The 72,089-nt window shown below is 46.2% G+C and overlaps 1 pseudogene; it reads right to left on the reverse strand.

Moving 5' to 3' along the window:
• Window positions 1-11,761: 11,761 nt before the first annotated feature.
• On the reverse strand, window positions 11,762-41,997 carry LOC148519838 (putative tyrosine carboxypeptidase MATCAP2; annotated as a pseudogene).
• Between the last annotated feature and the right edge of the window lie 30,092 nt (window positions 41,998-72,089).

The raw sequence follows: 72,089 nt of genomic DNA on the forward strand, positions 1-72,089 counted from the left end.
TTTTGAAAAAAAACGCCCCCTGGCCGCTCGCATCATACGTCATGTCCGCTATTTATTAGATTAATCGAGTACATCGAAAGGCGTCTGAACTGCTCGCTATTCTTGTGGTTGGTTTTTCCTACCACAATCATGCGAGCAGTTCTGACTATAAAACAAACAAGTGACGTGGTCAATGACGCTGCTTTGTTAATTATGCACACCCTTAAAACGCCCGTTTTGACCTTTAAGCACGCCTGCGTTCAGATCTCCACTCCCCGTTTTCAAGCACCTTCCCCTGTTACCACCCACAAACGCCTCATTCTGTCACTCAAAATAGCAGGCATTCGCTATTTAGCGAGCACACGATTTTCGGCCGCACTGACTGGTTCGCGCATGCGTATTAAAATCCGTACGCATGCGCAGTTGTGCGAACATCGGTAGGAACGAACGAGCGGCCGCTTACGAGCGGCTCTGAATCAGGCCCTTAGTACATAACATAGTACATAACATAGTACATAACATAGTACATAACATAGTACATGTCATTACATAAGACAATATACCAGTATAAATAACTACTTCACCTATCTCTGAAAAAGCTGTTATTCAAAGACATTGTGGGCACATTCCTGTTAAACGGATTTCATATATGTTCCGTAAATTATATGTATATTTCTATATGTTACCTTAATGGAACTTCTATACCTATTAATACCACTCTAGTTGTTTACTGTATGCAGTCTACCTTATGTGTATACCTGTATGTATCTTCATACACATCCTTTCAACTGACATCACATTAAATGTTATTGAATACTGAAAATACAATGACTGAATTATATATACAGTATATCACTAGTCCTGGCTGGATTTATCAATTTGGTGCTGCAAACACCATCTATAGTTCAAAGTCTGCAGAATCCTGGCTGGTGCTACATCCTTTTATTTAACAGGTGATACACTCAGAAAACTAAATAAATGTTTTTTTACAAATGTTTTCACCACATGCACTAGTTGTTGTCCTTTCTCAGTGCTAACTATTAGCTTCAAGCTTCAATGTGTTACACTTCTATATTTCCAATTTGTAGGATGACATAAATGGAAAGGTTCCCATAGGACAAATATTGCCCTATAAATCAGTGTAAATAGCAGTGATGTATGTGCGGTGGGTTAACCCTTAGTTATCCTGCTGTGGCAGAATGCAGTGCAAGCTGACCACTGGTAGGGCGCTGCTGCCACTACCAACGTATCACAACACAGGAGCACCATAAGCAACTACTTTACTCCCTTGAGAAAACCACCCCCTCCACTCCACTTTGTGCTGGCCAATGAGCAGTCCTGCTGTAATACTTGTGGGCTACCTGCTGCTCCTGAACTGTAACCAGCTGACACTGCCACTCCCCTGCTCTGACTTGCTTCTGCTTGTATGCACTGTAAGGGGCTATCGTACTTACAACTGCTACCACTTCCAAAGTGTAGTTTTTAACCAGGCAGCCACTGCAGGGATTAGCCCATATAACAGTTTGTATGCTTATGGCATGCTGCCAAGCCCCTCCTCTGCTGCTATATACGGCTCCACTGATGCTGCACTGCCCCGCTGCTGCTCCCTGTCAGCTTACCACCAACCTCCAGCGGACTCTCCCTCTCTCCTGTTCTCTGTCTCCTCACATAGCCCGGCGTGTCCCCTCTCCACCAACCCAGCTCCATAGCTGTGCTGAGGTGGCAGCTGACCTCTTGATGCAGCCGCTGCTGCTCCACATCTACGCTTGCAGACATGCCCCTCTTTGGGAACATAGCCTCTCAATAGCAGGGGTGTGTTTCAACTCTTCCCCGCTTACAGCCTCCAGCTGCCATCAGTCCCTCTTCGCAGCTCTGCCGATAGGACCGCCCTGCAGCTCCACTGCCGGGACCTTCACCCTCCTGTCAGCGGTAAGCTTGACCGCCGCCGCTGATGCCTCCTCTCCAGCTCCACCCCCCTGCGCCCGGCAGCCTACTACGGCTCTGCAACCCAGGCCACAGGGAGGTGGGCACTCGAGGCTGAGAACTCCAGACTGACTGTCAGCTGCTGCTAACAGCTGTTATATCACCTCCCTATAACAGGACCCTCTTTTCCTGACAGGAACCAATTGACTCCTACATGTATCACTCCGCTTAAGTTAAACAGGGGCCACCTGACAGCAGCTTCCAAATAGTCTCACACCTTTTTTCTTTTTTTCTATTTGAGTACATTTTGTGAGCAGGATAGCACCATTTCCTATTTCTACTTCAGGGTCCATAGGGTATCCACAGGATACCTTGGGGTATAGGTGTGACGTCAGTCGCAGGGCACCAAAGAGTTAAGCTTTCAGCCTCCCAGGATGCACTAGGTCCCCCTCCTATACCCCGCCCCCGGGCCAAGGCACCTCAGTTTAGTTTGGTGCCCGGCCGGAGTCGGGTGCACCTGTTGGAGTGGGGGCTAGAAGAGCCCCTGAAGCTTTTTCTTCATGCAGCTGTGGCTGCACATCTGGATGAACAGCATGGACAGTCAGTCCTGACGTCCATGCTGTCTTCCCTACACCCCGCCGGTACCAGAACGCCGGTACTGATCCGGGGATGCTGGTGGGCGTCTGGGGTCACAGCTAGCGGTGACCCCAGATGCTCCGGACCATGGCCGGATTCAAGGGGGACAGAGGTAAGCAGCGGGGTCCCGCGGTGGGTCCCCGCTGATCACATGGTCCTAAGTCCCCAGGCAGGGGGCTCCCTGGGGACTGGCTGCAGCGTGGAGCCAGGCGACCAACCTGCGCTTCCACTACCCCCTGGGACAGCGGACCGCAGCAGAGCGGTAGCGCTGCGGCGTCCCAGGGGTTAAATGCATGCCAGGGGAGCGCGCCTTCCCTGTCTCACAGCCGGCGCCTCCCCCGCTGCACACAGCCCTCTCTGCATGCTGCCGACTGGTCCTGTGGCAGCGCTCCTCCCCCAGGCCAGCCTCCTCTCTGCTCCTCGGCGGCCATCTTCTCCAGAACGCATGGTGAACGCTGCTGGACGGAAGCATCGTGGTCTGGGTCCCCCCGCATACCTCTCCTCCGCTGTGGCTCAGGTCTGTGTATGCAGCGCTGTGTCCTACCAGGCCCTGTGTCTGTGTAGTTGAGTAATCAGCGCTGTTAGTGCAGGAATTGTTATTTCTCTGCATTGTATGTGACTGTGCTAGCGCTGCCTGTAACTTTTCTTCTCTAAACTGTCAGCTTTATTACTGTCCCTGTTCTTCTGCTAAAGCCCTTGCGGTGCGGTGCTGCAGGGTGGTCTCTCGCCTATTTAATACTTAATTGGTGAGAGAGGTCACATACGTGGTGCCATCATGTCTGAAAGTGATTTTCCCCTCCGGCTACAGTGTACCACGTGCAAAGTACCGTTAGCGGAGGGGGAGGGTAGCGCGGAGGGCCTTTGCCGGCAGTGTTTGTCCATGGCGCGGCCTATTACGGTTACAGCACCGGTACAGGAGCCGCCCTGGGCTTGTTTCGCTCAGGCGTTAACAGCTTTAGTGGGCCAGTTAGCTCCGCAGCCCGCGTTTACTCCGATGGGTTTGTCCCAGCAGTCTGTGGTGTCGTCACCCATGCAGGGGTTCCCACGACAATTGGTGGTACCCCACAGTCTCCCTATTTCCCCGCTCCCGGGTTCTCAGGAGCCAGCGTGGGTTAACTCCCTGACGAGTTCTGTACAGCACTTGTCGGATGTGTTGCAAGGGGAGTCTGTGATGCGGCCTCATAAAAGGCCGGTGGCGTCTCTGTCCGCTCCTTATGAGGATGACGAAGGGACGTCTGATGATGGGGAGATTCTGGATCCTTACGATCAGGAACCTCTCCATACTAAGGACGCTGATGCTAAGTCCAAAGTATATATTCCTGGACTTATTCGGGCGGTCCGCACAGCCTTGGTGATTGAGGACGAAGTTCCCCCAGCGGCTAAATCTAAGTATGCCTTTTTCAAAGATGTGAAGGGCGATGCCACAGTCTTTCCTCTTTCGGGTCAGTTGGTGGACCATTTAGAGGAGGCGTGGAAACAACCTGGCAAAAGATACCAACCGCAGAGACGCCTGGTGGTGGCTTATCCGTTCGCGGATAATTATTTTGCTAAGTGGGAATCCCCTCCACAGGTGGATTCTCACGTGACCCGTCTTGTCCGTAGTGCCACATTGCCGATGCCATCCATGTCCTCCCTTAAGGATGCTACGGACCGCAAGGTAGAAATCTGCCTGAAGTCCGCTTATTCCCTTGCAGGGGGGGCAGCACGGCCGGCTATGGCCATTTGCTGGGTTGCCAGAGCGATGGAGCGCTGGGCGGATTCATTAGAGGCTTCTTTTGAATCCGACTGTCCGGCTGAACAGGCGGAGTTGATTGGCAATCTCCGTGATTCGGCCACCTACATCAACGAGGCGGCTCTAGACATTAGTACTCTGGTGTCTAGAATTTCTTCAGCAGCGGTAGCTGCTCGTCGCACCTTGTGGCTGCGATCCTGGAAGGCGGACGCAGATTCTAAGAAAGGTCTGGAAGCGTTGCCGTTTACCGGAGAAGTTCTCTTCGGTCCGGATCTGGATAAGATTGTGGCCACGCTGGCGGCAGCCAAATCTGCTTGTCTCCGTCGGCCGCTGCTCCTTCTGGTTCGGGACCATCGTCCTTTCGGTCATCTAGGGCCCAGGGCAGGCCCAAACCACAGTCGTTTCCTCGACAGGCTGGCCCTAAGAAATCGGTCAAGCCCCGGAAGGAGGCATGGAGTACCAGACGTCCGGCCCCCAAGCCAGATGACAAGCCTGCGGCCTGATGGTCCGGGCCTCCCTTTGGGGGATCCCAGGGTGGGAGGCCGCCTGCTACAGTTCGCCCAGTGTTGGTCGACCACTACGACAGACACTTGGGTTCTGGAGGTGGTTTCCCACGGATACGCCCTCTCCTTCCGGCACAGACCCCCGGCTCGCTTCTTCACCATGGGTCTCCCATCAGACCGGAACAAGGCTACGGAGCTGCGGAAGGTATTGCACACTATGCTCCAGGCTGGAGTTATAGTGCCTGTTCCATTCTCCCAGAGGGGCCAGGGTTTCTATTCAAATCTATTTTTGGTACAGAAACCCAATGGGTCATATCGTCCGATTCTCAACCTCAAAGCACTCAACAAGTCTTTGCGGGTCCCGAAGTTTCGGATGGAGACCCTACGGTCCATCATTCTGGCGCTGGAACCTGGGGACTACTTGGTGTCATTGGACATACAGGACGCTTACCTGCATGTCCCTATTCTTTTGCGCCATCAACAGTTCCTCAGGTTTGCAATCCGCAGCGACCACTTCCAGTTTCGGGCGTTACCTTTTGGCCTGGCAACAGCACCACGTGTTTTCACCAAGGTGATGGCGGTCATGGCGGCTTCTCTGCGGCTGCAGGGAGTCCGCATGTTACCGTATTTGGACGACCTGTTATTGGTGGCAGGATCTCCAGAGCTCCTGTTACGCCACTTGGACCTGACCATTGCACTGCTGCAACGGCACGGCTGGCTAATCAACTGGCAGAAGTCCACTCTAATCCCGTCTCGGAGGATTCTGCATCTTGGAGCCTTATTGGACTCGGGACAGCAAAGGATCTTCGTGACGGAGGACAAGATCTCTGCTTTACAGTCAAGGGTGCGCAGTTGCCTGCACAGCCGCCGGGTGTCCTTACACTCGGCGATGAGGTTACTGGGCTCCATGGTGTCGGTGTTCGACATGGTGGAATACGCCCAGTTTCACTCCAGACCTCTGCAGCACCTGATCCTGTCCAAGTGGAACGGGCTGACTCAGTCTCTGAAGTCCCAGACGATTGTGCTCACCCAGGAGGTTCGCCTGTCCCTTACGTGGTGGTTACAGACGACCCACCTCAACAAGGGACGTCCGTTCTTGGTTCCAAATTGGGTCCTGTTGACAACGGACGCCAGTCTTCGGGGCTGGGGAGCAGTTTCGGATCCACACTTGTTCCAGGGCAGGTGGACGCCGACAGAAGCGGAGCTTCCAATAAATATCTTGGAACTCCGTGCGGTCTTCAATGCTCTCCAGCAGGCACAGCGGTTTCTCCAGGGTCGCCCGGTGCAGGTCCAGTCGGACAACGCTACCACCGTGGCCTACATAAACAGGCAAGGAGGAACTCGCAGTCGGGCGGCTCTCGTAGAGGTCTCTCGGATCCTGGTTTGGGCGGAGCGCAATCTTCCGGCCATATCAGCGGTCTTCATCCCGGGAGTGCTCAATTGGGAGGCGGACTTTCTAAGTCGCCAGGACGTTCATCCGGGGGAATGGTCCCTGCACCCGGACGTTTTTCAACTACTGGTGGACAGGTGGGGTCTTCCAGAAATCGACCTCATGGCGTCCCGGCACAACAACAAGTTGCCGGTGTACGGGTCTCGCACAAGAGACGAAGGGGCGTCTCTGGTGGATGCTCTGTCCGTCCGGTGGACGTTCCGGTTCGCATACCTGTTCCCTCCGGTCTCCCTTCTTCCACGGGTAATCCGGAAATTCAAACAGGAAGGAGGGACGCTCCTGTTGATAGCTCCCGCGTGGCCCAGACGGCACTGGTTCTCAGACCTTCAGGGTCTGTCCGTGGACAGTCCTCTGCGGTTGCCGCTACGACCGGACCTTCTGTCTCAGGGTCCTTGCCTTCACCCGGACCTGACTCGGCTGTCTTTGACGGCGTGGCTGTTGAGACGGCCATGCTGAGGTCCCGGGGGTTTTCCAGCTCTGTGGTGCGTACCATGTTACGAGCTCGGAAACCGTCTTCCGCGAGGATATACCATCGCGTGTGGCATACGTTCTTCCAGTGGTGTCGACCGAGAGGTTATGCACCGCGGGAGTTTCGTCTGTCTCGGTTTCTCGCCTTCCTGCAAGCGGGACTAGATCATGGGCTTCGCCTTGCTTCTTTGAAGGTACAGGTTTCGGCCCTATCTGTCTGGTTTCACCGTAGGATTGCTACAATCCCGGATGTGCGCACCTTTATGCAGGGTGTTCTCCGCATTCAGCCGCCCTTTGTTCCACCTGTGGCGCCTTGGGATTTGGCTGTGGTCCTGAGGGCTCTCCAAGGACCGCCGTTTGAACCACTGGGCTCAGTGGATCTTAAATGGCTAACAGCTAAGACTGTTTTCCTTCTGGCCATTGCTTCGGCCAGACGTGTTTCTGAGTTAGGGGCTCTTTCTTGTAGACCCCCTTTCTTGGTTTTTTATGGGAACAGGGCAGTACTCCGCACTCGGCCCGAGTTTCTTCCCAAAGTTGTTTCCCAGTTTCATGTTAACGAGGAAATAGTTGTTCCGGCCTTTAACTCACCGGGTCTTTCCGTGGGTGAGGCCTCTTTGGATGTTGTGCGGGCCTTAAGGACTTATGTTGACCGCACTTCTTCGTTTAGGAAGTCGGACGCTTTGTTTGTCCTCTATGGCTTCCGTAAAAAGGGTTGGCCTGCTTCAAAGCAAACTTTGGCAGCCTGGATCCGTATGGCTATTCTGAAGCTTATCTTCATGAAGGCCTACCGGTCCCTCCTTCTCTGAAGGCTCATTCCACTAGGTCTGTGGGTCCTTCGTGGGCAGCTCGACGTGGTGCCTCGGCAGTTCAGATCTGCAAGGCTGCTACGTGGTCTTCTGTCCATACCTTCGTGAGGTACTACAGGTTTGACACCTTCGCCTCTCAGGATGCTTCCTTCGGGCGGCGGATTCTCCTTTCTGCACAGGAGCGTCCCCACCCTTAAAGGATACTGCTTTGGGACATCCCCAAGGTATCCTGTGGATACCCTATGGACCCTGAAGTAGAAAATATGAGATATGGTAAGAACTTACCCTTGTTATCTCTATTTCTACGAAGTCCATAGGGTTCCACAGGACTCCCGCCCTGTCGCACCTGTGCTGCAGATGGGCTTTGCTCTGGTCACCGGTTTTCCGTCTCCCTCTGGTGAGAATGTGATTCTTGTATGTGTCCAGATCTTTGTTCTCTCTCTTCCTTCTCCTCCGGCCTATGGCTTGGTAACTAACTGAGGTGCCTTGGCCCGGGGGCGGGGTATAGGAGGGGGACCTAGTGCATCCTGGGAGGCTGAAAGCTTAACTCTTTGGTGCCCTGCGACTGACGTCACACCTATACCCCAAGGTATCCTGTGGAACCCTATGGACTTCGTAGAAATAGAGATAACAAGGGTAAGTTCTTACCATATCTCATATTATTCCTTTTCCGTTAAAAAATGGTAAGAAAAGGATGATTATTAATTGGTGAAGACCTACACAGAAAATAAGTAGGTAGGGTGAGATTAACTAGAAATATAAGGATCAGTGCGGATTTTTTTTATATCTTTAAGCAGCTTTTGCCTGCCAGTTCTGGCACTTTCTTGTATAGTGCACACTACTTATACATTACACATATACATAAACATGTACAATAAGAATTTAATGTACCTTGATGACTCCACACATATATACCTTATTTATTTAAGCAATTACAGACTTAAATGACCTCAGAATGCTATGAAATGTATATGTCAAAAGTATAAATTTTAAATGTTTTTTCTTTAATCCTAAACCAGGGTTACATGGGCAAGAAGGCCATAACCTTAGGAGTCTCTAATTATTCCTGGGCTATTTCTTCCATGTGCCCATTTATCCTGCCTATATACTTTGTATACCCTAGCCTTGTTTCTCCTGCATAAAGCTGGCCACACATCTAAAGATTATCTGTCCAACCAGCCAACTAGTTGATTGGTTGGAATGAAAATCTGGTAAGGAATGAAAGCAAATGACAATCAGCAATCTGCTCCCAAACGCCGGAAAATGGACAAAAACTGTTGTTTGCACAAATTGTTTAGATCAAACATTCAGCAAACTTGTCTGACGTCCATTTTCATCTGTTTTCTGGTATTTAGGAGCAAATTGCTGATCATCATTTACTCCCATACGTTACCAGATTTTCATTCCAACCAATCAACTAGTTGTCTGGTTGGATGCAAGTTGTTCTAGTGTGTGGCCAGCTTAAGTCTCTATTTTGCCCTTCAAGTAAGTATAGGCTCATGTTTATTGCTTTGTCCTTGTGTCAAGTTGGGGGGTTTGTAATTTTTCCTGAAGATTGTGGAGATCTGCAGAGTCACAATTTGTAGGCAAATTGGAGTGAATTTTACATTTGGTCATCTCAGAGGTGTATTAACAGGTCTATTTAATAAGACTCCACATACCATGGAGTTAATACCGCTCCTGCTTCGCCTGCTAGTGCTGTGAAGCAGGAGCCGGCTAACGCAGCTGTTACTAAAAATAGACCTGCAGAGGACAGTCAAGGTGCCCACACACATACCGATGTCCTCGCGATACGATTTTATGGCCAAATTCCTCATGAACTTTCACGGGAGCTCACTTGCCGTCATGATCATGATTTGGAGTTAAAAATGGCCAATCTGACTAAAGATCTATCTTGCAGCCAATGCATTGTATCCCAGATTGGCTAATCTGCCCTACAGCACAGCAGATCAGAAGATGCGATGTACGATGAGCGGGGACGTGCATCGGCATCGTGCTCGTGCGTATAAACTCATGATTTGTACTTTTTTTACCCGATTCGTCGAAATCGGCCAAATCGTGTAAAATGTCCCTATGTGTGTGGGCACCTTCACCGCTAAGTCACCCCCTTGGTGGTAACAGCTAGGACCCCTATCCCCTGACAGCCTGTGTGACTCACCATCTCCCAGCCGGCAGCTGCAGCAGTGAACTTTTTTTTGTAAAATCTTTATAAACAAAATGTAAAATGACAACAACACTTCCAGCTTCTCTAGTGAGGAGAAGCAGATATCGGCAGCTAGAGGAGGCAATATCAGCGCTGGAGAATTCACCAGACGGTAAGTGACCTCTTCCCTTAGTAACACCTGGGACATTTAGCGCTGCCATAGGTGTCTATGGCAGTGCTAAGTGACCCAGGTGCAGTGCGATATTGTAGCCTGCACTTAGCGCTGACAGGCTGCAGGCAGAGAAAAACCCTTTAGTACATACTGAGAAGCGTTATGTACAGGCATTTTCTCTCCGTATAGTGTTTCTAACCCCTTATCTCCTCTTAGTAAATAGACCCCTATGAGAGGAAGGGGCCCATGTTCACTCCCCGTCCAGGGCCCCCTCCTCCCTCCCCGGCTGCCATCAGCAAACTGACAGCAGCAGTAGAGTCCGGATACTAGAGTGTGCCCAGAGTCTACTGTGCATGTGCAGGTCACCGGGAAAATGACGTGATTTCCTACTGTGTATGCGAAAATGCTGGGAAAATGGCAGCGCCAGACATTTTCCAGGCGTTTTATGTAGCTCCACTCCGTGGGACTTAAGTATAAGGTAAGTATAAAAACATGGGCCTCTCCTGGACCCAGGGGCCCATGTTCACCGCACACCCCATTATAAATACGCCCCTGGGTCACCTATAGGGATCATGATGCATTATGGTTAGTGAAAGCCAGTAAAATTATCGTGTACACACAAATAAATATGGAACCATCTATAAAAGGTACTAGAGAGACATGCGAGGTGTCATACAATAAAGCAATGAAACAGTTATTTGTACCTTTTCAAAACCTTTAACTTGTAAGATTAAAGTAAAAAACCCACGATTTGCAGGTCTGTGCTGAGGGGATGAGGTTAAAAGACATGATTCGCTTCATTTAGCCCCGCCCCCTCCGTACGGACCCACACATTTATAGGAAGTGGCCAGAATGTGGGAGATCTGCCTACTTTTTCGGGGGCCTAAAATCGGGAGCCTCCTGCAACTCCCCGGAGAGTAGGCAAGTATGATGATAATCCCTATACAGCATAGTGTCATTTGGTGGTTCTATATAAATATTCAATAGTAATAATAAAACATGGGAAATTGCACAGGTGCAGCTCAAATGCTATTTTCCTTTATTTTGTGATATCAGACACCCACCTTTGAACCTCTGGGGTTTACTTACTAAATTTCCTGGGATATTAAAGTCTAAAATCCCAGGATGTTTTGCAATTATAAGCAAACAGTGTGTTTTTAAGGGGTGGTTTAGTTTTATTGCACATGCAAATTGTCTACTTATGTTCAATTAAAACATAAATGATACAGTACAAGCTGCATGTTAGGAAAATAAATTAATAGGATGGTCCGAAATGATAGTACAGTTGTTAACACTTTTTAGTAACATTTTATTGGCATGAGCATTACTAACAGGGACTGTAAATAGGTGACACAAACATTATGCTATGAACATCCATAAGTCTAGAAATAGGCATAAATGCGCAGTAATTTGGGCAGCGCAGTTGGCGTAATGGTTAGCATTACTGCTTCACAGCACTGAGGTCATGGGTTCATTTCCCACCACAGAGCTCTATCTGTGTGGAGTTTGTATATGCTGCCAGTGCTTGCATTGGTTTCCTGTACATGTGGTAGGGAATATAGATTGTAAGTTCCACTGGGGCAGGGACTGCTGTTAATGTCCAAATATTTTCTGTAAAGTGATGTGGAATACAGTATGTATGCCCTATATAAATAACTGGTACTATATAATAAATAATCCTACAGAGCCATACACAGCATCTGGCCCCTCTGCCTTGCTGTACTTCACACCAGAGCCATAAAAAGTGACATCCTGCCCACGCTATTCCTACACTATGATTACTGACCATGACATATAAATTCAAAGTTAAAAGTTAACTCACATCAGTTTACAAAAATTACAAACTCTGCATTTCTGTTGTTATATTAATCATTTAATACTGAATAGTATAATGATTTGTTGGCAAGATATTGGTTGCCAGATCTTTAAGAAAAAACAAATGTGTCCACATTTTCCTGGTGGTCTGTGTCACGTCACTGGGGTCCTGTAGATTTGGATTGGGACCCCTGGGGTTAGCTGTTAGTAGGAGAGTAGACAATTAGTGACAGTGGTGTGGTCACACGATCAGCTTCCTCAGCTTCTTGCCTGTCAGGCCATTCACTTCCATGATGTGCTCCAGACGTTTCATATAACGTCCTCGATCTCTAAGGAAGAGAGGGATTCTGGAAGTGTGACAGACGGCAAATTGCTTCAGCCGAGTTATATCCTCATAAGACACCTTGAAGAAGAATCACAATAGTGTATTAGATACATACAGTAAAGCTGGCCACACACTAGACCAACTTACATCCAACCAGCCAACTAGTTGATTGGTTGGAGTGAAAATCTGGTAAGGTATATTAGCAAAAGACAATCAGCAATTTGCTCCCAAACGCCGGAAAATGGACAAAAACTGCTGTTTGAACAAATTGTTTAGATCAAACATTTAACAAACTTGTCTGAACGACCATTTTCATCTGTTTTCTGGTATTTAGGAGCAAATTGCTGATCATCAGTTACTCCCATTCCTTACCAGATTTTCATTCCAACCAATCAACAAGTTGGCTGGTTGGATGTAAGTTGATCTAGTGTGTGGCCAGCTTAAGACTACATATGGAGTGACTAGAAATTTACATCATGAATTAAAATTAATTTACTCTGATTCTTATCACTAACCAACAAAATGTATTATGTAATGTAATAACCTCCCCTCTAAATGATTTCCTAATTACAAATGAAACAGATAATAGATAAATATTCAACCTCTGTAACTATCAATACTTAGTGCTAGTGACTTAGCTGTAATTACAGATGTCAGTCTATTTGGACCTGCTTTGCACAAGGTGATGAGAGCTTTTTATTGCCAATGAACATGTATAAAAGCTACAAATGTTAAGACCAGCTGAGGATTGGCCATAGGCTAATGACATATGATGTAGTGAGCTGAGAATGCATCACTTCCTCCTGCATACCTGCAGCACAGTGCCGGCAGCCGCTTTCCTGTATCATCATCATCATCATTTTCTAATGAGTTTTAATTGATTAAATAACACATTGAAACCCTTGTTAAATAATTTCTTATATAATTTATTATAATTTAATATATCAATTTTATTTAAATCAATGCTCATGGACAAGCAGGGCCGGCTCTACCATTAGGGGGCTTTAGGTCCATCCCCAGGGACCAACTACATTAGTTTATATGTGGTACAGATGAGCCCAGGGCTACTGCTGCAGGACCAGGCCAGCCACCAGGGATTAGTATGGGAGCGGGGGGCAGAATGTAGTGGAGTGGGGGAGGGGATTATAAAAGGGGAGGAGCAGGCAGCAGCCAGAGAGGAGGGTGCAGCAGTGGAAAGAGGGTCAGGCTAGACAGAGTGGGGGGCTGTGTAGATTGAGATCATTCAGAAATATCAACATGTGAAATCCCGACATTCTAAGCATTAGGGTCAGGCAGCGGGATGGGAGGGTTAGGCACTAGTGGGAAGTTAGGGTTAAGCTTCATAGGGAAGGTGTCACGCTGGGAGGTGGTTTTCTGGAAGCTGAGGCCTGAGGCTGCGGGAGGAAACGGAGGCGAGGGGCCTGAATGTACGACCTCTGCATCCACGGGTCTTGGTCGTTGGCGAGACCTAGTCAAAGGTGCGGAATCTAACCCACGAGATGGTGTTCGCCAGTGACCCCACCAATCGGGATATGGGCTTGAGCTGCACCTCGTAAGCAGGTCGCGGTCCTTTGACTAGGTGACCAAAGCCTGCGGGAAAAAGGAGAAACGAACACTCGTGGCCCAAATGGTCGGTGCCAGTAAGGGGCATGTAGGGACACTGTACTTGAGGTACAAGGAAGTGTGCACTGCGGACACACTCTACCGGGTTGCCGGTCACAAAGAGTGCACCACGATACAATACTGTAACACGTAGGTAGGGACCACAGAGTCCAGTAACGAGGTAGGTAGTGGCACCGGAGCCAGCCAGAGATTACAACGCTGGAGAGGTGGGTACATATAACTACACTCAGGCTGTGATGGTAAAGCACTGGTGAAATGGATAGTATACTGCACACAGGTGGCGGTGGTAACGCACTGGTGGAATGGAGGTATACTGCACACAGGCGAGGTGATAACGCACTGACAATATAGCTGCACACAGGCTGAGCTGGTAAAGCACTGGTGAGATGAATGGTATAGCTGCACACAGGCTGAGGTGGTAAAGCACTGGTGAGATGAATGATATAGCTGCACACAGGCTGAGATGGTAAAGCACTGATGAGATTAATGGTATAGCTGCACACAGGCTGAGGTGGTAAAGCACTGGTGAGATGAATGATATAGCTGCACACAGGCTGAGGTGGTAAAGCACTGGTGAGATGGATGATATAGCTGCACACAGGCTGAGGTGGTAAAGCACTGGTGAGATGGACGATATAGCTGTACACAGGAATAGATCACTGGAAGCAAGGGAACCTGGAATGAGAGACCACTAGTAACACTAGCAGCGACAATGGTTGTTCAGGCAACTACCTGATACACAGTAGCCAGAAATATACCCCTGGAAGCCCACTGATTGGTCCACAGCGTCAGCTGACCGTCCAGACTGTCAGGGGAGGAAGGGCGGTCAGAGCAGGAAGTGTCATGGCGGCGCCCATGACAGGGACTCCGATCCCCCCGTACACCAGGCTGCCCGGGACACAGCATCAGGGAAAATGCTCAGCACCTCCCACGTCGCCGCACGAGCCGCCCGACTGCCCGGGAAGTCAGAGGAAGCCGGCGGGACGGTAAGGGATGGCCGATCCCCGGCTGAACTCTGACAGTACCCCCCCCTTTCAGGGTGGACACCGGACACCCACCAGGTTTACCTGGAAATCTAGTATGGAAGGCTCGAACCATTTGAGGTGCGTGAACATCTGTGGCCCTGATCCATGCCCTTTCTTCCGGACCGTACTCTTTCCAGTCAATGAGATATTGGAGTTTGTTAGATTGGGTAAATCGAGAGTCCAAAATCGTCCCTACCTCGAACTCTGTACCTTGAGAAGTTTGCACTTGAGGTAACTTGGGAGCAGAAGTTTGAAAACGATTCAGCACTAGAGGATGCAGTAAAGAAATATGAAAGGTATTGGATATTCTTAGTTGAGGAGGGAGTTCCAACTTATACACGACTGGGTTGATGACCTTGTGAACACGGTAAGGACCAATGAAGCGCGGAGCTAGCTTCATACTAGGTACTCTCAAACGGATGTTCCTGGAGGATACCCAGACTTTATCTCCAACTCTCAGCAGTGGGACAGCGACACGTCGTCTATCCGCAAATTTTTTGTAGTTCTTAGACGACTGCTTCAGAGAAGAATGAACCCTCTTCCAAATGGTCGCGAAGGACTCCACCAATTTAGAAACTGCCGGAACCTCTACAGTAGGCAAATTTTGAAAATCTGGGACTCGAGGATGTCTCCCAAACACCGTAAAAAAAAGAGTGGCTTTGGAGGAAGTGTGATATTTGAAGTTATGTGAAAATTCTGCCCAAGGTAATAGATCCAGCCAGTTATCTTGTGAGGAGGAAACGAAGAGTCTTATGAAAGTCTCCAGCTCTTGGTTAACTCTTTTGGTTTGCCCATTAGTTTGTGGATGGTAGGCTGAAGAAAATTTTAACTTGGTTCCACAAGTGCTACATAAGGCTCTCCAAAATTTAGCTACGAATTGAACTCCGCGGTCGGAAATGATCTCTTTAGGAAGTCCATGCAATCTAAATATTTCCTTAATAAAGACTCTTGCCAACTGCGGAGCAGAAGGGAGACCCATTAATGGAATAAAGTGTGCCATCTTAGAAAAGCGATCCACCACTACCCATATGGTATTGTATCCTTGGGAGCATGGTAGTTCAGAGATTAAATCCACGGATATATGGGTCCCAGGCGTATTAGGAATGGACAGGGGTCGCAGGAGACCTGCTGCCTTCTTGCGAGGAGTCTTATGCTGAGTGCATGTTACACATGAAAGAATAAATTCTCGAATATCCCCTTTCATTGTGGGCCACCAATAGGAACGCTGAAGGAACTTGTAAGTCTTGAGGATGCCAGAATGGCCAGCAAACAGAGAGCTATGAACCCAAGTTAGTAATTTTCCCCGTAGTTCTGGGGTCACGAAAATTTTCCCTGGGGGAGGAGTCAAAATCTGAGTAGAGGCGAAGACTACAGGATCTAAAATTGGTCGGGAACGTTGATGATCCTCTTCCTGAGTGCTGGACAAGAAAGACCGTGAGAGAGCTTTTCTGTTTAGACTGCCAGGACGAAATTTAAGTTTTAAATTAAATCTTGAAAAGAACAAGGACCAACGGGCCTGTCTAGCATTTAGACGGTGAGCCATTTGGAGGTAGATTAAGTTTTTATGATCCGTGATCATGGTAACTGAAAAGGGCTCCTTCCAACAAATGCCGCCATTCCATTAAAGCTAGTAGTTCCTGGTCACCAATTCCGTAGTTCTTTTCGGCAATGGAAAACTTACTAGAAAAATACCCACAGGGATCGTACTTTCCATCACTTGAGATTTGAGACAGTACTGCCCCTACCTCTACTGAAGAAGCATCTACCTCAACTGTGAATGGTTTGTCCAATTGGGGTTGGCACAGGATAGGTGCAGTGGAGAAGGCTTCTTTTAATTTTTGGAAGGCTTGGATGGCAGTACCTGGCCAGCGAATGGGATTGGCCCCCTTTTTTGTGAGATTTGTGATAGGTGACACCAGTGTAGAGAAATTTGGTATAAACCGCCGGTAATAATTTGAAAAACCCAAGAAGCGTTGAGCAGCCTTCAAGGATTTAGGTAACGGCCAGTCAGAAATGGCTTTTAACTTCTCCGGATCCATCCTGAGGGTCTTTCCAGAAATTATGTGCCCTAGGAAGGGTACCGCGGTTTGTTCGAAAAGACACTTGGATATTTTTCCATAAAGGTGATGCTTCCGGAGGTGGGACAAGACTTCGCGGACATGCTGGCGATGATCCTGCAAATTCTTGGAAAAAATTAGAATATCATCCAAATAGACTATAACAAACTGTAGAGGACATCCCGGAAAATCTCGTTTACGTAACCTTGAAATATCGCTGGGGCATTGCAGAGTCCGAAGGGCATTACGAGATATTCGAAGTGGCCGTCTCTGGTGTTAAAAGCGGTCTTCCACTCATCTCCAGCTTTAATACGAATTAAATTATACGCACCCCGCAGATCAAGTTTGGTGAACAAAGAGGCCCCGCGAACTTTATCAAAAAGCTCCGGAATCAGAGGCAGAGGATATTGATTCTTTACAGTAATCTGGTTGAGACCACAGTAGTCAATACAAGGCCGAAGCCCGCCGTCTTTCTTGCTAAAAAAAAAAACCCTGCCCCTGCTGGAGAAGTGGAGGGCTGGATAAACCCCTTAGCTAGATTTTCTTTTATATATGCCGCCATAGCGGCTATTTCAGGAACTGATAATGGGTAGGTTCGACCCCGAGGAGGGTTCTTCCCTGGCAGGAGCTCAATACCACAGTCCCAGGAATGATGAGGTGGAAGTTTATCCGCAGCCTGTTCGCAGAATACATCGGCAAAATCTTGATAAGCTGCTGGTAGACCGGGAACAGAAGAACACTTGGGTTTGTCAGACGGGGGGAAGCTTATATTTCCACTGGCGGACACCGTATTAGTGCGGACAGGGAGTACTTTGACGAGACATCCATGGAAACAACTTGGACCCCACGATAAAATCTGCATACTGGACCACTCAAACGTAGGGTTGTGTTTTTGTAGCCAGGGGAGGCCTAAAACTAGTTCATAGGCTGAGTCGGGAAGAACAAAAAATTCAATTGTCTCCTGGTGCAGACATCCAATCTGGAGGAACACTGGCAGGGTTTTAGAGGAAATAGATCTTCCTAACAAGGTTTTGCCATCTACACCTGAGAGCAGTAACCTGTCTGGCAATGGAACCACCGGAATGCCTAGGGTCTGAACCAGTGACTTAGAAATGAAACTGCCGGCACCTCCAGAATCCACAAGGGCTTTTAACCATCCTTGTCCTGGACCGGTAGGAAAGCGACACAGGCAATAAACTGTCATTTATTTGGGAGGAGTCAGAAATAACCCCCAATTGCATGCTCCCAACATCAATTAGGGTTTCGCATTTCCCGCCAATACAGGACAATTCCTTAATATGTGCTCCGGAGCAGCACAATATAAGCACAATTTATTTTGAAAATGCCGGTTCCGTTCGGCGGTACTTAACCGAGATCTGTTAATTTGCATCGGCTCCTCACTGCTAAGGAAGGAAGGAGGGGCATTACCTCCCAAGGATGGGCGATCCCGAGGACGATCTCCACGCCCCCTATTTCCCCACCGTTCTCTATGGCGAAGGTCAATCTTTATACAGAGGGATATAACAACCGAGAAGGCGGGAGGTAAATCCCTAGATGCCAATTCATCCTTCATCCTCTCAGACAAGCCATGTAGGAAGGCTGCCTTCAGTGCTTCCTAATTCCATTTTAGTTCGGATGCCAGGGTTTGAAATTGTACCACATATTGCCCGACGGACCGTGTACCCTGACGGACACGAAGCAAATCTGAAGAAGCAGAGACGGATCCCCCAGGTTCATCGAAGATCCTTTTGAAAGCTGCCACGAACACTTCATATCTAGATACGAGTGGATCTGCTCGTTCCCACAAGGGGGAGACCCAATCCAGAGTTGTCCCAGTTAGTAATGAAATTACATAGGCCACCTTAGACCGGGAGGTAGGGAAATTCTGGAGTAGGCATTCGAACTGGATCTCACACTGGTTTATGAAACTACGACATCATTGAGGCGTACCATCGAACCTCTCGGGAGTAGCCAAGTGCAAACGGGATTTTTGAGGAACGACCCCCGAAGGTAATACCGGAGAAACCGTAGGAGCGACAGAAGGTGGAGCATGAGACATAGTTGCCAGAGTGTTCTGAATAGACAGGAGCTGACCAGATAATTCCTGTAGGTACTGGGCCACATGTTGCTGTGCCGCCTCTTGGTTATCCATGCGAGCCGTTAGCTCCTGGAGATTCCCAGTACCTGGGGAGCCCGTAGCTTCCATTGGGCCTGAACAAACTGTCACGCTGGGAGGTGGTTTTCTGGAAGCTGAGGCCTGAGGCTGCGGGAGGAAATGGAGGCGAGGGGCCTGAATGTACGACCTCCGCATCCACAGGTCTTGGTCGTTGGCGAGACCTAGTCAAAGGCGCGGAATCTAACCCACGAGATGGTGTTCGCCAGTGACCCCACCAATCGGGATATGGGCTTGAGCTGCACCTCGTAAGCAGGTCGCGGTACTTTGACTAGGTGACCAAAGCCTGCGGGAAAAAGGAGAAATGAACACTCGTGGCCCAAATGGTCGGTGCCAGTAAGGGGCATGTAGGGACACTGTACTTGAGGTACAAGGAAGTGTGCACTGCGGACACACTCTACCGGGTTGCCAGTCAGAAAGAGTGCACCACGATGCAATACTGTAACACGTAGGTAGGGACCACAGAGTCCAGTAACGAGGTAGGTAGTGGCACCGGAGCCAGCCAGAGATTACAACGCTGGAGAGGTGGGTACATATAACTACACTCAGGCTGTGATGGTAAAGCACTGGTGAAATGGATAGTATACTGCACACAGGTGGCGGTAGTAACGCACTGGTGGAATGGAGGTATACTGCACACAGGCGAGGTGATAACGCACTGACAATATAGCTGCACACAGGCTGAGCTGGTAAAGCACTGGTGAGATGAATGGTATAGCTGCACACAGGCTGAGATGGTAAAGCACTGATGAGATGAATGGTATAGCTGCACACAGGCTGAGGTGGTAAAGCACTGGTGAGATGGATGATATAGCTGCACACAGGCTAAGGTGGTAAAGCACTGGTGAGATGGATGATATAGCTGTACACAGGAATAGATCACTGGAAGCAAGGGAACCTGGTACGAGAGACCACTAGTAACACTAGCAGCGACAATGGTTGTTCAGGCAACTACCTGATACACAGGAGCCGGAAATATACCCCTGGAAGCCCACTGATTGGTCCACAGCGTCAGCTGACCGGCCAGACTGTCAGGGGAGGAAGAGCAGTCAGAGCAGGAAGTGTCATGGCGGCGCCCATGACAGGGACTCCGATCCCCGCGCACCAGGCCCCCCGACACACAGCATCAGGGAGAATGCTCAGCACCTCCCACGTCACCGCACGAGCCGCCCGACTGCCCGGAAAGTCAGAGGAAGCCGGCGGGACGGTAAGGGACGGCCGATCCCCGGCTGAACTCTGACAGAAGGTTAGGGTTAGGCACTAGGAGAAAGGTTAGGGATAGGGATTAGGGTTAATGATACGTTATCATGTCAACAATTCAGCAGTTTCCAAATGAAAATTGTCAACATTGCTGCATGTCTTCCAATGCTATCAACATCTACAGATAGAATGTAATTTGGTTCCTGTGGGTTGGGTATGAGTCCTAGACAATTAGGGTATGAGTGATAGACATTTATAACAGGGAAAGTGCCAGCTGGAAACTGTAATACTGACCTGTTAATAATGCGATTTAAAGCAGTTTAATAGTGTCCGCTAACAACTTAAAAAACATGATGATAACGCGTCAGGCTTGACATGACACTAACAACTGAGAAATAATTAGCTGCTGTACATGATACATTTTTAGTGTATATTTGAATGTTTTAATTAGGGAAGAGTAGCTACAAGAATAACAATGGCATCACTAACATATAACTTTACCAACAGTAAGCCAGTAAAAAGAGACTTTCATGCATAATGTTATCAGCACATTATATTCTATCAGAAGCCATCTCCATCTACAGCAGGACATGGAATTCCATACTGCAGCCTGTTACCTCCAGCTCCTGTCCAATATGATGAGGTCAGACAGTTATGCTTCCTTCTATACAGTAATAGGGACAGACAGGTGCATATTATGAGAGGGCCCATGTGCAGTCTATGTCCTGGGCTCCCTCCTCTCTACCCGGCAATGCAGTAGACTCTGAGCACTAGTAGACTGTAGTGCTGTGCCAGAGTCTACTGTGCATGCTCAAGTCTCCAGGGAAATGGTGTGACAGCTATTTTCCAGGCGTTTTGTATAGCGCTACTCTGTGGGAATTCGGAGAGGTAAGTATAAAAACATGGGCCTCTCCTGGACCCAGGGGCCCGTGTTCACTGCACACCCTGCAGTCATTATAAATACGCCCCTCGGTCACCTATAGGGATCATGATGCATCATGGTTAGTGAATACCTGTAAAATTAAAGCGTACACACAAATGAATATGTGATTTGTGCAGCGCTGCTGCCACCGACGCAGTCCTCCAGAGAGAGGTAAGTACAGAAGAAATGGGTGCAGGGTGTGCTGTGTGTGCCCATGTGCTCCGCACACCCTGCACCCATTATACTGTAGATACACCAGTGGGGACAAGCATCATTTAATGATTCCTTCCTACCTTGTTACAGTGATTGTGCATTGTGTTACCATGTGTGCAGTGTATGAATATAAATATAGCACAATGATCATGATCGTGTCACTTTCCTATTATTACATTACTGAAAGACATAGTGATAATAAAATATACCTTGCCCATGCATGTTAGCAGGCAGAAGTCTATGGTGTCTCTGTGTCTTAGAAGCTGTAGAATCCCATTAAGGTAAACTTGATCTTTATTAAAGCAACCTGTTAGGATAAAAAGAAACATTAGCATACAAATCATAGGCAAATGCAGGGGGGGTTTCCGTGTGCCTGGAAACCCCCCTCCCCAGCCCACACCATGACCACAATAGAAATAGTAATGTAATTGAATTTTACTAGTGCTTCATGTTCTCAGTATCACAAATGAAATAATTAGCACCACCTGTGGATCTTTTAACATGTATCAGTCAGTAGTAAATAACCTGTGCACCAACTAGGAGATATGGAAAACATTCACTGTTAGGGATGTACTGCTATAGAGCCCAATATGTACATATATGTCCAGGGCAGTGCTAGGTTCTGCTGCTGCTCCCAGACTCCCGGACTTGCTCCCATGCTCTGGAATGGTGAGCACATCTAAAATAAAAGCATTCAGCTCAGGCAGGATGGCCCTACTGCCACATTTAGTGGCTTACTGTGATTGCTGGTCCTCGATATGCTGGAATTATGACACACAATATACTTTGTATAACACATATTAAAGCTGGTTAAGTGCTAATTCTACCCTTTTCATGGACTGGTCACACTCACTCTAAAATCAAGCATTTGGAAACCCCCTCTAGAAATCCAGCGTTTGCCACTGCAAATGACCTCAGCACTATACTATAAATCTGTAGCCTAAAATATTCTAAAACCTGTTGCTGGCACTTATAGATTTTTTCACAATAGTTATTATCTTTTTTACAGAAATGGAAACACACAAATATTAAATGTGCATGTGTGTGGCAGGGGGGAGGGAGCAACTCCAGTAAACATGCAAAGGTGTAGTGATATATACAGATTAGCAGAATGACAACCCTCCTGCTATACATTACAGCAGTGGTTCCTCACAGATTAAGCTCTGGTAGCTGTATGAGAAGATATAAGACAGCCTGAGCCGTAGTTAGACTTTTTGGTGCCCTGTGCCAGAAAGAGCATTGGCACCCCCCTCGTTTTTCAAAAGGACATGATGCACCCAAAAAAGGGGAATTGTCTCATGGAGAAGGGCCAGGGAAGAGATAGGGGAGGCCAGGAGATGCTGGGGATGAAATAAGAGGAAGTTATAAGTGAGAATGATAATAAAGAGAAATTTGACAGGCCCAAACTGTGCCCCCTGCCCTGTGGTGCCCTGTGCCATGGCACCGGCCGCACTACCCTAGTTACGGCCCTGAAGACAGCAGTACTGTGATAAATCCAGTGTATTACACTATACAGAGCTTTTGTTTAGGCCACTCCCACTTGTGAAACCTCATCAGTTTCCAATTAGCCTAACTTCGAATTACCTCAAAATCACAGTTTACTTTAATTTATGCACTCCCTCATGCACCCTTTGTATTTCTTTTTAATTTTTTCCTTTTTTTAATTGGTCTAAAAATACCCCCAAATCAACTTTTTTTTCTCTACTTTTTTAGCATTTTTAATGTTATTCTTTGGGACAGTAATAATAATTATTACAGTGATGCAATTTTTTTTTTTTGGTGGGGGAGGGGGGTTACAGGCTGTTATTATTACTTTTAAAATAAATCCTGTGGGGTTTTACCCCCCAAAAATATAGCAACTTTATTTTCCAGTGTATACAGTAGTTATCAGGAGCGCACATACCACCAATAACAGAAAATTGCTCAAGAAGGCCGCAATTTATTTGCAGTGAAAACCTTGTGCCCAAATGGATATGCCCCTTGGAATGGCAGGTGTAGAAAGCCTCATGAATTCTGTTACCCAAATGTTGGAGAGATGGCATGGCTCCCTGCTCTTTCCAAGACACATCTGCTGGGATGGGGGGAAAGAGCAGAAGATTTTCCTGCTTTGGCTGAAACTTCAGCAGATCCCAGAGCAGATGCCCCCCCTAAGCTTTGAGTGCATTGCTTTTTTAAACTAGCGTATAAGAAAGTGCAATCCGGGGTCTTTAAAAGAAAATATGTTTTTAACACACCATTTCCTGAGTCAACGGGGCCCTCAGCACTCATCATGCTAGGCTATACTTACCTTTACACTGATGCTGCAGAAGTCTCCAGGAAAATGGTGCATGCACCATTTAGCCGGTGATACGTGCAGTAGACTGGTAGAGTGTCAGAAACTATGCGGCAAATGCTCTAGCACGAGAGGGGGGTCCGCACAGAAACTGCACATACGCCTCTCCTCTCTTAAAAGGCATATGACTCAGGGATTCTAGATATAATAACACATGATTCCTTACCCAGATATGAATGATTTGGACATGTGAACCGAATGTTGACCCCTGTGCTTTGATTTGTGTTCATAGTCACAACCTATCCGCAGTGGCGTAACTATGGAGGGTGCAGGGGGTGTGGTTGCTATGGGGCCTGGCGGCTTAAGGGGCACGGCCCAGCAAACGCACCCCCTGCACCCTCCATATGCCGGGTGCTCGCTGAGATTGTGTTACCAGCGGACGCCCGGCTTCTATTCAAACCCCCGGCGGCAGCCGGAGGACAGAGCTTACTCCATCTTCCGGGTCCCGCAGTGCACTATGGGAGTGACGTCATGACGTCACTCCCATAGTGCCGAGGAGTGGGCGTTGGGGCGGACGGCGGCTTCACAGGAGCGGGGATAAAGGTAAGTGGGTTTTTTTTGGTGTGTTTGCACGCACGTGCGGGGGGAGAGGGGGCAGCTACTGGGATCTCACTACTGGGGGCATTACAGGGGGCTCACTACAGGGGGCAGCTACTGGGATCTCGCTACTGGGGGCTCACTACTGGGGACTCACTACTGGGGGCAGCTACAGGGGGCTCACTACTGGGGGCATTACAGGGGGCTCACTACTGGGATCTCGCTACTGGGATCTCACTACTGGGGGCAGCTACAGGGGGCTCACTACTGGGGGCATTACAGGGGGCTCACTACTGGGGCAGCTACTGGGGGCTCACTACTGGGGGCAGCTACTGGGGGCTCACTACTGGGGGCAGCTACAGGGAGCTCACTACTGGGGTCAGCTACAGGGGCTCACTACTGGGGGCATTACAGGGGGTCACTACTGGGGGCATTACAGGGGGCTCACTACTGGGGGCAGCTACAAGGGTCTCACTACTGGGGACAATACAGGGGGCTCAGTACTGGGGGCAACTACAAGGGGCTCACTACTGGGGGCATTATAGGGGGCTCACTACTGGGGGCATTATAGGGGGCTCATTACTGGAGGCAACTACAGGGGGCTCACTACTGGTGGCACTGCGTAAGGGGCACCATTACAGTGGGCATTGCATAAGGGGCATCATTACAGTGGGCATTTAATGTTTTAGGGGAACTACTGTGGTTATTGTGTAAGACCTAAGTTAGGGGGGCCCCTTTAAAAAATGTTGCTATGGGGCCCAAAAAGTTCTAGTTACGACCCTGCCTATCCGATAACATTTTAGTGCACCAAGGGGCTTATTCATCATCACTAATGTGCTCATTACACATGCGGAAACACTAATTTCCACATGTTTTATGCATTAGGCTCACTCATTATTATGGGCTTGATAGGGCCACCTAGTATTCAGCAAACTCCAAAAACTTTGAAGTCACAATATTACTAGACGTGACATACAGTGTATCTTTTATATGGACCTAATTATCATTGGGGGCCAGGTGTCCGTTGGTGATTAAGTATCCAACTCGCTGTGAGGTGCAGTGGTGGATACTTAATTACTGGAGCAAGTCAGTATTGCTCCTGTGCGGGGACATTTTGCTTACACTGTGCATAGTGATGGAACACATTCCCTTCTAAGCTCATAGAGGTATATTATTTACTAAGCGGTGGGTTTTCAAAACGGCAAATGTTCAGTGGTTTTGCCTGTGGAATTTAAAAGTGGAAATAATATTAAGTGTAAAATCATCTTTGTTTTACGCTTATATTTGTTTTGCCATGCTAAATCCTGCAGGCAAAGCCATTGAATATTGTCTGTTTTGAAAGTTTGCTGCTTGGTTACTTCACCACAATAATGGTTTATGGAACAGAAAGTTCTCAGTTACCTGGCTGGGATGTGTCAGAGCAGCCCCTCTTTGCTCGCATACAGTAGCGGGTGTTTGGGTCTTCCACAAACTGACCCAAGTCCTGGAACAGCTCACAGAATGACATGCGGCTGGCTTGGTAGACTGTGTAATAGAGCAGTGCAGATCTCCACAGGAAAGGGTCTTTGTTATACAGGACACTGTGGATGCTTGCCAGGCCTTCTTCAGTGAGATTGGCGGGTTTTAGACCATATCTGTCACGCCCATTGCTGTTACACCATGGCTGTTGCTTGTTGTTCACTGAACGGTAATAATGGGTTCCTGCATTCAAACAAGTAATACAGCTTCTTAGATTATCTTTAAAATGGTAAAATGGAAATAAAACTTGGTGAAAACATGTTTTCGGGGGATACCCACAAATATTAAGCATCCCTTGAATGTACCATAGAGGTACCATCTCCGATATCTGCTGCAGTCCCTCCATTTTCAACAGCAGCCACAGCCCCCATAGGTTTCTGGTGCTGACAATGATAAGTGGAGGAACAGCCCCCATAAGTGACTTTGCAGAATACATTTTTAAAATAATACTGCTAAAGAGCTGGAGCGGTGCTCTGGTGCTCTGTTCTGGCCCATCCACAAACCAGGAACATCATGGGAGGGAGATAACTGTAGAGCTGCCCAGGAACTCCTGGTGGCCCTACACACTGCAGGGTGCGTGTCTGGAGCATCATTTGGATGATCTGAGCAGCACTACAGATGCACTACTTACAGCAAGGTGGCGTTCCAGGCATCCTACTAGTTAGATACAGGGGCCATGGGTGACTGCACCTATCACACACCGTTCCCTATAGCCCACCAGATGGCTGGGCTCATGTAGGGGTGGATGCGTATGTGCTTTTCACACACACACAGTAACAGATGCACATAAGAAAAATCATACTAATGTATTTTTAAGCTCAATAATAAAATTAGATATATCATCTTTTCCTTATATATATTACTTATAGTATAAAGCACCAATATATTACATAGCTCTACGCATTGAAGGGACCATTATGAAAATAAATGAAATACAATGAGATAAACAGAAGATAAATATGACCCTTCCTATATGGGCCTATAACATCAATATACTGATAAGGAACCCGTGGAAACATTTGTTAGGTTGATACAATGGAAATAAAAGAACAGTGACTGTAAATCAGCAGAAGCCAGTACCTATTTCATGTCTGAGCATCCCTTCCAGCCAGTGTTCCCGGCTGGCAAAAGCTCGCTTGATCTTGATTTTCAGTATGAATACAGACCGTGAAAGCAGGGCCTCACGATCCTTCTGACTTTTTGGGTTTTAAGCAGGAGGTGTCAGAAAAGTTACCTTCAGTAATGGCCATTGTTGCTCGTCCGTTGCTCACAGTAATGCAGGCTCATGACAGAATATCACTTGTAAGGTCAACAGCAATCTGGAACATGGAGAAGGACAATGTCACCGTATGTGGCAGGAATAAAAGGCTGGTAGCAGCAGCACAAACTTTGCCACACACAACACGAGTTGTACGTTAATAACTACTGGTTTTGATTTTTTTAAATTGTGTGGGGCCCTTACTGCATTAAATACATCTTAAAGAGTCCACAAACCAGACAATTAATTGGCAACAAATAATAAAAATTGTATGTGATCAGTTTCAACACAATGAAAAGCAAAGTATATTGCAAACCAGGATTACATACAGATGTGGCTCATGCATTAATTAGGCAAATCATTCCTCAGTGCCATCAGGGTCATTTATAAAATACTGGACTGTTCTGGTTGCCTACAATTATGGCTAGCATGGCTGCAAGAGGAGACCTCAGTGACTTAGGATAAGAGCTAAGACCTGGCAGTGTATGTGTGTGAGCTCTGTGCTGCAAAAGAGCACAGGCTATAGCCTACCAAGCAATGGAGGAAGGTGATACAGTCATAGGAATCCTCCCTCACAATGTTCTCACCAAATATATATACAGTACAGTACACCTATGGTGCCAACCTAAACAGCTCCAGAGGCCAGAGTACTTATTATTATTATTATTTTAAATGGTCATATGCAAAAAGGAACATACATGCCAGGATGCCTGTTGTTATCCATGATAGGCGGTTCTATGATGTTTTGTGGTGCATTTTCCTGATATGCTTTGTGTGCTGGCATGCGCAAAAAGTCGGGTAAATGCCCGCGGCAGCTATTTTCCAGGTGTTTTATGTAGTGCTACTCCGTGGGACTTTGGAGAGGTAAGTTTATAATGAAAGTATGGGTACAGGGAGTGGGCCCCCCCTGGACTCAGGGGCATGTGTGCACCGCACACCCTGCACCCATTATAAATATGTATGCTCCTGTCCACTAGCTATGTCACAAAGAATGTACCAAACCCATCATTTGGAATCCAGTAAAGTAGCCACCTCTTCAGGAGAGACCACAAGTAATACTAATGGTCCTAACGGCTAAAACCTATCATAGCCATCATGGCCTTTGATGCCAATGTATACACTGTAGAGCCTTGTAGGGCTATTGTTAGAGTTATATTGAGGTGCAAACTGATGAATGTAATTTAGAAACTGTTATGTGACTATATTGGAGGATAAAGCAACTGATTAACCATTCTGCAACTACCCAGTACTTTTTAGGTCTGATGGGAATGGGCTTTTTAATCTATGCTCTGCATTTATAAGAATGGCAGCCACATGCTATGTGTCCTCACAACTGGAGCCAAACCATTAATGATCATCTAAGAGTCCAGATTGACAGCCTATAACAGTTCTGAACGGTTGCTGTTTGTTTCTGTGCAGTGTACAGAATGCTGTGTAATGTGTACAGGATACAGAGTACAGGACACAGTACCCCAATCACATGGGCAGGAACGGTATATAAGATGTAGCACATAAACAGCTGATGTAGCAATATCTGTAGTGACCTATATGGTCTATTCTGTCCTACCATGGGACATTGTAATATAAGTAGTAATCTATTATATGTAACAAAAATAGCAACAACGTCATGCACTCCTTTCTAGTCATTAAACTAGAAATAATGTCTGTGTGCTATCAAATGATATGGGCAAAATAAGGGAAATCATTTAAGATCATAAGTGTAATAAGTGGTGAGATATTAGCTTGAAAATAATTGTGACTATAATCATGAGAATATGTATTATTTTTAGTTTCTCCATTTAATTTATAATCAAAACAAATAAGATATAAAAAGGTGTCATAAATAAGCAATATACAATTTACTCTGAGATAGCAAAAAGCTAAGATGTGTCTTATAATAAAGCTACAGAGTAACTAGATCATTAAGGGGTAAACAACAAATGCTTTAGGCCACTTACCTCACCCATACAGCGTTCTTTCTCCATGTAGCTGTGAATTTGGCGCAGAACCTGACTCTTTGGCAGCAGCCGGCCTCCTGTTGTTTTCTCAAAGTTGTCATAGCTGCCATATTTCATAAGTGTTCTCTGCATTATGCCAATAGCCTGTACAAGAAGACAACAATAATACAAAATAGTGTTCACTCTAGCTCCGGCGGCAGGCAGGGTGCTGGAGCTAGAGAGGGCAACCTTATGCCTCATGACCGCGCGCCGAAAAGGGAGCGTGGTCATAAAAAGGGGGCGTGTCTATAAGACGTGTCCCCTTTTCGTCATACTTGGGGGTGTGCCCGGCGCTTACGGACATGCTGGGCAGCCCCCAAGCACTGCAGAAAGGGAGAATAGATGCCGGGCGCATGCGCCCGGCGCCTATTCTCCGGCGGTGACCGGGACACCGCATGTTTCTCCACCCGCGGGACACTGCGTCCCGCGGGTGAGAACTGCACCCGCAGGCTGTGAGGGCAGGGCGCTTTTTGCCCTCCTCCTGGAGGGCAGGGTGCTTTTTGCCCTCCAGAAGGAGGGCAGGGCACCGTGCCCCGCTAAAACAGCCCAGCGGGAACGTTACAAAATATATATATATATATTTTAGTTACTTTGAAACATGGACAATTCGAAGCTTTTAATATTTAATTATAGAGAGCTGAAATATGTCCTTAATAAATTAATGAAAGACTACTTTATCCAATGATATACCATACATGCCTACTCTTCCGGAAGTCGCGGGAGGCTCACAATGTTTTGGGTAACCCCCTGCAGCCCCGGTAGATTAGGCATTTCTCCCACATTCTGTCTACTTCTCTTCCCGGGGAGGAGAAAAAAAAAGTAGGCAAATGTGTGATATATAAGCACCCAGGAAATTCAGATTGCATGTAAGAAAGAGGAGGGAAGTGTGCCCTGGGGGACAGGAGTATAATTTGGTATTTGAAGGCCCCATAGCAAAAGTTTGAAAGGGCCCCTATGTTATTGTCAGGTTAACCAGCTGGGTGTTATCCTTTGGGATGCAATGGTTTGGGTAGTTACATAAATTGGTTGGCTAGGGAGGTTCCCTTAATCTTTGCAGTTCCATACAGAAATAGAAAGTTGAGAAAATAGAAATAAGCCTAGAGTGTTTGCTTCCTAGTTATTTTACACCCAAAAACCCCAACCAGCTGCCGAACATCACAAATAACACTGAGGAGTGTATTATTCCTGCTGCAGTCTCGTATAAATAATTTACCTCATGCAACATTAATATATATTGTGATATACTGGGGTAATTTTAGCTTGGTAGAGTGTCTAGGTGCATGATAAAGATCCATATGCAGCTTCCATGGTAAAATGGAAATAAATGAAGCTTCACTGCCAACTTACAACATGAAATAGAAAAAGCAAAAACAACCTAGCCCTTATGCAGGGCACTAGCTCACTGCTTGACCCCTATATATAGTGGGCAGCTAGTCTGCATGCAAACAGTCTTTCCAAAAGTCTATGTCAGTGGTCGGGGAACAGGGGGAAATTACCCCACATGGGGTAAAAATGAAATTCCTGGGGGTAATGGACAGACAGCCGGGCATGCATATGAATCATTCTATAATGATTCATATGCATGCCCGGCTGTGCTGCAGGGAAGCTTTAAGCCGGACACCCAATGAGATGTTATTACCAGCGGGCACCCGGTTCCTTCCCGGCAGGCCACGTTAGCCGGAGGCTGGAGTTCTCTTCTGAACTCCAGCTTCCTCCTCTCTCCATGAACACTATGGGAGAGACATCATGATGGCGGCAGATGCAGGAGCAGGGATTAAGGTAAGTATTTTTGGGGTTTTTTTTGTACAAGCGGCACTACAGGGGCACTATATGAGGGCACTACTACAGGGGTATTATATGGGGGCACTACTATAGGGGCATTATATTGGGGCACTACTATATGATTTCCTTCCATTCAAATCAAGGGGGTAACATTGGCGTATCTAAATATATTTTGGGGTAAAGGGTAAAAAAGTTCCCTGACCCCTGGTCAATGTCTTGTTTCTCACAGGTCTGCCCATGAAGTCACACAAACGGGTACATTTACTAAAGTGAGAGTTTTTAGAAGTAGAGATGTTGCCTATAGTAACCAACCAGATTCTAGCTATTATCTTCTAGAAGCTGCTAGTTAAATGTTACATAGAATCTGATTGGTTGCTATGGGCAACATCTCTATTTCTAAAACTCTCACTTTAGTAAATATACCCCAAAGTCTCTGTTGTGGTCCTCCTTGTCACATGCAAATCTGGTAACTGGCCTCCTGGCCTGTAGCTTCAAGGCCCACTGTCCTGGCTTCCACAACCCCACCTGGGCTGTATACACCTTTGTCTCTCCTAGTCCTTGGACTGAATTCACTGGGAAGCCATTAGCTGCGGTGACACCCACTTTTTTCATCCCTATGCGGGCAAGTCCCACCAGCCCAACATAGAATACATGGCTTGCTATCGCAACCTAGCTTGATATTGCTACAATGTATATATATATATATATATATATATATAAGCAGGGTTGTATTAAGAGAGGATGGGGCAGTGTGCAGTCTCTGCCTGGGCCCCCTCCTCTCTAGCTGGAAGCACATTAATGAGCACTAGTAGACTCTGGAGCTGTGCATGCGGAAGACATTTTCCCAGTGATTTTTTTTATACTGCTCATGCAAAAAATGCCCAGAAACTGGCTTCCGCACCATTGTCCAGGGAATTTATGCAGCAATGCCACTGCTGATGTGGGACTCTAGGGAGGTGAGTATTGAAGAAATAGGTGCAGGATGTGTGGTGTGGCCCCTTGGATCCTGGGGCCTGTGTGCACTGCACACCCTGCACCCATTATAGATACTCCACTGTATAAAAACCCTGTTAATATTTATCTTTGGTTAGATGCACTGTCTAGCAAAATATATACTACTGGTGCCTTAATGTGTGTGTGCATAAGCATTCACTCAGTCCCAACGACCACATCTTTGGTGTCTTAAAGTGATGCATCTTTATCCTAATTTATAGGGAAAAAAAGAACTAATTCTAAAAGTAAATGCTATAAACTGTACCTGTGTAAGAAATCTGTCTGAGGCAATGCTGTACTCTGCTAAGACATCTGGCAATGCAGGACTGGCATACTCAAACTGAGGGTTGTACTTGAATGCTGACTTGAAAAACCTAGATTTTTCTTGATCAATATTTGTTGGCTTAACAGCATTGAAAATACATTGTACGTTCCCTGAGATGTCTTTTGCTGGTGTCTTAGTGACATCACGGCCCTTGCCTCTAGTTGGATTTGGCAAGTCCGGCTTTCTCATGATCTTAGTTTTAGGCTGGTATGCCAATGCTAATTTATTTCCTGATGCCAAGATGCCCTGTGGATGATTTCCACTGGTCTCTCTAGTTCCGCAGTTATAACTGGAGCTGCTCCTGTTTGCACATAAGGTGGTGTTATGTGAGGAAGCTTTTGGAGGGAGCAGGCTGGTGTGGCAGCTGGTTCCTGCTCTAACTGTGCCTTGTATGACACTCCTAGGCTGTGCTTGGGTGGTCTTTGTAGGTGCTACAGTACTTGCCTTCTCCACACTCAGAACTGATCTCTTTGAAAGCTCCTCTCTGGGCTTCTGCAGTGTTTCTATATTAAATATTAACACAATAATGTTATTCATGCCCAGATTAAAAAATATGTCAGATATATTTTGTGTTTTCACTGTGTAATTGAATAAATTAAAAAAAGTTATTGTGAGATTTAACCATCTCCTAGTGACCAAATTACAATTAAACATCACCAATTCTGGAGCACTGATGTCTGGGTAGCTCATTTACAGTGGAGACTATTATGTTTTCTTTATAGGATAGTCAGGGAAAGACTCCATTAGATAGTTTCCCTGCTACAATAAGAACTCTTTTACTGTTTTTGGAACTCAGCCATCTAGAACAGTAATTGATACCCACCACTGACTAAACATCTAACATTCACAAACCACTTAAATCATCCTTCGTATTGGTCAATAACTTGTCCAGAGATTATATGAGTTTAAGGATTCTAATATTTTTCCAATATATTTTATTTATTTAATTTTTATTTTTTTATAATAGAGTACCTATGGAGGTGCTACTTTAACAATCTTGAAAATATACAATATTTAGAATAAAAGGAAAGGCAAGATTTTTGTGTCAGGTGCACTAATTAGATCCAATAAATAATATACTATTTCAAAAGCCTCTGGAAAAATAATAAAACATTAATCTTTATTAATTATTATGTAAAAGGTATAGTCCAAAATTAAGGCAAAATATTATATAAATTCAAACAAGAAAATCAAGATAGAAATGTGTATTAGATATATAGGAAAGTGATATAGATTTAAAATTAATTCCTACTGCCGTCAGACCTATTATAATTTAATATCTGTACTCCCGCGATCATATCTATAAAGTAATATCGAGTAACAGGTGGGTACAAATTAATCCGGAACAAATGGGGTGCGGTAAAGTCCACTTTATTACTATATTGGTGCAATGTATAGGATTAGATATCATTCAGTGGGCTTATCAATATGACAGGGTTTGATAGATAACATATATCTTCTTTATTGCTCTGACATGTTTTCCCATTCCATCAATACTTTCAGTGAATTATAATATGTGTAAGATATCAAATGTATGTCAGGTATCTTTAATACTTTCAGTGTTATGACTTAGATAAATTGTTTGTCCATTGTTTCAACAACACACATAGTCATTCCTACATTAGTATCTTCTGGGTTGGTATAATAACAATATAGTGTAACTTAGTAACAATGTCTAATTGTATCTTCTAAGCAAATAATGCTTCACCTATGGTCAGATCTGTCTGTCAAAGTATCATACAGTAGTTTCCCAAACATTTCCATATACAGTATATGTGTGACTGCTACTAGTACTCTATTTCTTTTATATAAAGCCCATTGCACTTTATTGTTATTCTACAGAATTCCTTTAGGTAAATGACAATTGCTGCAGGTGTTAGTGATCGGCATCAGAGCTTGGAAGAAGAGTAATAGCTTTCGTTACATAGAGGGCAGATCCCTCTATGGTAGGTAGGTTCCCTCTGTATGGTAGATACATTCCCTTTACAAATCCTGACAAAACAAGGTTCAACATTTACAGAAAGGGAGAGTGTAATCTACTTTATAATTAGTGGTTCTGTCATCAGGGTAAAAGGGCTCTAAATAAACACTACACATCCTAATGGAACAATTAAATGATTTCTGATACAAAATAATTGACCTAGAATCTTATAGCTCTGATGCTATGAAGTCACCCTGGATATACAGGTATTGTCTTTTGGGCCCTGATGTAGCATTTCATAGGTCACCCACTGGCCAGGTGAAAGGCATACTCCCAACTTTACAAACCTCCTGCTCTAACTGTGCCTTGTGTGGTACACCTAGGCCGTGCTTGGGTGGTCTTTGCAGGCGCTAGGGTACGTGTCTTCTCCACACTCAGAGCTGGTCTCCTGGAAAGCTCCTCTCTGGGCTTCAGAAGTTTTTCTACATTAAATATAACCACATTATTATTATTATTATTATTATTATTATTATTATTATTATTATTATTATTATTCACATATAGAATAAAAAAAGATGTCAGATATCATTTGGCTTTTTACTATGTAATTGAATAAATAAAAAAGTTCTTATGAGACTGAACCATCTCCTTAGTGACCAAATTACAAATAAACAGCAGTACTCACTTCTGATTAAACATCTAACATGTAAGCATATGTTCCGACCTTTGGGCAGCCAGGTTGGCACTGTGGGGTGGTGAGTATAATGGCAGTGATAGGTGGTGCTGGGGGCGTGGTGATGCAATCACGTAATCATGGCCCCATCCCTACTGGACAATGCCGCAATTACCAACATGTGAAGTGAAGGTGGGGCCACGATGACACAATTCAACGCAAATTGCACCATCAGTCGATAGTACTGCGCACTTCACTCGAAAAACAGGTGGCCAAGCCTGGGTGGCAGACAGCTCCGGGTGACCCACCCACACTTCTGGGCGGCTGGGAGTGATACCCAATTTTAGGGAGTTTCCTGGAAGATTAGGCAAGTATGCATGTAAGGAATGTGTTGAGCATAAATTAATTAGGACCTAAACTAACAAGACTTCATTACCCACAGTACAATGTTTGGTACATACAGCAGGTCTAAATACAGCTTATTTTTTAAAATAACTGTTTTGGACAACTTTGACTTCACCCTCTGCTCAAGATACTGTAGGTAGTTTTTATTTGCCCATTGGCTACAACCAGTAAAAGTAAAATACTGGTGAATACAATTTATAATGTATTTTTGAATCACAAACATGTATGAAATGTCCCACAGTCACACAGATAGAATAATTGCTGCTATTGTATGAATGCTTGTTGTACTGCTAAGTGACAACATTCTTAGATTTATACTCAGAAATGCTTCCTGCAATGCTGTCACCTGATGTACACTGCAAATAATGCTTCACCTATGGTCACATCTGTCTCTCAAAGTATCATACAGTAGTTTCCCAAATGTTTACATATAAATATTTGTAAATGCTACTAGTACTGTATTTCTTTTATATAAAGCCCATTGTATTTTATTGCGATTCTACAGAATTCCTTTATGTAAATGACAATTGCTGCATGTGCAAGCGATCGGCAACAGAGCTTGGAAAAAGAGTAATAGCATTTGTTACATAGAGGGCAGATCCCTCAATGGTAGATAGGTTCACTCTCTATGGGGGAATTCAATTCAACGTGAATTGAATAGTGCCAGGAGCGAGCTCCCGCAGCTATTCAATTCAGTGCACTGTGTGGTTGGAGAATGCCGGTTATCGCACCTTAACAAGGGTGTTAAGGTGTGGTAACCGGCATTCTCTGACCAAAGTGCCGGGCGTACGGCTGTTGGTGCTGCGCCATGCAGAGAAACAGCTGCGTGCCCGGCACTTTGGTCGGATTTCTCCTCGCATCCCCAGCCTGCCCAGACAGCACGGTGTATTGAATAGCTTCGGGAGCTGCCTCCCATCGCTATTCAACATCGCGCTGAATTGAATTCCCCCCTATGGTAGATACATTCCCTTTACAAATCCTGACAAAACAAGGTTCAACATTTACAGAAAGGGAGAGTGTAATCTCCTTTATAATTAGTGGTTCTGTCACCAGGGGTAAAAGGGCTCTAAATAAACACTACACATCCTAATGGAACAATTAAATGATTTCTATACAAAATAATTGACCTAGAAACGTTATAGTACTGATGCTATGAAGTCACCCTGGATATACAGGTATTGTCTTTTGTGGCCCTGATGTAGCATTTCATAGGTCACCCACTGGCCAGGTGAAAGGCATACTCCCCACTTTACATACCTCCTGCTCTAACTGTGCCTTGTGTGGTACACCTAGGCCGAGCTTGGGTGGTCTTTGCAGGAGCTAGGGTACGTGTCTTCTCCACAGTCAAGCTCATTTGGCTTTTCACTGTGCAATTGAATAAATAAAAAAAGTTCTTGTGAGACTGAACCATCTCCTTAGTGACCAAGTTACAAATAAACACAAATTCTGGAGCACTAACATCTAGGTAGCCCATTTACAGTGGAGCCTGTTGAGTATTCCTTATAGGATAGTCAGGGAAAGACTCTCTTAGATCAGCGGTCAGGGAACTTTTTTACCTTTTACCCCAAAATACATTTAGATATGCCAACGTTACCCCCTTGATTTGAAAGGAAGGAAATCATATAGTAGTGCCCCCATATAATGCCCCTGTAGTAGTGCCCCATAGTTATGCCCCTGTAGTAGTGCCCCCATATAATGCCCCTGTAGTAGTGCCCCAATATAATGCCCCTGTAGTAGTGCTCCCATATATTGCCCCTGTAATAGTGCCCCCATAGTTATGCCCCAGTAGTAGTGCCCCCATAGTTATGCTAATGGGACAATGAAATGATTTCTGATACAAAATAATTGAACTATAGACTTTATAGTACTGATGCTATGAAGTCACCCTGGATATACAGGTATTGTTTTTTGGGCCCTGATGTAGCATTTCACAAGTCGCCCACTGGCCAGGTGAAAGGCATACTCCCAACTTTACATACCTCCTGCTCTAACTGTGCATTGTATGGTACTCCTAGGCCGTGCTTGGGTGGTCTTTGCAGGCACTAGGGTACATGTCTTCTCCACAGTCATAGCTGGTCTCCTGGAAAGCTCCTCTCTGGGCTTCAGAAGTTTTTCTACATTAAATATAACCACATTATTATTAGTCACATATAGAATAAAAAGATGTCAGATATCATTTGGCTTTTCACTGTGTAATTGAATAAATTAAAACATTCTTATGAGACTGAACCATCTCTTTAATGTCCAAATTTCAAATATACATCATGATCAGTGTTAGGGCCTACCAGGAGAATGCAGTAATAGGGCCCCATGCTTAAGGGGTGTGACCAGCCTCCAGAGGGGGTGTGGCTAGCCACCACAGATGTTTGGCTAACGATTACAGAGTGCATGATCCTTTATAAATATATATAGTAAATACTGATAGTCAATGCATGATAATGTACCAGATTGATAACTATTCATTGTAGTAAATATACCATAATCTTGGGAATGCAGTATAATGTAACATATGCACAGTTTGAGACCAGACCCCTAGAGGAGGGCGTGGGCCAGTCCGACCCTGATCACCAATTCTGGAGCACTGACATCTGGGTAGCCCATTTACAGTGGAGCCTGTTAAGTTTTCCTTATAGAATAGTGTGGAAAAGACTCTCTTAGATAGTTAGAACTCAGCAGCCTAAGATGGTATTTGATACCCACTTCTGATTAACCCTGCATCAGGCGCAGCTGGCCTGACAGGTGCCACAAAGCTGTTCTCGCTCACCTCTCCGCCGCAAGGGGGTGCAGGGGCCTGCCCCTCCTAGTACCTCCCTAGCTCATTGTACCCAAACTCGTCCGACTTTTGAAGGTACGTATTTCTTTTTATTTTCTCACAATTTTGTGTATTTTGCTCATTTTATAAATGAAAATTACAAAGGTTGTGGGTGTTTTGCAGAAATATGTAGGTTTGTCCAGGGTGGCCTCTGCTTTAAGGTTAATAAATGTGGTTTTGTGAACCAGATTACCATATAATATCTCTTTGTACATCCTAATGAAGGTCACTGATCACTTTAAGAACGTTAGAATTGAGTTAATTAGGTGCTAATGTTGATTTTAAAACAGGCGCCTGTCAGGCGCACTGCACCTGAACCTGGGAGTCCCAGAGGTGTGCCTGTTAAATATCTAACATGTAACCATACTTGCTAACCTTTGGGCTGCACCTTGTGGGAGGGGGCAGTCAGGTTGGCACTGTGGGGCTAAGAGTATTATGGCAGAGGTAGATGGTGCTATGGGCGTGGTGATGCAATCTCATCATTGTGGCCCCACCACTGCTGGACAATGATGAAGCATTTCACAAGTCACCCACTGGCCAGGTGAAAGGCGTACTCCCCACTTTACATACCTCCTACTCTAACTGTGCCTTGTATGGTACTCCTAGGTCGTGCTTGGATGGTTTTTGCAGGTGCTAGGGTACGCATTTTCTCCACATTCAGGGGTGGTCTCCTTGAAAGCTCCTCTCTGGGCTTTAGAACTATTTCTATATTAAATAAAAGTATATAACCACATTATTTTTCACATATAAATTAAAAAAGATGTCAGATATCATTTGGCTTTTCACTGTGTAACTGAATAACTTCATCAACAATTCTGCACTGATGTCCGTGTAGCCCATTACAATGGAGCTTGTTAAGTTTTCCTTAAAGACAATCAGGGAAAGACTCTATTACAGGGTCAGCCAAAAGGTTGTTCGCAATCTACCGGTAGCTTGCGGAGCTCCAACCGGTAGATCGCGACCAACTTGCTGCAGTAAGTGGGAATGTTGGTCTTTGAAGCGATTAGAGACTAAAGAAGCCTCTGATCACTGCAGAGGCCAGCGTTCCCAGTGATGCACGTCACCTGCGACACCGGACATGTGAGGAGCCTGCGTGCCTACTGTCAGCGGCAGGCACAGGTAGCGCCTACGCTGGAGTGTAACTGGAGCGCTGACCAGCGTGAAGACAGGTAAGTACTGCACAGGGGAGGGGGCACTCAGCACAAGGGGAATTACCGGGGGCAGCAAAAGGGGCATTACTGTGGTCACAGCATAAGTGGCATTACCGGGAGCACGGCATAAGGAGCATTACCGGGGCTCAGCATAAGGGGCATTACCAGGGGCACAGCATAAGAGGCATTACAGGGGGCTCAGCATAAGGTGCATTACCGGGGGCACAGCATAAGGGGAATTACTGGGGGCACCGCTTAAGGGGCATTACCGGGGGAACTGTTTAAGGGGCACTACTGGGGGCTCAGTATAAGGGGCATTACTGGGAGCACAGCATAAGGGTCATTACTGGGGGCATTGTATAAGGGGCACTACTGGGGCATTGCATAATGGGCACAACTACAGGGGAAACTGCATAATGGGCACAACTACGGGGGCACTACTACTGGGGGCATAGCATAAGGGGCACTATTAGATAGGGCATTGCGTAAGGGGCACTACTACAGTGGTCATTGTATAAGGGGCACTACTGTCGGCATTGTGTATAAGGGGCACTACTGTGTGTCGTATCATGAATAAGGGACACTACAATGTGGTGTAATGTGAATAAGATTGTGCTGATGTGGAGTAATTTGAATCGGGGATACTATTTGTGATTTTGGCAGGACAGTCCCCTCATCCCTTGCTGCGAAGTCACTCCCCCTTTTTTCCATACCACGACCCCTTTTTCGAGCTTGGTAAATCAGTAAAGGTTTTCAGTAGTAAAAGTGGATCCAAAGTCTGGCTACCCCTGCTCTATTAGATAGTTTCCCTACTATAATAATTGTTTTACTTTTGCAGTCTAGGATAGTGATTCATACCCACTTCTGATTAAATATTTAACATGTAAAGTATATGTTCAGCATGGGATGTAGTTTGGATCCCAGCACATAGAATGCCAGTGCCCAGCATGCCGGGCGCAGGCAGGGTTAGTATAGAGGTACTTACCTTTGGGCATCGGGATTCTGACTGTCGGCATCCCGACCGTTTGGATTCCGTACCCAATCCGTTCAGCATAACTTAATTAGGATCTTAACTAACAAGACTTTACTACAATGTTTAGTGCATACAGCAGGTTTAAATACAAATGTGGAGGTGGTGGGTGTACATAAATAGGGTTCATGGGGTGGGGATACAGGAGCAACTATGCACCCTGGTAAATAGGTATTGTCTTCTGGGCCCTGAAATACTATTTCACATACTCCCAACTTTATACTTTGCAGCACCCTTTTAATTTCATGGACTCCATGACAAATGTTAGGCGTTAGGTGGATTGGAAAGGTAAAAATATGGTCCTGACACCCCCAAACCACTACACATAGTTGCACCTCGGCAAGTTGTGGCTATTTTGTATCCACTATATTGCAAGAAGTTTAGGGGTAACAACCTTTATAAAGTATAAAACAAAACCCCACATTGCTCCTGTACTGTAATCAAAATAAAATATCCCCCCCAGATATGGCAAACATGTAATAATATTGCCCCTCTATTTATTATTAGTAATAAACATAGTGGTCCCTATATTGATAAAACATCTCTAACAGATGAGAGACTGGTCCTCATTGACTGGTTATCTATTAAGTAGACGGGCACCCAGTCATAACCCATTCGGCATTGGGGAGCTCTATCTCATATCACTGAGGTTCTCTTTCTCTCAATAGAATATGCCAGATCAAGAACAGATGAAAAGTGTATGTAAGGACACCTCTACACTACATAAACATAGGTGTGGCTAACAATATATAGAAAATATGGGGACAATACATTTAAATAAAGGATTGCCATTGCAAATTATTAAACAATATTGAGCCCATTATAGATATTAAACAATATGGGTGGAAGGCAGTACAATTATTTAGGGGACTATTCATTATCTCTTAATTTCTACAAAAATAAATAAAAATTAACAATTTCACCTTCCTTTGTAGATATTAAGAATCAGAGTCATTTATTAGATAATGCAGATGTCACAGATATCTCCTGCTTACCATTAAATCCTGATCTCGCTGTCCCCATACTATTGTATTTTGACCAAAATTCATCTACCTCTGAAAATAGTAAATACTAAATGTTTGGAGCCTGAGAGTGGGAACATTTGCTATCTACAGATGGCTTTTGTTCTTGGACCCCCGCTCCTACCTATATGAAGGATATATGGGGATGCAAAGGGGGATCTAATCAGATCTCTCCACTCCCGTTCGGCTACTTTTGCTGGATGCCTGGTTCTTTGTGCAGGAACCCAAATAAACGTATGCGCACTGACACCACCGAGTCAGACTTGGCATGTTAATTGTCACTGCTACAAATATAGATAATGGGGATAGCTGATTTTCAGATCAGCTGTCACCGCTCTGGAGCAATGTTGAATTGCTCCTGTGTTTTGGTATCCACCACTGATACTTCGCAAATTGGTTGCCTAATTATCGGGGTCATCTAGCCCCGATAATGAATAGTCCCCTAAATCATACAGAAGGCATAATTATTAAAAACCTATAGGATACCACTATTATTATAATATAGGAGGCAAAGATAATTATAACTTTTTCTTTTCTTACAAATAAAACCTGATAACCTTAGTGTAAATATGTAAAACAGTGGCTCCCTATAGTATTACATTATCCTTACTCTTACTATATTAAAACATGTTACCATAGTGAGAGCTACAGTACGCTCTCTACTGACATATAACCAGATAGCCAGTGACAATTGCAGCACTATGATGTAGTTTAGTGGTGTCAAACTCAGGCCGTCCAGCTGCAGTGGAACTACACATACCAGCATGCACTGCCATAGTTTTGCTATTAGGGCATGCTAAAACTGTGGCGGGGCATACTGGGATATGTAGTCCTACAGCAGCTGGATGCCACGAGTTTGACACCCATTCTTTAGTCTCCATGGCAACAGATGTCACCATGTTATAGCACTATACATATGTATATGTATGTATATATATATATATAAATATATATATACGTATACACACATATATATATACATATACAGATATATACAGCACTATGTGGTCCCTATAGTTTTACAATATCCTTATTCTCCCTTTTTACTCACTTTGTACATACATTGACTCCATCATCTTGGTGCGGTGTAGATATCACTGGTATATAGTATAGTATGGTATAGTCTATAGTGAGAGCTGATATATAACTATATATATATATATAAAAAGAGAGAGAGGGGGAGACAGAGGGTTGATGGACCAGCACTCCAATTAGCTAAGCAAATACCCTAGTGCACATCCTGTAAGAGCCAACAGGCAAAGTAACATAATATAGTCAATCAGGCAACACTCCATGGACTTCTACGGAAGATAATACGTCAACAGACCATGATTTCCCACATTTCACAATAGGTGCCATTTTGCAAGATAGACATACCAATTTTAGGTGTGCGGTTTCCTCTGATATATGTATGCTTTGGTTAGTTGGTTGGTTGAATGCACACCAGAGCATGACCATACACCCAAGAGAGGGTTATCTATTATACACACACACACACACACACAAACACACATATATATATATATATACATATATATATATATATATATATAAAAAACCGTTTATTTATATGGTGCCACAAATGTTCCCCAGCGCCTTACAAAGTATATAAATAAATGAGTGACTTACAGTGCAATACAATGCAATGCAGGTCAAGGACATGGATAATACACATTGCTACATTGGTGACCATAACACCCACATAAGCAACAGAGCATACGCAACCAAGTGTTAGGTGCCCTAATGGGGAGTAACAAGTAGATAAAAATAAAGTAAGGAGAAGCACAAGAGGCTAGAGGGCCCTGCTCGCAAGGGCTTACATAAAATATAAGATAGTTGCTCAATATAGCACTATAATGTTTTTATCTTTCCTTTTTACTCACTTTTTATGTACATCGAATCCATCGTTGAGGTGCGATGCAAATAAGTCACTGGTATATTTCCAAAAATATTGCCATAGTGAGAGCTAGGCTCTCTACTGACATCCTGACCTATAGCCAGACAGCCAGTGACAGCAATTGCAACACTATGATGTCATTCATGCAACAGGTACCATGTCATAGTATGTATGTGTAGTGACAGAGTACCAGCTATTGCCATGTAGATTAAAGATACATTAGTTTTTTTATGCAATACCATCCAAGCAGGTTGAGAATTATGTGAATTCTAGAATTCCTTTGTTTTATGACATAGGGCAATGGACTTCTCTCACCATTATCAACCTGCTCAGATGGCATTGCATTAAAAAACAACTTAAGTAGCTAGTGGCAAAAAGTTGCTTACTGTATAATAGAATACTACATACATTCTTCTTATCAATGGCTCAAACACCACAATTAAAACCATCACGTACATAATGGGACTCAGGCAGAGCTGGATTGAATTTCCATCTAAATACCATATTGTAAATCTGCCCTAAAAAAAAGCACATTTTGTATAGTTAGTAAACTGCGCGTACAGTATATGCAAAATGCATCTAGCACACCAAGGGTAGCCTATGCTTCTTCACTCCTGGTGACCACAGTAGTATATGTGTCCAGATAATGCAAGGAGGTGTGGCTTCACAATTATAGTATTAAGGGGGAGATTTAATAAAGCTTGGAGAGAGATAAAATTGGAGATAAATAGCACCAACCAGTCATCTCCTAACTGTCACTTTACAGGCTGTGTTTGAAAAATGACAGTTAGGAGCTGATTGGGTGCTATTTATCTCCAATTTTATCTCTCTCCAAGCTTTATTAAATCTCCCCCTTAATGCTGTTAGTACACAATAAATATACTAATGATTGATATTAATGTGGCTATACCCTTAATGATATACAACATACTTATCTACTGAAATAAAACACATGACAACAGGAGATGGCTGAAAATTTGGTCAAAGTTTATTTGTCAATTGATTTAATTTCTTTCAGATGATTATGGTGGCGGACAACATAAAACAAGACAGTCACGTGTCCCGAACTTAATCATTGGTGTACAACTCTCCAAGATTAGACACACCCGGATGGGCAGTGTCACATGCACTGACAGGACAAGGATCATATATCATTGGCTGAGGAGAGCGCACCCAACTATGGAATAACTGAATACTTATATAAACAGCTGTCCTTACCGCCATCACAATAAGAAACAGAAACAACATCCAAAGATGGGAAGGAGGGAGGGTTTCTGACAGGCAAGAGAAGGAATGATTGACAGGAATCACTAATATGACCCTGAAATAGCCACTCCCTAACCTGTGATAGGCTGTCATTCCACAACCTCATCCCCAAATTAACACATAAAAGGGAAACTACTAACATGTTAAAGGGGCTCTGGCTTATTCAGACATTTGCATTAATTCATACACAATACAGTACATTCCTAATGCCCACAAACAGCCATCTATACAGTCCTGCTAACGAAATGATCCATTTTGGGGGTCCAAGATGGTCTCCCCACATTTTCATGCATTTCTTGCAAATCACATTTGGCAGTTAATTTGCACCCCTCCGCTGCGAGTACTGAGAATAGGCATTTTTAATTGGATTGGAGAATTGTCGGGAGCGTGCTTCATGGCGAAGTGTGCGAGTTTAAAGAAACAAACTCGCTACTTGCAATTCGCACCTAATTGGATCGAGCCCAAAATGTTGTGTGATACTGCACAATCAGTACTCTCACCTGTTTCCATGTAAGCATTGGAGCGAGAGATATATGATAGAGGACCCTATTCCTGCTGCAGGCTGATAGCTTCACACATTCCAGTAAGCAATGTACCCTAAGGGGGCTTTATATTTTGTCACACTTGGACTTAGGTCTTTGCAGTATTCCTATTTCACACCTACATAGAGGTTCCACTATATGCTCATATGTTCCGCAGGATGTCGCCAAGGGTGTAATATCTTACTAAGGTTTTATACTATCATAGGGATTTTCTTTTTACATGTACCCATGATTGTTACAGGAAAGAAGAGTTGTTATTATATTTTTATTCATTCATCTGAATATTTCTCTATGTGGAACACTATTATATCACCAAGTGCCCTGGATCTGTTTTTTCCTTGTGATTGCTATTGTTACTGAGATTACTACGATGATGTGAATAGATCACAGTACTAACAGTACTATAGTTGTAACATAAATAATAGGAAGGATTCAGAAGCAATGAGCCAATCAGAAGTTGCCGGCGATTGTTATCATCATGTTCATCAGGTTCATATTTTATATCAGGGGTTGAACACCTGCAAGTGATCTGCCTCCAAACAGGCATCTATGCTCCTGTCTTATGGTCAGCATGGGCTGCATTTTGCATAAACATTTCCTTAATTGGGTCACTCTCTAACCAATGAGACAGTGGTATGATCAATCGACATAAATCATGTTGACATGTGACATGCATCAGGTCTACACAATCACACTGTCAACATGCAGCATGTCGACATGCTTTGCAAATCAACAGTGGCCATGTCGAAATTCATCCTGTCCACCATTGACGTGCGATGATGTAAATGGCTGGGAAGGCACTGGCTAGTATCAGAGCAACATTTACAGATACACATATGAACCAGAGGATTCGTGTGGACATTATACAAAGGTGCAGCAATATGTAGTTCTGGAAATTTGGTGTGTTTTGATCAGGGATGTGTGGAAAAGGTAGACAGGGGAGAGGCAGTGCCTCACCTGCCATACACTTTTTACTCCAGAGTTTTTACTATAAAAATGATTAGAATAATATAAAGGAGATATTTATAATATTTTCTTTACATTTTTCTTATAATGTTATAGTCAAAACTCTGGAGTATACCGCGAGGGGACAACTTTCTTCTTTAGGTGGCCTTAATGAGCATGGAACTGCACTTCCGCCCTCACTCACGTCACTTCCAAGTCCCTAGCATGAAAGGGAAATAAACTCGACCCTTACAGCAGCTCCTTCCTGCTGCAGTGCACTATGGGTTGTTGAGATGCCTGGGGTCAGAGGAGCATGTGCTGAACCCTGATTGGTAGAGCATAGCACATGTTTCTCTGACCTGAGTATGGGGCAATGCTAAACCAGATTGTGCCATGGCTGCAGCAGTCAGGGGGAGGAGGGAGCTGCTGCCATACCCACAGCAAGGTAGGAGGGATTGGGAAACACATTGTTGTGTGTCTCAGTCTGTCTGAGTTTGTGTATATGTGACCATCCCTGTATATGTAATGTGTATGTCTCTATATGTGACTCTTCATGTATTTGTGTATGTCTGTATGTGACCCTCCATGTAAATGTGTATGTATGTATGTATGTATGTGACACTCCATGTATATGTGTACTGTATGTCTATATGTGACCCTCCATGTATATGTGACTCTCCATGTACAGTATATGTGTATGTCTATATGTAGCCCTCCATTAGTGTCGGTACTCCCGGAGACAATGGGGTCATTTGCCGCCGGGCGCCAGCCCTGAAGGTGGCCCCTGGCTCCATTGTCATCCGGCCGTTCCAGGCACTGCTGAGAAGGAGCTGCATGGAGAAGGAGTGCCGCTAATCGGCGCTCCTTCTCTCCTCTCCCCCCCCCCCCAGCGCCAGCGGCAGCCGGAGCTCACTCCTGAGCTCCGGCTTCCGGGTCCCGCATTGCACTATGGGAGTGACGTCATGACATCGCACCCATAGTTCCGAGGAGCTGGCGCCAGGGACGGACGGAAGCAGGCACTGGAGTGGGGTTTAAGGTAAGTGTTGTGTTGTGTGTGTGTGTGCGTGTGTGTGGGGTGGGGCTTACTACTGGGGGCACTACAGGGGGCATTACAGGGGCCTTACTACTGAGGGCATCCTATGGGGCACTGCAGGGGCCTTACTTCTGGGGGCACTATTGGGAGCACTACAACTGGGGGCACTACAGAGGCCCTTACTACTGGGAGCACTTCAAGGGGCATTACTACGGGGGCACTGCAGGGAGCATTACTACAGGGGGCATTACAGGCGCCTTACTACTGGGGGCATCCTATGGAGGCACTACAGCGGCCTTACTACTGGGGGCATCATATGGGGGCACTACAGGGGCCTTACTACTGAGGGCACTATTGGGAGCACTACAACTGGGGGCACTTCAAGGGGTATTACTACTGGGGCACTGCAGGGAGAATTACTACTTGGGGCACTACAAGGGCATTACAACTGGGGGCACTACAGGGGCCCTTACTACTGGGGGCACTGCAGGGGGCATTACTACTGGGGGCTCTACTACAGGGGGCATTACTTTTAGGGGCATTATTACCAGAGGCATTACTACAGGGGGCATTATTACTACTGGGGGCACTGCATAGGGGGACCACTACTGGGGGCACTGTATAAAGGGCACTACTGGGGGTACTGCATAGGGGGACCACTACTGAGGGCACTGTATATGGGGCACTGCATAGGGAGACCACTACTGGGGGCTCTGTATAAGGGGAACTACTGGAGGCACTACATAGGGGGACCACTACTGGGGGCACTGCATATGGGGGCCACTACTGGGGGCACTGCATTTGGGGACCACTACTGGAGGCACTGCATAGGGGGACCATTACTGGGGGGCACTACATAGGTGGGCACTGCATAGAGGGACCTCTACTGAGGGCACTGCATAGGGGGACCACTACTGGGGGCACTGTATAAAAGGAACTATATAGGGGGGTGGTGGCAGCTGGGGCTAGCACAGGTGCTGGGGTGGTGGTACATTTTTATTTGGGGAGTGGGGGCGGCACCAACATTTATCTTGCCTACGGGCACTTGGGATGAAGTTACGCCACTGCCCTCCATGTATATGAGTCTGCATATATATGTGACTCTCCATGTATATGTGTATGTCTATATGTGACCCTCCATGTATATGTGTATGCATATATGTGACTCTCCATGTATATGTGTTTATATGTGGCCCTCCATGTATACGTGTAGGTCTATAAGTGACCTTCCAAGTATATGTGTATGTCTCTACGTGACCCTCTATGTTATGAATTCCTAATGATCTATACACCCTAAATGTCGCTATTTAGCGTTGTAAGTCGCACAAGAAATAATTGCTTTCCAGGCTTTGATTGTGGTTCCAAAGCACAAAAAGATATTATTCACAAAAAAGCATATAGTTACACGCTGTGGTCTAAATATAATTAGCGCAAACAAATTATACAATCACTAGATACAGTCGAATACATACGCATGCGCTCTGGATCCAGATTTCCAGCATCAAAGGTGAAGCCTCCGTCAATAGCAAGAAAATTATGACTAACTAACTATCAGATACAGAGTGCCTGTTTATGTACCCTTACAGAGATAGGCAATACAATAGAACAATTTGGCATAATCCCATTGGTTCTTCTTCCTGGTTCTTCTGTTATGATGCAGTTCATAGGTCAGTTTGTATTGTAATAGTTCAGGCTCCAACAGCTGTTTGTGTCCGTTTTCCCGCCGAAGAACAAGTCTAAACTGGCTAATAACATTACATTTACAGTGTACATTTCAATGCCTATCTCTCTATGATCCATCATTTGCAGAGGCATGTTGCGATTTCCTCGCCGATGGAACCGGAAATCTGCAAATAAACAGTGGTTCAGAATGGCACCAAACATGGTCTGTTTATCATATACTAAACCCTAGATATCAAAATACCTGCATTTCACAATAGATTTGATAACAAATAAAACCTTTAATATTAACCTTAATGCTAGGGAACCTTTCTATGTAAGTGAAATACTTAAGTGTAAGGATATTAAGAAAAGACGCTAGTTAGCATTGTGCGTCTACGTGTTTGTGGAGTGCACCGCGGCACGTGTTTTGCTTATGTTTTAGTAAATGTATGTATCTATAAAATGAGGACTTTTAATAGTGTTCTATTGCGTGGGAATCGCACAACGCTAAATAATAACATCGCCGTATGTACTGATATTGTGTGAGATTTGCTAAAATGGCGCTGGGCGGCCATTCGCAAAATGGCGTCTTGTTGCCATTCGCAAAATGGCGTTATGCAGATTTTAATTTTAACAGATTCAGTCTCAGCCAATCATCCGGCTTCGACAATGTATATGTGTATAGCTATATGTGGCCCTCCATGTACAGTATATGTGTATATCTATATGTGGCCCTCCATGTATATGTGTTTATCTATACGTGACCCTCAATATATATGTGTATGTCTATACGTGACCTTCCATATATATTGCAGCAGACTGAAACACTTGTCAGCAGTATTTTGCAGGAGTGGAACAGGATTATTGCTTCTGAGCAATCCTTACCTGGGAGTATAAATCCATCCACTATATAAAGTGCGTCTACTCCAGTTTATTCTCCGCAAACAGATCTTAGGATTGTTTGGTCAGTGTTCACATTTTCCTGACTATTAATAGGACTGATAATACAGTCATTTGATGATGTACCCCTGATGAAGTCCCATGACTAATGTTTGATGTAAGCTCATCAGATTCACTGATTTTATTGAATAAATATTGTTCTTTTTTATTGAGATTGAAGTGTTTTATTCAAATAATAATAGTGGCCTTTTGGCCTGTTTGGGTGTATTTTTGGTGGAAGGGTATTTTTCAACAACATTACAAGGAATCATTGCTAACCCTGAAAACAGGATTTATGACCTCTACAAAATCATTTAAAGACCAACAAAGGACTCAATAAATCTACTCTCTGGGAAACGAAAGGGAGATTCATCCTTTGTGTCGACATCTAGGACTGATCATTGAAGTAGCTTCATTGCTGCAGTAATTGTTGATTTTTTAATTATTCAGTTTGTGTGATTTACACATTTTGTATTTTAATATATTTTATATTTTGTACATTAGAGCGTCCTTTCTCTTCTTTCTTGGTTTCCATTTCCCTCCATATCTGTCTAACAGAGATATTAGGTGAAAGGTGCAGCCATCCACTCTATTAGATTTAAGTGTTGGTTACATATCAGTATCATCAATAGTTTTAGCGCAAATAATAGGGTATCTTTGTGTGTATATATATATATCTATATGTGACCCTCAATGTAGGGCCAGTGCGAGGTTCCTTGGTGCCCTAAGCAAAGTTTCAGCTTACCATCCATCCTTTCCCCCAAGACCAACTTCACTACTTTCATCACATGCCCCTTACTGCCTACCAGCTTTTCTCACATTCCCCTTTGCCCAGCTTGTACCTGACATGCCACTCTGCACACCAGCTTGTCCATTACATGCACATCTGCCCACCAACATTTCACATGGCCTCCTGCTCACCATTTCCCCCCACAGCTTTTTTCTTACCCTATTGTCCTAACCAAAGACACAAGATGAGGTAGAACACTATGGACCACTAATATTAATCTAAATCTTCAGACTCTCCCCGTCTGTGCGCGGTGCCGCAGTGTGACATCAGAAGTCACGCAGCACCGTCCAGCCCCATGCCGCCCGTCCTCCTTCAGCCCGCCCGCAGACATCTTAAGCAGAGGAGGACGGAGAGGTGCAGCGCAGAACAGTGGGACACGGAGTCAGGCAGCCCTCAGGCTGTCTGCTGAATATCTGAGGTATGGAAGGAGGAGGGAGTGAGCCCTGCTGATGCACTCCCAGGGAGCCTTGGTGCTGCACCCCCACATACAGTGACTGATGACTGGGTGAGACAGTGGGTGTCTGTGCCTGCTGGAGCACCCATTGCTGTCTGGCTGCTTTAGCTATTTTGGAGGAGAGGAGACCTAACTGGAGCTGTGCAATACTGGCCTGGGTGAGTCTTTTAATTTTCCTGTGGGGCTGGGCTCTATATAGCAGACAAGTTGATAATTTTGTATGGCCCGTGAATGATTTTATAAACATCCAAATGGCCCTCGGCAGAAAAAAGGTTCCCAAGCCCTGGTGTAAAGGAATGGAATATGTGAATTAAAATACTATATCAACTGAAACCTGTTCAGGATATAATTATCCCTATATTTTAAGGTGCCTGCACACTTGGCGATGTGCTCCCTATCCGACATTGTGTCCGATTTCCCCTTGAACTCTCCCCAGCAGCTCCCCGGCAGTCGTGGGCACGATTTTTTGTTAAAACTGTCCAATGTGACAAACGATCTATCGTGCCTCCTAACTATTACAGTGCATCGTGACTGAGATTGTCAGATCTGCCCTACAGCATGGCAGATCTGAAGATGCGATGTATGATCTGCGGGGTCGAGCATCGGCATCGTGATCGTGATTAGACACTCACGATTAGGCATACATACCTAATCTCCCAAATCGGGTGCCGCTCCCAGCCCCCCGTAAAATTAGACAGGCCTCCTGACCCCGCCAGTCCCCCCCCGCGATGTAGCTACAAACCCCCACAGCGGAGGGGCTGATGACGCGATTTGTGCTGAATCGCGTCATCATGACCCCGCCCCCTGTATAACAATGCCGGAAATATCTGCATAGTGCAGACGGGACGGAGCCTGAATGATGCGATCACGTGGCTCCACCCCAATTACGCCCCTCTATACAGGCCCCGCCCCCTGCTAAGCCGACCTGGCTGCTCCTTCCCGCAGGAAGCAACCAGGATGTAGGCAAGTATGCGATTAGGACATATTTTACACGATTTGCCGTCTCGATGCGTCAGAATGGGGCAAATCGTGTAAAATATCGCTAAGTGTGTAGGCACCTTTAGAATCTCTTATTTACCACTTTTCACAGGTGCTTCCTGATTGTTGTCATGATTGTTGTCCTTCCCCTTTACATATAATATAACTTTTAGTATACAGTATGTATAGGGGAGGAATAAAATGAAAAGTGGTAAATACTGTAAGGTATTCTAAAATATACAGATAATGTATCCTGAATGGAATCGGTATGTAATACCGCCGGCCGCATGGCCAGCAGTTCGAATCCCGGCAGCGTCAGGCCGACAGAGGAAGAGATCCCGGCACCGGGAGCCCGACAGCGCTGGAAATCCCGATCGTTCCCAGGTAAGTACTAACTAACCTAACCTACCCCCCTAACCCTAACCCTCCCTTAGGGGTGCCTAACCCTAACTTCCCCCCAAGTGCCTAACCTTAAACCCCCCTCTAGGTGCCTAAACCTAACCCCCCCTTTCCCCGCTGCCTAAACCTAAGTCACCCGGGGGGGTGCCTAACCTCCCCCCAGGGGGGCCTAACCCTAACCCTCCCTCCCCCTAGCCTAACCCTAACCTCCCGGGGGGTGCCTAACCCTAAGTCCCCCCCGGGTGCCCTAAACCTAACCCTCCCACCCCCCGCGGCTGTCCACTCGCGGCGCCCGGCATCCCTTTGATCTACATCTAGACGCCGGTCATTTCACCCTTGCCGGGATATGACAGTCAGGAAGCCGGCTGTCGATATAATGTCAGCCGGCTTCCTGATTGCATCCCATCCTGAATAGGTGGCTATGAATATATTCTATTCTTTTGTATTTTCTTTATCTATAATATTTTTTTTATTTTGCTTATTTATCAGGATCCCAATTTAGGAAAAATCAATTATGTGTATAAAAGAATATTCAATAAAGTATGAAGATTTTAATTAATATTATGATATTAAGGTCCATCGGGCCAGATTCCGGGGCGGGATGTATGACGCTTGGTTATGCCGTTATGCATGCCGATCACCGCAATGGACCACTCTGTCGTTAAGAGCGACCCTTTGCGATGGAGGGACTTCCGGGTCTATGACCCATAAGGACGCAAGTGCCGTTGGGGGTGATGGGAGGGATCCGTTTGGAACCCTCTCACAGCACTCTGTGGAGAGAAGCCCATAGGCTTCTATGGGTAATACCTTCAAGAAGATGGCGTTATCCACTGCAACCAAGCCCTGGTGTGCATCACATTCTGGGGCTTGGTGCATATGAGAAATGCAGTCAAACACGCATTTTCGGGGTTTGACCGCATTTCTCCCCTTGATGCATCCTGCCCTCAGGGTTGTACGGAAATGCACAGCTGCAGGGAAGAAGCTGTGCAATACCGTACAACTCATATGCAAATGCAGTAGGAGGTGTCTGGTGTAAATAGACGCCTCCTGATTGCACCACAGATCCGAGTGCTACGTCCTAACATGCAGCATCCGATCTTCTGTGATACCCTGAGGTTATTCAGATTGCCCCTCTCAGCTCCAGTGCCGAGGCAAAATAAGTCTGCGTCGGAAAGTGCAGACCCTGGCCTCGGCACTTCCTGAGAACGGGAGTAACACGCCCTCGTTTCTGTGAACAGAAGTCGGCCCCGGCCACCCCCATATGCCTGCAGCCTCTCTATTAGGCTGCAGCTTGGAGGAACTGCCAGAGATCTCGCAGAGGGAGACCTGCACATACACAGTGCAGATCCTGCACATACGCAGGTCTCTCATAATCAGAGTAGCATGCAAACCATCACTCCTCTTGTTCTTCTTTGGTTCTGGTAACATTTATATATAACTTTGATGGCTAAATATCTTTAAATAGAAATATTGGGCATGGACAGTATATTTGGTTGGTCTAACACAGTCTGACCCTATTGCTCTTCCATCTGTGTAAGGACAGCACAGCATCCTCCTCTGAATTTAAAGAGCCAGCCTAACTCACCACATGTAAGGGGAATATAGGAACAGAACAGCTGGTGTCATGTAGTAGAAGGATGTTTCTTTCAGACATTTCCTATTTTTTTTGCTGGCAGTCTGCTGTGCCCTCCATGTGTTAGTGCCTAATGGTGGCACCTGTCTACATGTGACTCCTCATGTATATGATCCTGCATTTATGTCTCTATATGTGACCCTTCATGTATATGTGTCTCTATATGTGACACACCCTGTATATGTGTGTCTCTATAATTGCCCCCCATGTATGCATCTGTATCTCTAAATGTAACCCCCCTCCCTGTGTATATTTATGTGTCTCCATCTGTGAACCTCCCTATCTATGTATCTCTGTGTGTGACCCTCCCTGTATACATGTGTTGCTTTATGTAACTCACTGTCTCTGACTCTGTGTTAGGTAAGTGGGGAATATGGCAACACTGAGAAAATGCACCTTATATGTTAAAACCAAAATGAATATTAGATCAATTGTAGAAACCAGTGTTGATGTAAAAAAAATACTATAGGTGAAGAAAATCCAGACTCGTAACTTCCATTCTTTCTTATATATAGTATGTCAATTGTCTCCGAATATTAATTTTATAATATGAATTTACTTGACCTTACGCTGAGCTATTTATTATAATAAATTGAATATATTTTTATACCTACACTGGTTTCTGTACTAGATTTAATTTTTATTGCATTTATTTTTAATTTGTGGTTTACCGTGTTTTTAGTTTGTGGTTTAAGGTTTTTCTGAAGGTGCATTCTCTGACCACTGCCATGTTCTCTCCTTTCCTCCCTAGTTTATAAGAGATGCAGAATCTCATGCACCCAGCATATACTGTATTTCATTTGAAGGTTGTAGATTATTTTATGTATAGCACTTTACTAATATATGTAGGCTAAGTAATTAGTAGGGTATTAATGGTTCAGAGGAGGAGGACCCCACACCGGTATCTTGCCTAGAGCTGGTTGAAAGGTCATGTATTACTCTTAAATGCATTCTTTGGGCCAGTTCCACAAAATCCTCCATTACCTTGGTTTTGTAGGATTCAGGTACCAGATATATTTGTATCTGTTTACTTGCCACCAGTCCTGATTTGCGTGGGGCAATATTGATTTTTGGAGAGTAAAAGTGCATAGCTAACGAGAAAGGCTGTGAGATCACATGTAGTAGGCAGGGTTTGCCTGGATCTGGCTGTGCTTTGTGCAGATGTCGCTAGTGGAATAGATTTTTCGGTTTCCCAGCTGGAAATGTTGGCAGATAGTAAATATATTGCCTGTAGAGCAAACATTAGTACATGAAGGTGTTAAACAACAGCTCAGGTGTGGACACACGGGATCTGATTCAGAGGTGGAAGCAGAAGAGCATGCAGCAGCGTCTACTGGCGGTCACCCATATGAGACATTATACAAATGACCTACAGACTCCTTCCCTTGTGTACATCTGTGCGGCCAAATGTGCAAGGACAGACGCCCAGTTCCATCGCCGTTACATGCAGTATTACCAATTGGTGCAACCTTATACACAACCGTTGGAGGCACCATTGAAACTTGCACAGACTGTATGTCTGTGTCTGCAGCTGCTTTCATTGACCCACCCGCAACACTCCCATAAGACACCCATTAAAATGGACCATTTTGCGTGCAGTTCGCCACCTCCCAGGAACGCCCAGCATTTTTCCATAACATGTCTCAGTGTTCTCCCTAGAAAATTTTTCCAGCCGGGTGGTATCACCCTGACCTTATAATGATTTAAACTTGAAATAACATTTTATATATTAATTCTCCTCCTTATTAGAGGCCCAGTTGACTGATTATGAAAAGCTGCAAAGTCTGTTGGATCTGGTGCTTTTTATACAGTTCCCAGATACTGTCCCCACTTGCAGGCTCCCAAAGTGCCGGGTGGTGAACCCACAAAACACAGCCTGGGGAGAACACTGCTTTCCCTTACCATTCCAGCCCGACAGGTCTCAGGCTGCTCCCCCACTGGCTTTCAGTCAAAAGTGCCCATTATGCAGTGCCCCCTGTAGTTTTCCCCTTTATACATTGCCCCCTGTAGTTTTCCCCTTTATGCATTGCCCCCTGTAGTTTTGTTTTGCCCTTATGAAGTGCCCCCAGGCTGAAGTAGTGCCCCTATGCAGTGCCCCCAGACTGGCCCCTTATGCAGTATCCCCAGACTGGCCCCTTATGCAGTGCCCCCAGACTGGCCTCTTATGGAGTGCCCCCAGACTGGCCCCTTATGCAGTGCCCCCACACTGGCCTCATATGCAGTGCCCCCACACTGGTCCCAGCTCCAGCCCCAGGCCAGAACTTACCTGAACATGCTCGGCAAGGTCGCTCCCACTCCTGCTGCCTCGCTCTGACTGGATCTAGCAGGTGTGCAGGGTAGGCTCTTCACGTCACGGGTGATGTCATGACGTCGCGGGTGACATCATGAAATCACCCGCACAGTGCATCACTGGGAAAACTTGCCTCCAGGGGTGTATCTAGTGATCCAAGCGCCCCTGGCAATGTAATGGACTGGCGCCCCCCACCCCCCCATTGCAGTGCCCCCAATAGTAATCCCCCAGTAGTAATCCCCCCTACGCTGCATTGCCCCAAGTAGTAGCTCCCCCTACACAGTGCCCCCAGTAGTAGCCCCCCCTATACAGTGCCCCCAGTAGTAGTCCCGCCATACAGTGCCCCCCAGTAGTAGTCCCCCCCTATACAGTGCCCCCAGTAGTAGTCCCCCCTATACAGTGCCCCCAGTATTTGCCATCCTTATACAGTGCCCCCAATATTGGCCACCCCTATACAGTGCCCCCAGTAGTGGCCACCCACCCCCTAAATTGCCCACAGTCATAGCCGGCCCTAGCCAATTTGGTGCCCTAGGCAAAATTTTGTCTGGTGCCCCCTAGCAGTAATCCCACCACCTATTTCATGGCCGGTACACACTAGACGATATCTAGAGTGTACTGACCTCATTAGCGACGGAACTCGATGGGTATCCGGCATCGGCAAATGCATACACAATTGCCAATGCTGGCAGCAACGAAGTGACGGTGGGGGCCATGCATTCAGCAGCATAGTCTTTGCTAATGATGTCGCCCATCAGACCTGCATGTAGGTCGAGGAGCAATGTCGCTAACAACGAGCGGGGTATTGAGTATAATGCACTCCCATCATCAATCTTCACAGAAGTGGGGTGCACAGCTGCTTACACACACATACATATCTATATACATGCACATTGCATACACACACATATATTTACACGGAATCGGTATGATTCGATTCCCGGCAGCGCCTGGCTGACAGATGCAGAGTTCCCGGCAGCGGAAGCCCGACAGCGCTGGAAATCCCGATCGTCCAAAGGTAAGTATCTACTAACCTAACCTAACCCTCCTTAGGGGTGCCTAACCCTAACCTCCCCCCAAGTGCCTAACCCTAATCCCCCCTCTAAGTGTCTAACACCCCCCCCTTCCCCGCTACCTACACCTAAGTCCCCCGGGGGGGTGCCTAACCCTAAGTCCCCCCCGGGGGTGCCTAACCCTAACCCTCCCTCCCCCTAGCCTAACCCTAACCCTCCCGGGGGGGTGCCTAACCCTAAGTCCCACCCGGGTGCCCTAAACCTAACCCTCCCCCCCGCGGCGTCCGGCGTCGGGGAAATGTCAGGCGTCTACATCTAGACGCCCGGCATTTCATCCCTCGCCGGGATATGACAGTTGGGAAGCAGGCTGCCGGTATTAAGGCAGCCGGCTTCCCGATTTTATACCATTCACACATACACACACACACACACACAATAATTGTGTAAGGCTGTCATGTCTCCTCAATATGCGACCCCCAATATGTTCCGACTGTGAAAGAGACAGGACAGCCTTTGGAGAGAAAGACTGGCCACCAGGGTACGTATCGGAGTGGTGGGGTGAAAGGGGGTGTTGAGATGGAGCCATGATGGGGTGGGGGTCAGGATGTAGCTGCGATGGGGGGTAGGGCGGAGGAGGAGGACAGCAGAGAGGAGGTGGGATCAGCCAGAGAAAAGGTAGAGCAGAGCAGGGCGGGGCGGTTCTGTCAGAGACTAAGATGACAGGCAATTAAACTATATGCAGTGTGTGTGTGTGTGTATTATATATATATATATATATATATATATATAAAATTTTTAAGGGGCCCCCACCAACTCGTGTGTGTGTGTGTATATATATATATATATATCAGGGATGTTCAGGTTCAAGTTTGCACGCCGAGTTCGGATTTTTCCCTCCAAAAAAATGGAACTCAGAAAGAGGCAAAACGTCATCTTGCATGGACAAACATCATCATTCCTGGACTTTGTGTGTAGTGTTCATAGGGCGCCGGAGCTAGAGAGGGCAACTTTGTGCGCGCGGCAAAGGCGCACGCGCATCTGAAAAGGGGGCATGGCCATGAAAAGGGGGCATGTCTATAAGACGCGTCCCCTTTTCGTAATACTTGGGGGCGTGCGCCCAGCATCTATTCTCCTGCGGTGACCGGGTCACCACACATTTCTCCACCTGCGGGACACTATGTCCCGCGGGTGAAGACGGCACCCGCAGGCTGTGAGGTCAGGGCGCTTTTTGCCATCCAGAAGGAGGGCAGAGTGCCGCGTCCCTCTAAAACAGCCTAGCGGGAACGCTATGTGTGTGTGTGTATATAGAAATACATACAGTGAGCGTGCAGAACAGACATATTTGTGAGTCCCGAGTAGCCCTCGCTATAAAAGGGGTAGGCAGTGCTAGGGGTAAGGAGCAGCTGGGGCAGTACTGGGGGGGGCAAGGAGTAGGTTAGGGCAGGCAGTACTGGGGGTAGGGAGAGATCATTGGTAAATAGCAGCTGGGGCAGTACTGGGTGGGTAATTAGGATTTTAGGGGTAGGCAGGGCTAGGAAGGAGGTAAGAGTAGATAGAAGGGTAGTTTTTTAAGTAGTAGTAGCAGCAGCTGGCCTCCCCCACCAAACAGCCAAATTTACTTTTGTAAACTATTGCTAAGTTACTTTTGTGCCAGGGCCTACCTCTAAATATTGTTCATTCTTACAAGTCCTTTCTATTTTAAGTCCATACAATAATATACCATATAAAGGAACAATTTTTATTGAAAAGCCAATCAAGTGTGTATATGTATATTCATTAGTGTGACTATAATAAAACCTGTTTACATTTAATAAAATGGTATCATTACAACTAAGCAAATCTTACATACTGCTGTTACTCAATAAGCATCACAAACACACAATTAAGAAAACACATTAATATCCCCATCCCCTCCTCCCTTCTCCTGTGTGCGCGCCCTTCAAGTTTAACCAATTTACCTTCCCACCTACCTCCTGCCTAGTGCCGGGGACTGCCTTTGGGTGCTGGGGCCGTCCTGCCCCCAGGGCCGTTGTGCCGCCAGAGCCTACCTCCTGCCGGGGCCGCCTGACGCTGGATGTGGGGACCAGCCTGAAGCCGGGTGCAGGGGGCCAGCCTGACGCCTGGGTCGTCCTGCTGCCGGTTGTCGGGGCAGTGGCCCCTCCTCCCCAGGGCCGGCAACAGAAATCTTGGGGCCCGTTACACAGATGTCTTTGGGGCCCCCCTCTCAACCCCTGACCCACACAACCCACACATATATATATATATATATATTAGGGGTGAGCGGGTTCGGATTTCTGAAATCCGAACCCCCCCGAACCCCCCCGATCCGAGTCCGATCCGAGTCAGGCTCGACTTTTCCCGCCTGACTCGGATCTGAAATCGAGGCAAAACGTCATCATCCCGCCTTCCGAGTCTCGCGGGTTTTGGATCCTATATAAGGTACCCGCGTCGGCGCCATTTTCTCACTCGGCTGTGGACAGTGAAGAGGGAGGGTGGGAGTTAGGGCTGTGTAGTGTAGTGTAGTGTAGTGCTGCTGTTGTCCACTACTTCAAAGTCCATAGGGGCTGGCTGTGTTGTGCTGTGCTGCTGTTGTTAATAGGGGCTGTGTCCACTACTTCAAAGTCCATAGGGGCTGGCTGGACTGTGTTGTGCAGTCAGTTCTCCATAGGGGCTGTGTCCACTCCAAAGTCCTGTGCAGTGTCCCAGTCCTAAAGGAGTGCTGTAGTGTTGTCCAGGGGGTGCTCTGTCCATCAGGGGTGCTCCCCCCAAGTGCTAAAAAAATAATATATTTTCTGTGTTTGTGAATTGTGTGCGCAGTAGCCGCACGTGCATCAACAAAGTAGTGCCAAGAGTGCGCCTGTGTCATAAGTAAAGGGCCGGCTGGCTTGACCGTTAAAGGGTGCTGTAACCCCCAAAGTACACTCCAGTCCAAACCAAAAAAAAAATTATTTTCTGTGTTTGTGAATTGTGTGCGCAGTAGCCGCACGTGCATCAACAAAGTAGTGCCAAGCGTGCGCCTGTGTCATAAGTAAAGGGCCGGCTGGCTTGACCGTTAAAGGGTGCTGTAACCCCCGAAAGTACACTCCAGTCCAAACAAAAAAAAAAATTATTTTCTGTGTTTGTGAATTGTGTGCGCAGTAGCCGCACGTGCATCAACAAAGTAGTGCCAAGAGTGCGCCTGTGTCATAAGTAAAGGGCCGGCTGGCTTGACCGTTAAAGGGTGCTGTAACCCCCAAAGTACACTCCAGTCCAAACCAAAAAAAAAATTATTTTCTGTGTTTGTGAATTGTGTGCGCAGTAGCCGCACGTGCATCAACAAAGTAGTGCCAAGCGTGCGCCTGTGTCATAAGTAAAGGGCCGGCTGGCTTGACCGTTAAAGGGTGCTGTAACCCCTGAAAGTACACTCCAGTCCAAACCAAAAAAAAAATTATTTTCTGTGTTTAGCCGCACGTATATATCAAATCGATATAACATAAATGGAGGACCAAACTTTCTCCGATAAAAATAAAATAGAGAAAGATCAAGAACCACTTCCTCCTAGTGCTGAAGCTGCTGCCACTAGTCATGACATAGACGATAACATGCCATCAACGTCGTCTGCCAAGGCCGATGCCCAATGTCATAGTAGAGGGCACATACAATCCCAAATGGCAAAGTTCAGGAAAATGACCTTGAAAAAGACATTTAAATCAGCTGAAGAGAAACGTAAACTTGCCAATATGCCATTTACGACACGGAGTGGCAAGGAACGGTTAAGGTCGATCCCTAGTATGTTCATGACTAGTGGTTCAGCTTCACATGACGATGGAAGCCCTCCTCCCACTAAAAAAATCAAAAGAGTTAAGCTGGCAAAAGCACAGCGAAGAACTGTGCTTTCTAAGAAGATATCACAAATCCCCAAGGAGAGTCCAAGTGTGGTGGTGGTTGCGATGCCTGACCTTCCCAGCACTGGACGGGAAGAGGTGGCTCTTTCCACCATTTGCACGCCCCCTGCAAGTGCTGAAAGGAGCACCCACAGTCCACTTGCTGATATGCAAATTGAAGATGTCACTGTTGAAGTACAACAGGATGAGGATACTGGTGTAGCTGGCGCTGAGGAGGAAGTTGGCGAGGAGGATTCTGATGGTGATGTGGTTTGTTTAAATCAGGCTCCGGGGGAGACAGTTGTTGTCCGTGGGATGAAAAAGCCCATCACGGTCATGCCTGGGCAGAAGACCAAACATTCCACCTCTTTGGTCTGGCAATATTTCTATCCAAATCCGGACAACAACTGTCTTGCCATATGTACCATATGTAAAGGTGAAATAAGTAGGGGTAGGGACGTCAACCACCTAGGAACATCCTCCCTTATACGGCACCTGCAGCGCGTTCATAAAAAGTTACTGTCAAGTTCAGAAACTTTGGCTAAGACCGTAAGCAGTCCAGGGACACCTAAATCCCGTTGTCCTGTTGTATCCAAGCGCCTGCAAACCACACCGTCAACTCCCTCCTCGTCAATTTCCTCCTTAGTCAGGATCGGAAGTAGTCCTGCAGGCCATGTCACTGGCATGACTGACTCTCCTATCCGGGATTCCTCTGGAGGATCCTGCATTGCTACGCCTACTGCTGCCGCTGCTGCTGTTGCTGCTGCTGGGAGTCGTTCATCATCCCAGAGAGGAAGTAGGAACACCACTACTTTTACTAAACAATTGACCTTCCAACAGTCCTTAGCGAGGAGGATGAAGTACGACAGCAGTCATCCTGAAGCAAAACGTATAACTGAGGCCTTGACTGCTATGTTGGTGTTAGACGTGCGTCCGGTATCCGCCATTAGTGCAGTGGGATTTAGACAATTGATGGAGGTAGTGTGTCCCCGGTTCCAAATCCCGTCTAGATTCCACTTCACTAGGCAGGCGATACCGAGACTGTACAGAAACGTCAGAAAAAGTGTCCTCAGTGTCCTGAAAAATGCCGTTGTACACAATGTCCACTTAACCACGGACATGTGGACAAGTGGAACAGGGCAGACTAAGGACTATATGACTGTGACAGCCCACTGGGTAGATGTATCACCTTACGCAGCAACAGCAGCAGCGTCACCAGTAGCAGCATCTCAGAAACGCCAGCTCGTTACAAGGCAGGCTACGCTGTGTATCACCGGTTTCAGTAAGAGGCACACCGCCGACAACCTCTTAGAGAAACTGAGGGAAATCATCGCCCAGTGGCTTACCCCACTTAGACTCTCCTGGGGATTTGTGATATCTGACAACGCCACCAATATTGTGCGGGCATTACATCTGGGCAAATTCCAGCACGTCCCATGTTTTGCTCACACAATAAACTTGGTGGTGCAGAATTTTCTGAAAAGCGACAGGGGCGTGCAGGAGACGCTTTGGGTGGCCCGAAAAATTTCTGGCCACTTTCGCCATTCAGCGACTGCGTGCCGAAGACTGGAGCGCCAGCAAACACTCTTGAACCTGCCCCGCCATCACCTGAAGCAAGAGGTTGTGACGCGGTGGAACTCAACCCTCTATATGCTTCAGAGGATGGAGGAGCAGCAAAAGGCCATACAAGCCTATACATCCACCTATGACATAGGCAAAGGAGGGGGTATGCACCTGACTCAAGCGCAGTGGAGAATGATTTCCGTGTTGTGCAAGGTTCTCCAGCCCTTCGAACTTGCCACACGTGAAGTCAGTTCAGACACAGCCAGCTTGAGTCAGGTCATTCCCCTCATCAGGCTTTTGCAGAAGCAGCTGGAGAAAGTGAAGGAGGAGCTAAGACGGAGCGATTCCGCTCGGCATGTGGGACTTGTGGATGAAGCCCTTCATTCGCTTTGCCAGGATTCCAGGGTGGTCAATCTGTTGAAATCAGACCACTACATTTTGGCCACCGTGCTTGATCCTAGGTTTAAAGCCTATGTGGTGTCTCTCTTTCCGGCCGACACAAGCCTGCAGAGGTGCAAAGACCTGCTGGTGAACACACTGTCAGCTGAAGCGGAACGTGACACGTCAACGGCTCCTTCTTCATTTTCTCCCGCAACTGGGGCTGCCAGGAAAAAACTTAGGTATCCTAAGCAACCTGCTGGTGGTGATGCAGGGCAGGCAGGACCAAGTTTGGACATCTGGTTCGGACTGAAGGACCTGGCAACAATTTCTGACATGTCTACTGTCACTGCATATGATACTGTCACCATTGACAGAATGGTGGAGGATTACATCGGTGACAGCATCCAAGTAGGCATGTCAGACAGTCCATACCTGTACTGGCAGGAAAAAGAGGCAATTTGGAGGCCCCTGTACAAGCTGGCTCTATTTTACCTGAGTTGCCCCCCCTCCAGTGTGTACTCCGAAAGAGTGTTTAGTGCAGCCGGGAACCTTGTCAGCGAAAGGCGTAGGAGGTTGCTTCCACAGAATGTGGAGAAGATGATGTTCATCAAAATGAATTATCAGCTCTTCCAGGGAGACCAGCCTCCAGAAGGTACAGAGGGACCTGTGGTGGTGGATTCAAGTGGGGACGAGTTAATACTTTGTGAGGATGAGGATGTACACACTGAAGAGGGTGAGGAATCGGTGGATGAGGAGGATGAGGATGACATCTTGCCTCCGTAGAGCCAGTTTGTGCAGGGACACATTAATTGCCAGCTTGTTTTGTGGGGGCCCAAACGAACCAATCATTTCAGCCACAGTTGTGTGGCAGACCCTGGCGCTGAAATGATTGATTTGTTAAAGTGTGCATGTCCTGTTTATACAACATAAGGGTGGGTGGGAGGGCCCAAGGACAATTCCATCTTGCACTTCTTTTTTTTCTTTGCATTATGTACAGTTTGGGGCCTAATTTTTCTAACTGCCATCCTGTCTGCCACTGCAGTGTCACTCCTAGATGGGTCACGTGTTTGTGCCGCCCACTCGTGTCGCTTAGCATAGTCATCCAGCTACCTCGGTGCAACCTTTTGGACATGAAAACACTATTGTGAGGTGTGAGGTGTTCAGAATAGACTGGAAATGAGTGGAAATTAAGGTTATTGAGGTTAATAATAGCATAGGAGCAGAGAAACCAACAAATTCTGTGATTTTAGCTGTTTTTATGCTTTTTAAAAAAAAAATACAGATCCAAAACACAAAACCCAGAACCCAAAACACGGAAGGGTGGTTTTGGCAAAACCAATCCAGATCCAAAACACGAAGAAAGATCCAGATCCAAAACCAAAACACAAAACACGAAAAGTGGCCGGTGCACACCCCTAATATATATATATATATATATATGTGTGTGTATGTATATATATATATAATATATATACACATATACACACAGTATATATACACACACAAACACACATATATATTATACACACACACACACACACATATATATATATATATATATATATATATGTACATACATATACAGTATAATATATATATTAAAAGAAAACTGGAGCTATATGAAAAAAGAAAAAGGAGCACTTTGTCAATATCAATCTTAAATAACAAAAAGAACACTGTCTGTCATGGATGTCCCTTACCCCCATAAGCATCTGCTGGGACAGACAGTGGCTTGAAGTAATGTGCTGGCTTGTCTGTGTGCTCGGCGACGGACGGCTCCACTTCCTGCTGGCCTCCCTGTTCCTCGGAAGATGGACCAGACTCGCAGTGGCCTGCCCAGGGATGCATTGAGGAGCGCTGGCGCAGCCGCGCAGCGTCATCGCGTCATGATAGGCGCCAGCGCCGTGACCAACCCCAGTAAGTAGGGATAACGTGGCCACGGCCCGCCGGGTTACCTTGGGAGGGGCGCTAATTTTTTTTTGGCTTAGCTACAAGTACCAGACATGCGGCCGGTGACTTATTATTTTGTATTAGCTGCGCAGATGCTGTTTGGGCCCTTCAGACACTCGGGGCCCGGCACGGGTGTATCCCCTGTACCCCCCTGTTCCCGGGCCTGCTTGTCCCTGTAGTGTCGGGTGCCGTGCTGCTCCTCCAGGTATCATCTGATGTCAGGCGGCAGCATCTGACCAGTGACCAGTGAGCGAAGGGACTGTCAGGATCCAGGGCAGGTACGGAGCACGACACAGTGGGAGGAGGAGGGGAGGGGAGGGCACACTTACACGGTCCACCTCTTAGCTAGTGTTAATCAGGCAGGGGGGCGCCGCCGGGCTTTAAGTGGGCGGGGCTTTGGATGGCTGCCAGCGAGGCATGCATCAGAGGCAGGCTGTAAGGCAGGAATAAAAATATTGCAGCACCTGCAGCTGCACCACGGGGGCTGCAACAGAGCTCTGGAATGCCCCTAGGCATTCCAGTCGCCCCTAGACATTTGCTTAGAATGCCTATGCCTAGGGTCGGCTCTGCCCACAGTAGTGGCCACCCCTATACAGTGCTCCCAGTAGTGGCCACCCCCATAAATTGCCCCCAGTAGTGGCCACTCCTATACAGTGCCCCCCAGTAGCGAGCACTCCCCCATAAAGTGCCCCCAGTAGCGGCCACCCCCTATTTCAGTGCCCCCCGTGTAATGCCAGGCTTACACACACAAACACACACACACACACACACAAAGAACGAAAAAAAATACAACTTACCTGATCCCCGCACCTGACACGACCGCTGCTATGCGATCTGAGTCCCAGCCGCTCTTCTCCTGGTCCTGGATGGGAGAGACGTCATGACATATGACGTCTCTCCCATCACATGCTGCGGGGGGGAGCTGGCACACAGAGCTCATTAGTGACCTCCAGTCGGCTCCCTCCATGGACGACGCAGCAGAAAATGAGAGTCTGTCTGACTCTCATTAGCTGGCTGCTATTACAAACACACAGCCGCCGCTATCAGAGTCAAAATCCTCCTGACCTGTCTGGACTGCTCTGGATGGAGGACGTCACATAACATAATGATCGTGACCCTGCCTGCCTGTCTGAGGAGCCGGAAGAAAGACAGTGCGGCCGGCATGGGCGTGTAAGGGCTGCGCGCAGCTGTAACTATGGGGACACTGGAGAGAAGACAGGAGTCAGCGCGGCCGGCGGCTATCACTGGGGAGTGGACGGGAGTCGGGATAGGCTGTGCAGTGGATGAAAACCAAGTACAGTAAGTGCAAGCCCTATGGAAAGGGGGGAGGGAGGGAATGGTACTATAGGTGCTGAAGAAAGTTAAATACCTAAAGAGCATTTTTTTTTTTTACTTTGTCATGTCATGTTAAACTCATGATAAATTTAAAGAGCAAGAAGCTGTGTCGGGGAATCTGAGTGAATAGGGAGAGTTTGGGAGGTCAGTGTGAGATGGGGATGTGTGTGTGTGTGGGGGGGAGGTCAGTGTGAGATGGGGATGTGTGTGTGTGGGGGGGAGGTCTGTGTGAGATGGGGGATGAGCGTGTGGGGAGGTCTGTGTGTGTGGGGGGAGGTCTGTGTGAGATGGGGTCTTTGTGAGATGGGGATGTGTGTATGGGGGGGCTGTGTGTGATGGGGGATGTGTGTGTGTGTGTGGGGGGGCTGTGTGAGATGGGGGATGTGTGTGTGGGGGGAGGTCTGTGTGAGATGGGGGATGTGTGTGTGTGGGAGGGGAGGTCTGTGCGAGATGGGGGATGTGTGTGTGTGCGGGGGGATGTGTGTGTGGGGGGAGGTCTGTGTGAGATGGGGATGTGTGTGTGTGGGGGGAGGTCTGTGTGAGATGGGGTCTGTGTGAGATGGGGGATGTGTGTGTGTGGGGGGAGGTCTGTGTGTGATGGGGTCTTTGTGAGATGGGGATGTGTGTGGGGGGGGCTGTGTGAAAGGGTGTATATGTGTGGGTGGAGTTCTGTGTGTGTGTGAGCAGGGAGCTGCTTGAGAGGGGTAGAAAGCTGTGTGGGCAGATCTGAGTCAGGTGTGTATGTGTGCGCGGTGGAGGGGGGGAGATCTGAGTGAAGGGGGAGAGCTTTGTGAGGGTTATAGAAAGAATTTATATATAAATTTAATATAGGGCCCCAAAGTAGCATATTTATTAATTATTCGGTCCTAGTACCGATAATATTTTTTTTATTGCCGCTATTCGCATGAACGCTTATTTATATAGATAGATATTTATGCACATTATTTATTTTCCCTTTTCTCAGGGGGGGCGCACAACTCTAACTTGCTTCCGGGCGACTGCGATGATCTTACGCCACTGGTAGTGGACGTCTCTATGCTGGCTGAGCGATGGCAGGCATTCGCATATTTTCGCAGTTGCATTGCGTGCGATTACGCAGCTGCAATCGCAAATTGCGATCTGTGCTGAATCAGGTCCTATAGCTTCATACCCTTCAGCCCAGCAGTAATCAAAGGGCAGAATATACAATCAGGTCCATAAATATTGGTGCATTGACAGAATTTTCATATTTTGGCCTCTATTTACCACCACAATGGCTTTGAAATGAAACAAACAAGATGTGCTGTAACTGCAGACTTTCAGATTTAATTTGAGGGTAATTACATCCAAATCAGGTGAACGGTGTAGGAATTACAACGGTTTCTATATGTGCCTCCAACTTTTGAAGGGGCAAAAAGTAATGGGATTGTCAACTCAAAAGCTAATTGATGGACAGGTGTGGGCTATTCCCTCGTTATTTCATTATCAATTAAGCAGGTAAAAGGTCTGGAGTTGATTCTAGGTGTGACATTTGCATTTGGAATCAGTTGCTGTCGACTCTCAATATGAGATCCAAAGAGCTGTCACTATCAGTGAAGCAAGCCATCATTAGGCTGAAAAATCAAAACAAACCCATCAGAGAGATAGCAAAAACATTAGGTGTGGCCAAATCAACTGTTTGGAACATTCTTAAAAAGAAACGCACCGGAGAGCTCAGTAACACCAAAAGACCCGGAAGACCACCGAAAACAACTGTGGTGGATGACAGAAGAATTATTTCCCTGGTGAAGAAAAACCCCTTCACAACAGTTGGCCAAATCAAGAGCACTCTCCAGGAGGTAGGTGTATATGTGTCAAAGTCAACAATCAAGAGAAGACTTCACAAGAGTGAATATATAGGGTTCACCACAAGATGTAAACCATTGGTGAGCCTCAAAAACAGGAAGTCCAGATTAGAGTTTGCCAAACAACATCTAAATAAGCCATTACAGTTCTGGAACAACATCCTATGGACAGATGAGACAAAGATCAACGTGTACCAGAGTGATTGGAAGAGAAGAGAAGGAAAGGAACTGCTCATAATCCAAAACATACCACCTCATCAGTGAAGCATGGTGGTGGTAGTGGCATGATGTGGGCATGTATGGCTGCTAATGGAACTGGTTCCCTTGTATTTATTGATGATGCGACTGCTGACAAAAGCAGCAGAATGAATTCTGAAGTGTTTCGGGCAATATTATATGCTCATATTCAGTCAAATGCTTCAGAACTCATTGGACAGCGCTTCACAGTGCAGATGGACTATGACGTAAAGCATACTGCAAAAGCAACCATAGAGTTTTTTAAGGCTAAAAAGTGGAATGTTATGCAATGGCCAAGTCAATCCCCTGACCTGAATCCGATTGAGCATGTATTTCACTTGATGAAGACAAAACTGAAGGGAAAATGCCCCAAGAACAAGCAGGAACTGAAGACATTTGCAGTAGAGGCCTGGCAGAGCATCACCAGGGATGAAACCCAGTGTCTGGTGATGTCTATGCGTTCCAGACTTCAGGCTGTAATTGCCTGCAAAGGATTTGCAATAAAGCATTAAAAAGTGAAAGTTAGATTTAGGATTGTTTAGTTTGTCCCATTACTTTTGGCCCCTGAAAAAGTGGGAGGCACATATAGAAATCGTTGTAATTCCTACACCGTTCACCTGATTTGGATGTAATTACCCTCAAATTAAATCTGAAAGTCTGCAGTTAAAGCACATCTTGTGTGTTTCATTTCAAAGCCATTGTGGTGGTGAATAGAGGCCAAAACATGAAAATTCTGTCAATGTCCCAATATTTATGCACCTGAATGTATAAAAAAGTTATTCATATCACGTGCTTATACCGAATGTACTCACATATGTCACATGCAGGGCCAGATTAACAATGGGGCGGATGGAGCTACAGCTCCAGGCCTCCAAATAAAAATAGGCCCATCATCATGACAATATGATGTTGACTGAGCATCTGCTGTCCACATGGTCAGCCATAAATCATAAGTAGTAAATTTGTATCACCTCACAAAATAGAATTTTTTTTCTTTTACATATTTACGGAGACATTGGTGTTGAGATTATAGTGGGTGTATACGCACATGTGGCTCTGGCCATACCATACAGCTCTGGTCACACCTCATCTGCTTTTCAAAATAGGCCCTCAATCATTTTCAGCTCCAGGCCCATGTGGCCCTCAATCCGGCCCTGGTCACATGACACACCAAATTGGCAGCATTCATAAAGAAGGAGTCTTAAGCTGGCCACACACTAGACCAACTTTCATCCAACCATCCAACTAGTTGATTGGTTGGATTGAAAATCTGGTAACGTATGGGAGTAAATGGTGATCAGCAATTTACTCCTAAATGCCAGAAAACAGATGAAAGTGGTCGTTCAGACAAGTTTGTTAAATGTTTTATTTAAACAATTTGTATAAACAACAGTTTTTGTCCATTTCCCGGCGTTTGGGAGCAAATTGCTGATTGACATTTGCTTTCATACCTTACCAAATTTTCATTCCAACCAATCAACTAGTTGGCTGGTTGGATGTAAGTTGGTCTAGTGTGTGGCCAGCTTTAGGGGTCTATTTACTAAGCAGTGTTAGGAGACAGAGTGAAAAGTGATAAGAAAGTGATATGGTGCCAGCCAATCAGCTCCCAACTGTCATTGTTGAAACACAGCCTGTGAGGTGACAGTTGGGAGCTGATTGGCTGGCACTTTATCACTTTTCACTCTGGGCCTGATTCAGACCCGGTCGCAAGCGCTGAGCGCTCGCAACCGGGTCGATGGTGGCCCAGAGCACATGCGCGCGATGGATCCGGCTCCGTTGTGCGCATGCGCGAGACCCGGATAGCGACGGGCAATCCGTCGCTCAGGGTCTCGTACCAAAGGGGGCGTGCTGTCAATGCTGTCGATGCTTTGTGAACGTCTCCGTTTGGGGGCGGCCCCACTGACATCACAAGGGTCTCCTCGACCATCGCGACCATCTTCCTGGCCGCACGCTATAGCTGTGGGTGGTCACCCACAGCTATGCGAGCGGCCAGGATGCCGTTCTAAAAAAAAAATAGCCCGGCCCTGACTCAGAGCGAGCGCTCTGTCAGAGCGTCCGGCTCTGAATTACGGCCTCTGTCTCCTAACACTGCTTAGTAAATAGACCCCTTATTTTTGCATGTACACATATGGAATAGTGGAGCTGATTCAGACCCATTCGCTATGATGCGAACGCTCGCAGCTGGCCAATAGTCGCTATCTGCGCATGCGTACACATCGCAATGCATGTGCATGAACCAATGCGAGAGATCAGGATGTGTTCACTCGCTGTGCATAGACTGCCCAGTAGAGTGAGTGACAGGTGTGGGTGGTGACAGGGGCTGACCACTGGAAACGGGGGAGTGAAGGTGCGAACGCAGGCATGCCTGAGTGTCTCAACGCCATTTCATAGGCGTGTATAATTAAAAGGCAGCGTCATGGTACATCGCTTGTTGGGATTTCACTCTGAAGTGATCGCAGTGTTTGCGGCAGGGTATAGGCAACCTTGAGCGCTGCGATTGCATCTGATGGTGCTCGATGTACCAATGTTTTCAAGCACTTCCAGGAGATGATGTGCGCAAGTGGGCGTCTTAAGAATGGCTGGTGGGCGTCTGTATACACTAAGTGATCGCACGCCAAGACATAGTGGGCGTGCTAATGCCTTGCCGTGCGATCGCTTGCCTTGCTGGGCATGCGCTGGATATGCATACTCATGGAGCGAGCGAACGCATCTAACGAATGGGTCTGAATGAGCTCCAGTGTTCGCTACTGGGTTTTTACGAACCAAAGCAAAGAGGAGCAAAGTGCCTCAGATGGCATGATTGCATGCAAGTCGGCTGCAGATGCAGCTGTAGGGTGTGGTATGAAAGGTTGACAGAATAAAGGTCGATACCAGAAGGTCGACATGTTCTGAATGTCAACAGTAATAAGGTCGACATAGCCATTAGGTCGCCCATCATTCTGTAGACATTTAGTTAGGTCAACAAGGTTAAATGGCCGACACAGTCAACATTTAACACGTTTTTTTTTATATTTTAGCCTAACTCTAAACTCCATGAAAACAAATGTGTCGACATTTTAGTGTTGATATGTTATAAGTTGACCTTTTGACTGTGTCGACCATTTACCCCTGTTGACCTAAATTCATGCCTACAGAATGATGGTCGACCTAATTACCATGTTGACCTTTTTACTGTCGACATTCAGAATGTGTTGACCTTCTGAATGTCCGCCTTTTTTTATTGTCGACCAATCTACCGGTATCCAGAGATGTATTGCACCACTCCTATTTATCCGCTTGTAACTATCATCAGCATCACTGAGCATTTTCACCAACCCTATACCTGGTGCAAGAGATCCATCTGTAATCAGCCCACACACCCGTCTACATGCCCATAGGACAACTTTGCTATGTGCGAATGCCAGGTTTATCCCAGTTACACCCACTCAGCTATGTGTGGAGATGTGTACAACTCTGAATCACCCGTGGTTTCTCCAAGTTGCGTATACTCGACTATGGAGCATGCACAGAAGGAAAAATAGCATGATCCTCCCGCAGCCTTACATGCAACTCTGATCAGCCCTAAAATGTATAATGACCTATAAGTTACAAACAAAAATGAATTATAAACATCATACAAAAAGTTGTAATTCAATTCATGTACAGATGTAGCCAGCCTCATCATTGCTGTGATGTGCCCGCATGTGCGCACGCATCACGGCAAAGCGCAGCAATCGCCAGGCTGCGAGCACTCACATTGAACTCGCATTATTCCATTGAAGTCTATGGTTTGCGCATACATACGCACGAGCACGCCATAGATGTGGGCATGCTAGTCACACCATCCATTCCGCAAGGAGCTTGCATCGCAGCAAAGATGAGCAGGGCTACATCTGTACATGGTTAAAATACATGGGATACATGGGTATATTACATTGTGCAAGAAAATTATATTCAAATGTTTAATCTGCTGATTGTTTTCTTATATGTACAACTACAAACATGCAGTGTGGTGACTCAGGAACTAGCTGCTTATGTTGCACATGTAAATTAGTACAGAATAAAACTGCTTGTTTATTAAGAATGCTAAATGTTTAATGTAATAGTAGTATCAGCTCTTTTGACATGTATACCACTCTGTGCAGGATGTATGCTCTGTGTGCATACAGGAAAAACGGAGACACTTACAGGAAGTGTTT

The sequence above is a fragment of the Taudactylus pleione genome, unplaced genomic scaffold (genome assembly GCF_031769625.1).
Source record: "Taudactylus pleione unplaced genomic scaffold, aTauple2 ptg000181l, whole genome shotgun sequence".
In the NCBI taxonomy this organism is placed as follows: Eukaryota; Metazoa; Chordata; class Amphibia; order Anura; family Myobatrachidae; genus Taudactylus; species Taudactylus pleione.